Here is a 72,089-nt window from a genome sequence, read left to right on the forward strand (position 1 = left end):
ATTTCGAAGAAATCAGTCCCCACTTTACTCGGCTATAGATGGGTTCGGTTAAGCTTTTGTTTTGTTTAAGTAATATTCCGGTTCTTTCGTCAGGGTTTTGTTTACGTCCCTAATTCCCTAATCGCTTAATTATTTAATTACTTCTTAATTAAGTAGAAATAAGTCGAAACCTGTTACTTTGTACTCGAATATTTGTAGTCGCGGGAAAAAAGTAGAAAGACAAATTTTTATGACAAACGGATACATAAATCGTAAATGTAAGGAAAATCAATTCTAGAGCTTTTTCTGTACCTGGCGCATTCACTAAATTTAGTTGTAAATGAGGCTGCCGAAGTTACGGTTAATTTTTTAGCATTATACAAAAATTGTACACGTGTTTTTTCTACATCCCCTTAAAGATGGGACGTACGAAATCGTAATATCACTGGTTTAACATCGAAATCCGTGAGTAATATAAAATCGGAGAGCGGAATAAATATATCAAATATTTTAATGGATTTTTTTTTAACTCCCGTCAACTATACAGAACTATCGTAAAAACATACCAGTAAATTATTATCGGTTGGGTTAAGTTATAAATCTACTCGTTATTCACGCAATCGGCCAAATATCTAGCGGGCAACGGCTAATGGCCCAGAACCGTTCCCGGATAGAATTGGAAGTTAAGACTGCTATACACGATGGGATAATCCTCAAAGGAGTAACCATGCATGCCTGATTTTGAGTCATTCCTGGAAGTGTATGGGGGAAAATTTAATAATTTCGGCGAACTGTACCGACCACTTGAGTAGAATCGGCCATATTCTTTAGGTTAATTCTCAAAGGAGTAATCATGCATGCCTGACCTTTATAATTCTTGGTAGTTTATGGGGTACAATTTAACAGCTTCGGCGACCTGTACCGACCACCTNCAATCTAAGAAAAATATTTCGGATAAGGCTGTACTAGCAACATTTGTATCTTCGCAGTGGCGTACCGTAGTAGGGGCGGCAGGGGCGGCCCGCCCCGGGCGGCACTTTTTAGGGGCCGGCAAAATTTCACAATAAATAATTATAATATCTTGTAAAAATTTGAAACATCCTAATCTATACTTGCATCGCGCCTACGATAGTGCAGTGGCGACAAATCACGGACTGGTGAGATGACGCCACTCCTCTAGGAGTTTCCCGTGAATCCCGGATTGAAAAACGGGGACAAGGGATTTTCCCGGATGTGATTCTGGGTATTGTTGCCTTTTTATTGTCGGGTGATCGCTGCCATGAGCACGTGTAGCTCTTTCTCAAGTGTACTCGTAAGATTGTTGTAAATAAATGTTGTTTTAGTTTAAAACGTGGTCGTGGACTTAACTAATTCAAGTTTACCGCCTTCTGATAAACACAGTCTTTGTGAAGATGAAAATGGATGGAGAAAGACGGCCAGGTTTCGACTAACCGACGGCAGCCATCCATTACCTATAGTGCTATAGTCCGGACAGTCAGGGAATCGGCTCGCCGGGTGAACTAGTAACTTTTTCATCCGAGGAGTCCCTGCAGAACCTGTTGACTTTTTTTTCCTGCTTGTACGATTCATTTGCGTTCATATACACCATTAATATCTAATAGAACTATTAATAACACCTAAATAAGTGGGGGCTGAAATTTTCCTATGCCCCGGGCGGCTGACACCCACGGTACGCCACTGTATCTTCGATTTTAGAAACAGCCATTTAGTTCTAAACGAATCGTTCTAAACGAATCGTTCGAAAAGTCTAACGAAATAAGAATAACGATGACGTCATTCTCGTTTAACTCGTTCGACTTTACGAACGTGTCCATTCTTTCGTACATGATTCGTTATCCGAAAAATAAGTTATCCGAACCACCCCAGTCCCCAATTGATTCGGATAAACGACGCTCTACTGTAATTCAATTTTTCCCTTGACACTTGGGGGACCAGGGCTTAAGCCCTATTAGTCCTGTGCAGATCCGCCCCTGTACACAATACATGTATGCTGACTGGGTACCGCATGCTTTTGATACAATCTGGCCGTGTTAAATACCAGGGGCGTGCCGTGACATTTAATGATAGGGAAGCTGTGTTTCTGTAAGAAGCCGACATCCAGGGGCAATCGGTCAATCGCGCGTCAGTGATGGTCTAGGGTCCATTCGTATCGTTTATTCGATAAGCCAGTAAAAACCATGGACTTCTCTAAATGCAATTTTAATATCACGATTACATTCCGAATCGCTAGCCACGATATAAGGGCTACAATTAAAAATAAAATTATAAAAACTTACTTGGTGAAATAAAATATGTGGTGGATGTTCCGGTACATACAAAATATTCTTCAATTATACGAATATACTTTTAAAGAAAATTATAATTAAATATAGCTTTGTAATGAAACGTACTGTACATAAAAATAATATAAAATATTCTTTACTCTTTAAATCTTAACCACTTAGTCAAATAGCTCCCTACGAGTGGAATCAGAGACGGTCCTGCTAGGTGTGCAGTGTGTATATGCACGCGGGCTGCCAAATCCCGAGGGTTCCGATACCGGTCAATTTCAAATGCCTCTTTTGTCGCATCACTAATATACCTCAAAAGATGCGACAGGGTTCTTTTAAATTTTAAACATTTCTCACCATAGCTGTAAAAGTCTAAATATGTTAAACTTAATAGATTGTCCGTCGTTTGTTTTCTAACTAATTCGTTTTAGGACCAGGTGTTGTCCACAGAAATTTCCAAAATTTACAACTTTTCGGTCACTCTCGTTGAACTGGAAAAATGTCTGTCTTTATTACATCTAATATTTCGAAGAAATCAGTCCACTGTACTCGGCTAGAGATTGGTTCGATTAGGCTTTTAAGTAAAATTTCGGCTCTTTCCTCAGGGTTTTGTTTATGTCCCCAATTCCCTAATCGCTTAATTATTTAACTACTTCTTAAGTAGAAATAAGTCGAAACCGGTTACTACGTACTCGAATATTTGTAGTCTCGGGAAAAAGTGGAAAGACAAATTTTTATGACAAACGGATACATCAATCGTAAATGTAAAGAAAATAAATTCTAGAGCCTTTTCTGTGCCTCTTGCATCTCTCTCATTCATTAAATTTAGTTGTAAATGAGGCTGCCGAAGTAACGGTTAATTTTTTAACATTATACAAGAATTGTACACGTTTTTTTCTACATCCCCTTAAAGACGGGATGTACGAAATTGTAATATCACTGGTTTAACATCGAAATCCGTGAGTAATATAAAATCGGAGAGGGAATAAATATATCAAATATTTTAACGGATTTTTTTAACTCCCGTCAACTATACAGAACTATCGTAAAAACATATCAGTAAATTATTATCGGTTGGGTTAAGTTATAAATCTACTCGTTATTCACGCAATCGGCCAAATATCTAGCGGGCGGGCGGCTAACGGCCCAGAACCGTTCCCGGATAGAATTGGAAGCGTTATATGTGTAGCATCAACCCGAGGTTGTAGGCTTTAGGCTTCCACCGGCTAAACCGGGTGAGGTTGGTGCTCTGTAAAGCGCTTGCGCGAATTTGGATGCTGACAATACGGTGGTTCCACTCCGCCACTAATATTCGAATATACAATTGCAATCTTTTTTTTCGTATAGAAATTTGTAATAAGATACGTAATGCGGTTATAATAAAATATTGTGCGATTATTTTCATATAATTAAAATCAATATGTATTTATTATTTATAAAATACAAGGGAAGCGGCGCTTCCACCGCTTCTAATGACGGCACGCCACTGTTAAATACTTTGAATGCGCGCGCACTTATTTGCCGCGGAAAACCTCCACACGAGCAAGCGATTGAGTTCCCGCAAGCATGGCACTGACTTAAAACGGCTAGCCGCTAGCTGCCAATGTAAAAGGAAACACAAATGATAAAAGAGTTTACACGCTAGAATAAATTATTATTGGCATATTTGTTCTCACATAAAAAATATATTGGCAGTCAAAACTTTCCCTTAAGCATGCTGCGCATGCTAAGCAAGCCCAGAGAATTTGCCCCTGATATTATGTTACATAGCTCATTTATAAATTGTTATTATTATATACAAGGAATAAAGACTAATTAAGTTATTTCATGAATACACTTAATACTGTACATATCTTAAAATTTTAAGAATATTAGAAAAACCCTAAAATTCTGATAACTCAAACTATACCCCACTGAGAAAATTTAAATTAAACATACAGAGTTTGTGCAATAAGTATCGGGAATGAAGTCATAAAAAGAAATTTATTGAAGATATGTGTAGAGTGAGCCAATAATTTTCAAAATGTGACCCTCCTGCATCAATACACCGCTGCCAATGCTTTTTCCAGTCTTCATACGCTTCCTGGAAAGAGGCAATCGCAAGGATGCTTAGGAACCCCGTCGAAAACGCTTGTACCACCTAAATTGTCTCGAAACGATGTCCTCTCAGGCTCCTTTGATACGAGGGAACAAAAGGAAGTCGGGGGAGTCACATCTGGACTATACGTTAAAGTAGTTGGGTCAGCATTGACATGTTGTATTTGGCCAGTGCCTCCCTCACAATTAACGATATGTGACTGGGCGCATTGTCGTGATGGAGCAGGTATCGGCGATCTCCTTTAGGACGCGACAAACCCTAATCCTCAAAAGTTCTTGCACTTTGGCCACATTTCCATCGGTTCGGGTCGCTGTCGGATATCTGCCCGGCCATCTTTATATTTTTTATGCCACTCAAAAATACTCGTTCTGGACATGGTTTCGTCCTTGTAAGTCTCGTGGATCATATCCAAAGTCTCAGTAGCGGATTTGTTCAATTTAATGCAAAATCTGGTGGCAAAACGGTGTCGATGGTTCGCTGCATCTTGACTCTCCACGCGAGCACTAAACGCACTTTCACTTCGGGCGCGATTTACACACTCCAAAGGCTAGGAGACAACTGAGCTGGGTCGCGTAGCTTACGAGACATCCCCACCACCGATCCCACCCATAGAAATCGTCCTCTACCCCTTTCCACTGGCAGGAAAAAATCAGTCCCGATACTTATTGGACAAACCCTTAGACTAAAAATTAGCTCAGAAATTGCAGCATATAACAATGAAATAACGTATAGGATGCACAAATGACGTTGTAATATTTAATAAATTTTTAAAACATCACGCGCTGGTAGTTTAAATCGTGTTAAAGTTAAAATTTCCATAAAAAAATACAATAAATATCATTTAAATGAAAAAATGCAATAAACTTTACATGCAATTAAAATTTACAAATTGAAAAGAAATCGCCACTATATTTCGTGACGTTGCAGCATTAACACTTTTCAAATATTTGAGCGTTTAAAAAATTATTTTATATGTAAAGGTCAGAATTAAATTTGCAATAAACAAAAAAATTGATTCTGCTAATTTAAATTGGCTTTTAATTAAGGAATTTAATTTAAATATGTTGTTATCTAGAAAATATCTTTTTATATCTATCCAGAAATTTTTCTCAATTCAACACTTGTATATTTGGAGAAATGATCACACATCATTGCAGCTCTGGAAAGTAATCCAGATGCGATTCCAGGAAATAAACTTCAGAAGACAAGTTGCACCCTAAATATTTCATACATACATGTATTCACGCCCTTTCCCATTAGGATTGACAGTGAATGAGCTTCCTCCACACTGTTCGATCCAAACCTACTTCTCTCGCTTCTTCCACACTCATTGAGGCCTTTCGTACACATTTACGCTGACTTCGTCCATGCATACTCATAATATTCTTTGCAATCAAAGCATTTCGCACACCATCTGTCCCAGGGCCTGCCTTGCTATGATGCAGAGAGCCGCTGCATCAGGCGGCACCGTAAGGGGGCAGCATAAAAAACATTTAAGGGCGGCATTTCGAAGACTTGCGTTATACTGAAAAAATCTACCGCACGGCCCTGATCTGTCCATCTCTTTGGCGGGTGGCGCTAGGTCGCTTGCCACACACCTCACCAACATAGACTCGCTTCAACAGTCGTTCATAGTTCATGCGCTCAACGTGTCCAAACTACCTTAGCAACCTTCTTGTGCCCGTCCTTTCGCTTGGTTTTGCATTCCACACAACTCATAAATCCTTTCATTTCTTATCCTAGCCATTCGCGTTTTGCCACAAACTGCACGCAGCATTCTCAGTTCTACAGCATTCATTCCACTAACAATTTTCTTCTGCCGCGTTCGCGTTTCACACCCATACAAGGATGGTAATAGTACTTGCTTGTACACAGGTAATCCTACTTTCTTAGGCGTACTGTACACTCATTCCGAAACAGGCAGTTAAACGCACCAACGACTTTCCTAAATCTTGATGTTCAATCTGGGTCACCAATTCTTTGTAGTTTTGAGCTCTTCTTCCCAGGAAGTTTTCAGTTACATTCTCGAAATATAGCCATGCTCTTGTTTTTTTAATCTGCCAGACATTTTTCAAAATCTGGATCTGGTTGAAGTTCTTTAATTCGAGAGCAAAGTAAAACACCTTTCTTTATTTTTGCTGGTGAAAGATGAGGAAATTTGATTAAAATATACGTATCTACCAGTACATGCCCTTTACATATTGTGTAATAAAGCGGAACTTGATGTGAAGTAGTGGAAGCATATTTTCACCATCTGTTAGACTCATGCTATACATTTTTTCTCCCATTTACCAATTTTGTTGAATCCAATTATTTTTGGTATAGTGATTCTTTCTGTCATGACTATTTTAAATTCAGTAACGTTTTTATATACATAGAGAATATTGTATCCCTCTAATTTGGAACCTAACAGTTTAGCTTTTTGCTCACTTAACTCCAAGTCACGGACTAAATCAATTATATCCATTTGAGTTAAAAAGTGTCTGACTGGATCACTTGTGTCCTGATATACAGGATCATTTTTTCAGGAGACGATAGAACTTCCTTATTATTACTTCCTTCATTCTCACTCTCAGTCATTTATAGCTCTCGAACGAACTGAAATTGCAAATTAACATTGTGCAGCCTAGTAACTCAACATCTGAAACAGAGTCTGGGAAGTTGTTATTGTCAACTGCTCTACCAAAAATTTTGTAAATTTGAGTAAAATGAGACTTTAATATACTTATAACTGAAAGATTGTGCCTGATAGAAAAATTCTGATTTAATATTTTTATTTCTCATAACAAATTGCTTCAGAAACACTTATTTTCATTTAAGAATTATTTCCCCTGTAGAACCAGTTTTTTTAATTAGCGAAATGTGACTTCACGTATATAATTTTTTAAAGAAAAAATATGGCATTATTTTTAAAATGTGAAAAATTCTCTATTTTGTAGACATTTAACGCCAAAATATACTATAAATCTGTTTATTGTTGCTTTTTAAGATTAAGTCATATCTCATTTTTGAAAAAGTAAAAATTTATAATTTAAAATGATAAAGTACTAAATTTGGATTAACATTTTTGCATTGTCATAACAATTAATCAATAATTAATAAGAGAAACAATTAATTAATTGTTTAATAATTTAATAATTTTCCATTGTTTTAACACCTATTCGGTTGGATCGCAAGAAACAAGAATTACAAAATGTCGAGTGCAGTAGCTCTGAAACGAATTAAAAGGGAATTGATCAGTTTCACCAGAGATCCACCAGATCATTGCTTGGCTGGACCTATCAACGACATGTTTAACTGGAAAGCTACCATAATGGGTCTACCCGATAGTCCTTACGATGGAGGCGTCTTCTATCTCATCATTCCCTTCTCCAACCATTATCCGTTTCGACCTCCACGAGTTAAATTCGAAACCAAAATTTATCACCCAAACATCAATAGAGATGGTTAGATTTGTTTGGACATCCTAGGAAGCAAATGGTCTCGGCACTGGCCATTTCCAAACTGCTACTTTCTATATCTTCGCTTCTGTGCGATCCGAACACCGAAGAGCCTTTTAAATGTTTACGTAGTTGAATTATACGAGACCGACAGAGAAAGATATAACGAAGCGCGTGAATACACTATGAGATACGCAATGGAATAATGAAAATTATTTTCCGAAAGTTTTGATTCGTCGTTTGCGGTTTATTTATTTTTTCTTCTTGTTACCAGAAGATTCGTCATAAATCTGGCTAATCTCTAATAAAACACGTTTATTTTTGCAATATTATAATAATTATCTGAAGGAATGAGTTAAAATTTGTTGCATAAACAAATAAATAACATGTTGAATTTTCGAAATGCATATGTAAAAATATAATAAAAGAATTCATTAACTTGATGCTGTAAGATAGTCTACCGAAAGAATTTGTCGGATTAAAGAGACAACCATTCACAAACGAATATACAGCTGTAACCAGTAAATTCAAAATAAATAACAATTATGCATTATTCTTGTGGATACTTTTTTTTTATTAAAAACTAAAACAACATATATTTGGATTTTTCGTATATGACAACGCGACACGTGGGCGATTTGACAAGTGGGATGCTTCCAGGTAAGTCTATGGGAAAGCCCCCTATTTAGGTGTTAACTACATAATATGTTTTAATTATCCTATGTATGTTCCCGAATCTTCACTTCAAAATATAATTTTAAGAAAATTTGAAAATGCGATATGGCTCGCTTGAATCTTATCAGTAGCATTAAATGGCCCATGATGTTAAATGCATTTGACACACTCAGTTTAATGAATATTCAATTTTTATATAATTTAATTTATCAAGTTTTTATATTATGAAATGTTTATTAAGTTACTTTATAATGCCTGTAATTAAATTAAACAGAATATTTTAAATAAACAGAACTTTATAAATATATACAGAATTTTCAATTTGAGATGCAGCTCCAAGTTCTTGGTATTATGTAATCTTTCCAGGAATTCTAAAATAAATTTTATATATAATTACATTTAATTCAAATTAAATGATTAAATCAGTAAGCATATAGTTTTTAATAAAAAATTACTCACTGAATGAGATGGGCAATTAATTCTAGAATACCACTCCAAACTGTAAAAAAATATCATAAGTCCCCATCCAAAAAATAATCCTGTCCAAAGAAAGATGTTCCATCCTGATGATTTTTTTTGTCGAGTTAAAAACATAACCCAAACTGTAAGAAAAAACAATTATAAAATGAAAATGTTATCTAAATACTTTTACAGAATATTTAAATATTACAGCAATAATATTTAGATACAAAATAGAAAACAAAAGGAAATTATGTTTCATACAGATTCATACAAAATTTTTTAAAAAGTTATAAGAACTTATAATCAACAATAAAATAACAAAAACAGTAATTTATAATTGTACATTAGTTTTCATTCTTTTATCTGATGCATTAATCATTCTGGGGAGTTCTGGAATTGTGCCACCACCTTGTATGCAGGTATTGTATACCCTGTATTCTGTATATTTTGTATTTTGTTTCTCTCTTATTCTCATCAATAAATGTGTTGTAGGCACTCATGATCCTACCCCTTCACCACCTATCCTACCTCTCTCTCCATTTCACCTTCACCCCTCTCCTAAACCTCTCTTTCCTTCCCATTTCATCCTCGAGTGATACCACTGAGTAGTCTCGAGCTTTCACCCCCTTTCCAGTTACGATGTAACGATGAGGAGTTCTGGTGTGTGTATAATGTAGGCATCATTCCATAAGACAGTTTTAATATCTTAAATGGATACAAATATTACTAGCCTGGTGAAAAATTTTCTATGTTTTGTGTATGGTGTTTGATGTGATAACTGGTCAAGATTACTGTCATTATGTATCAAGGAGCAATATTCAACATGAAACAAGAAAATTTTTCATTACAATGGCAGCATATTTGCATCTATCATCATCATATATCATCATCTTACATAACAATGTCCACATTATTAGATATGCTATATAATTCATTTTAGCCAAGAATAGCAAAACCATCAAAATCCATAAATATGCAGAAACAAATGCATTAATCACCATAATGCCTACATTCTATCTCAGGGGTGGCCAACAGTTTTTGCCCTCGGGCCTAATTGAAAAGAAAACTTTTTCCATGGACCAAACCAGAGGTTGCCCTAGGAAGATTTTGAGGTGGTGCGAGATCTCATTGTGATGTCACCCCATAGAGACTAAACTGTACACAGAGATTGCAGATACATTTTTCACATTATCATGCTTTTTCAACACTGTACACTGTACTTACGAGATTTGTAATGGAGAGTTAACTCTAAACACACAGTGACTTGTTGACCCTTTTTTTTTAGGCGTCAGAATTTTTCATTGAGCTATTCGGACTTCAATAGCGAATATTGAAAGATTGATCGCAGGCCACATAAATTCATTAAACGGGCCAGATCAGGCCCGCGGGCCGTATGTTGGCCATGCCTGTTCTATCTAATGCCTGGAGATCTGCTATTTCATCACTTAGGCTGTTAATTTTTGTACTTTCAAAACTTCTTAAATTTTCTGATTTATCCCTTCCTTTTCCTATCCTTGAATTTTTATTACAGATATTTCTGCTGTCAGAATTTTATTATTGGTCTTATTTACATTATATCTGGCTGCTAATTTTTACTCTCATTCTAAATTATTCCCCATATGCAGTCTTGAATCTGATAACAACTATTTAAAATGATTTGAAATATTGTTCTCCAAAAACTCAACAGTTGCCTAACCTAAACAAAACCTTACAATCTAACAGGGACATTCCTTTTGAATTCAAGAACTCTGACTTCTCTGACAGGATGTCAAAATGATAACTCCTAAATGAAAATCTCAAATGAAAACATTTATTAGGAAATCTGATACTTTTTAGAAACAAATGTTTTTCAATAAAATAACTAAATCTAAGTTGTATACATGTATAAATATCTCAAAGCTCAATAGTTATATTAAAGCCAACAATTACTAAATTGAATCAGACTACATTACTAATAATTATTAAATACTGAGTAATTTGGCACTAGAGATAAGCATTAGGTGCCACCTCTTATTAAATTTAATAATTATAATTAAATTATTATTTATTAAATAATTTAGAAAATTCTGGAAGAAAAGAATCAGCCTGGTGTAGGACTCAAACCTGCAACTGCCACTTACCATGCAAATACCAGTTACGTTACCTGGACCTCCATCGGATCCTTTACTTCCAGAATTTTCTAAATTATTTAATAAATATTACTTATAATTATTAAATTTAATAAGAGATGATGGCTAATGCCTACCTCTAGTGCTAAGTTACTTCATATTTAATAATTATTAGTAGCAGTAATGTAGCTCAATTTAATCTGGTAACTAAAATGTACAATACATTATTACTCTATTTACAATAAAGAAACTGCAAAACACAAAAAACATTGCTCTGGCTAAAGTTAAGAGGGTGTGAACTTTAGGGATGGTTGGGAGTGGAATCCAAACATTATTTTTCTAGGGTGTTAGAGAATATTCTTTCTGGCAAGCCCCTAGAGCAATAGACTAATGCCTTCTCAGCCATACAGCTGTCTTGCATTTCTCAACTATTTAAAGAAAATATATGCTTGCCTGCAGTGGTTTTAATGGAAACATAGACAAAACATTCCCTAATAGTTTTAACATACATCTAAATTCCAATAAGTTAATTATCATAACTGAACTACAGTTTACCCCTAGCAATGCAGTCTGTAGACCTTTACATAACTTGAATTTGTAAATTGCTTAAGTGTAATTACATAATTAATTAATAATTCAATACTGTATTTATTATTATATGTATGCTGTACATATATTATTTATTATTGTTTTGTATAAAAGAATTGTTTATAAGAAAGAGTGCCTGGTAGGCTTGCATACATGTTTACAATTAGACCGAAAAGTAAAGGATTTGCAGAGCAGTAAGTACAGTAATAAATCAGTACAGTGCAAAATATAGAAAGGAAAAGAGAGAGAGAATGAATAAATGTTTGAAATAGAATAATTGTTTGTAAAATTACATGTTACTCTACTTGGATTTTTTTCCAATTTTTGAGATTTACATTTTATGTAACTGCAAATTTACGTAAGCTGCATGTTACATAACTCAGGGTATTACTGTATATATATTTATATGCAGTTTTCTATTAGAAAATCTTTCATAAAATTTTAAAAAAATATCACTTTTGGATAGCTGTTTTTATGTTCAATGTATGTCTTGTCTCTTTAATCCGACATTAAGTTCGGTAGACTATCATTACAGCCTTTAGGTTAGACACTTCTTTTATTGTTTCCACATATGCATTTCGGACTTATATAAATGTTAAGTCCCTCTTCAGTGCAATACTATGGTTCTGTCTTTTAAAACCACGGTGTACAACGGGTAACATTGGAAAGATTTTAAAATACAGCTCTTAAAGACACAACTTTAAAAGCTGTATTTTAAAATCTTTCCAATATTACCCGTTACAATTACGTAAATTACAAATTATAATACGTAAATTAAAAAAATTTTTTTTTTGTAATTTACATAATGTGAAAATGTGTTTTTTATGATTTGATTTGTTTCTATGATATAACATGATTGTTTTAATATTTCTTGTTTATTTGAACTAGCACTAAGGAGGGGTTGGAGTACATTATACCAACCCGAAATATATTTGTAGTTCGATGGAAAATAAATAATTTGCTAACTAGAAATTGCTGTGTGATACGTCTACCAAAGTGTGTTTTTTTGGATTACAGAGACGGATTTACATTTGTAATATACCATACAGCAAGCCGTTTATATATTATATATTAAAGAAAAACATAAAGAATATGATTATAACTTTTCTAACGGATTTGCTTCCTTGTTTAAGGTGACACATGGAATGTGTCACCGGGAACTAAAGGAAAAATCGTCATTGGACCGTAGAACGATTTTACCATGAAAAGGACAAGAGTTGAGAGGGGCAGGACCGCCGAAATAAAAGAACGGGTCCGATGACGCGACAGAGAGTTTTGAAGGTTGGTGGTGTGTGTGCACTCGGATACAGTTTGCTGCCGATACTCCGCCAATAGCCAGCGATCAGGAGCTTAACCGATGACCCCAAGTACCCAACAAAGAGTATAGTGTATCCTCCTCCGAAAAAACAGCCCAAATCAAGAGAGGGATCTTTAGGTAAATGCCCGGTGCGAACGTTTGTAAACTCTCTCTCGCTTAAAGCTCATATGTGTAAATAGTTTATATAATCAATAAACGGGTATTATTTTTCGTAATCGAGTCTTAAAGTGCACTTCTTTCGCCCAATCTGTCTCCATTCCAAATCCGAACGCCTCTCGCGAAAAACAAAAAAAAAAAAAAAAAAAAAAAATTTCTGTGTCTGTCCGTTAGACACAGTAATGTCAGTCCTGACGAACTAGTCATCCCCAATGTGTTGGTCACGTGGTGCCGAAGCAATAGGGTGCGCTTCAGCATTGTCACATTTTCCTTAATGTATATACTGAAGTTGTTATTCACTTTATTTTACTAGACACGATAATTCAGAAAGTGTCCGTAAAACTTAAAATTTTCTGATAAAACGATGTTTCATAAATTATGTAAGTGAATGCACATATTTATAATTAGGTGTCGTTTTTATATAACGGGTGTTCTCTTGTGTATCCTTCGACAAATTGTCTATTGTGNCTGGTTTACCATTTATTTTGAATGGGTGAGAGGACACAATACTTATGTTCTCCAAGACATTTCATACAATTTTGTCATATTTATTTAATCTATTTTTAGAACATAACATAAAACAACTTTAATTATTATTGCCTTACTGTCCTTTAGTTTCTTAATATATATTTTTTGTCAACTTGGACATTAAGTAGCTCAATAAAGAAAGTCTGTTTTCTTTAAGAACTTTTTCCTCAATTCTTGCATAAAAACTTAAAAACCAGTATAATTGTCCTATTAATAATTAATGTCCAAGTTGACAAAAAAATATATATTAATAAAACAGCTTTAATTATTAACATTCAGGATATTAAAAAAGGAATTGGCTCATCACTTATTGTGTCAGAAACAAATTCCAAATATTGAATAGTATATTAAATAAACAAATAATAATAATAGTGAAAATTAATTCTAAAAATCAAAAATGACATTTTTCTTTTGCCCAAATTTTTATTTAAATAAATGCTAGATTATTTACATCACCAAACGATCGCCTAAATATCGGGCTATAATATGGCTACTTTAAATAATTGGAATAAAGTAATTTGACATTAGAGGTAGGCGTTAGGCACCATCTCTTAATTAAATTAATAATTAAAATTAAATAAATAAATTATTAAATAAATTTAGAACATTCTGGAATAAAATTTGGCCAGTTCTTTTATTCCAGAATGTTCTAAATTTATTTAATAATTTATTTATTTAATTTTAATTATTAATTTAATTAAGAGATGGTGCCTAACGCCTACCTCTAATGTCAAATTACTTTATTCCAATTATTTAAAGTAGCCATATTATAGCCCGATATTTAGGCGATTGTTTGGTGATGTTAATAATCTAGCATTTATTTAAATAAAAATTTGGGCAAAAGAAAAATGTCATTTTTGATTTTTAGAATTAATTTTCACTATTATTATTATTTGTTTATTTAATATACTATTCAATATTTGGAATTTGTTTCTGACACAATAAGTGATGAGCCAATTCCTTTTTTAATATCCTGAATGTTAATAATTAAAGCTGTTTTATTAATATATATTTTTTTGTCAACTTGGACATTAATTATTAATAGGACAATTATACTGGTTTTTAAGTTTTTATGCAAGAATTGAGGAAAAAGTTCTTAAAGAAAACAGACTTTCTTTATTGAGCTACTTAATGTCCAAGTTGACAAAAAATATATATTAAGAAACTAAAGGACAGTAAGGCAATAATAATTAAAGTTGTTTTATGTTATGTTCTAAAAATAGATTAAATAAATATGACAAAATTGTATGAAATGTCTTGGAGAACATAAGTATTGTGTCCTCTCACCCATTCAAAATAAATGGTAAACCAGATAAACTAATGCCATTTATTTTTAAAATTATAAAAATTATAGTTTTCATTTAATTCAGTACTGTTTATATAATTTTTATTTGTTTGAAAATATAAATAATAAAGATTTCAACAAATATAAAAATTTGATTTTATTTTGTAGGCTTCAAAAATGCATAAAATATAGTTCACCACAAAAATAAATATTTTTAAAAAGATGCAACTGGATTAGCAATAAACTCAATGGTTTCTTCTGAACAATAAGGGTGTGGGATATAATATATACATTTACTAAATTTTCCACTAACAATGCCAAAGGCTTTCCATATTGCCTGATTTATAGATCCATATCAGATGTTATAGTATTGACAATTAATCCCACATCTTCACTATATTTAATCATATCAAGAATTATATTTTTTAAAACAGAATCATCTGTTAAGTTGCTATTATAAAAGTATGCTACAGTCTGTTTCTACCTTGTAAATATACACTTAACATAAAGACTAGTGAAAAAGTAGCCAAGCCTGTATTATTGATAATGTTACCTCAGCATAATATGTATTAGTACTTGTTTCATAATCAATGCTTGGAGTTAGTGATGTTTCATCCAAAAGTAAAACACATTGCTTTTCTTTATCTGTTTCCATATCATCAACATTTATTGTAAAAAAAAAAACTTGAACACTGTACAATATTCCACTTTCAAGTTTTAAGTTTTCCAGTCATCTACATAAAGTTCTTAAAAATAGATAAGGCAAATTGCATTTGAGTAAGCTGTCATAACCTTTTGAACCACAGCTAAATCTCAATCCTAAATGCTGTACATAATGTTTCATTGAACCATTTTTTAAAACACAGTGATCTTCAAGAAATGCAAGCTAGTTGATCCTTTTTAATGTGTTTTGTAGAGCTGTCTTAACTTTCTTATCATTTTGGCAATCTCTGAATTTTTGTATTCTATTCCTAACAAATCATTTATCAAGACTGATTAATTTAATGTGTAATTCAGAAATTATTTGATCCTTTTTAGCACGTTCCACTATAGTGGTGAAGTGCTTATGTTAAGGCTTTTGTGTGTCTGTCAGATGTGCACACACATGCACATACCAATCCATTTATTGTGCATGTCCATGCACATACACAAAAGGAAACTGAACATTTTCATTTACGGTCACTATAAGCTGTAGTAAAAACTATGCAGTTCTTCTGGAATCTATAAACATATCCCTTATTGTATATTCAGTGAAAAATTCTTCTGAACAACTATTTGCTTCCAAGAATTTATAAAATTTATTTTAAACAAAATTAATACTTGATTTGTTTTCCTGGAGCATGCTATCTGATTGGCTGACCAAGCTTGTTCAATATTATGCTTTTAACTTATCAATTATTTTGTCTTTACATTTTTCAAAACTGAAATCTTCATTGAATATTGTAGAATTAATATTGAAAATTATCTGTTGAGGGTTAATAACTTGATGCTTGTTCAACAGAACTTGCATCATCTTTTGAAATTTTACAGGCTTTTGAAGGAAGTGGGTTTCTTACTGTGTGAAGTGGTGGAACCTTTCTAGATATTTTAGGTGTTGCATAAAAAAATATGGAAGTGACAGCATTATGCTTCAATTTTCTAGTTCCATCAACTCTAGTTTTTTCCCATTCATCAACATGAAAATGTACCTGAAAATCAGATTAAGTATATCATTTCAGATATTAAGACAGCACATTTTAATTTAAATAGTTTATGCTACTACTTATTTAACTGCATGGAACTTATTAAATAATTATGCAATTACAAACCATAACATAAGTAACATATGTAAGTAAAAATTATCTTGTAATTAAAGACACTCATATTTATAGTAATATATATAAGTCATTACTAAGAAATTAAGAAATAGATTGATATGATATCATCTATATTATATAAAAATGAATATATGTCTGTATGTCTGTCTGTCATTCCTTCAAGCATTACTACACCATTTATCCGATAATTCTGGCATAGTACAATTGCCATGAAACTTTGGGAAGTTTTTTAATACACTCCTGTGAAGGTTTCTGGCATAGTACATTTATCCTACAATAGATGGTGCGTGTGTATACGAGCATTTCATTGTGAGCATTTCAGCACGGTTAGGAGTTGAAACTTGAAATTTGGTGCACAGTTAAGCCGAATGCTCACATGCAGCGCGGCAAGGAAAAGCGGTGTCACAAATGCAACTTCGTTGCGCAGTGGCAATCTGCTTACATTTTGGCGCATGTGTTCAGTATTCAAGATGGCGAATGATACCAATATTGTTGCTATCCATGTGTTTACAAATTTTGTTTTGTACGACTTGCTTTATTTAGTTAGAAGATTTTGTCAAAAATTCGAATGAAGATTTTGGATTAGAGATATTTTCTTGGATTGATAAAGAACTGGTGTACAAAATATGCTTATTCCTCGATAGAGAATACTAATTCAAGTAAGATTCGGTTGTTTTGTTCTTTGAAATAAATTATATATGATTATTTGTGTAGAATTTGTGTTAAATTTATTATCCTTTCCTCTTTATTCTGATGTTAGTTATCTCGGTTAACTGTGTCAAACTTTCCACCATTAAAACACCACGTGATTGTATTTTCTCACATGACTACCAGACAAACTGTTATTGGCTGATAGAAATGAGTCTTGGCTGTGGTTGTCACAAAAGATAAAATTCAACCAACTTTTGTAGCACGAGAAAAGCGGCACAAAATCAACTTCTGCGGTGAGATAAGTGACGTCATCCTGCCACTTTTCCTTGCCGCGCCGCATGTGTGCATCCAGCTTTAGGGTACGTCATGAGAATGCACACTAACAAGGAATTTTTTGAAATTCACCCCCCCCGCGGGGAAAGTAACAGGATTAAGGCTTCAACAATGGAAGTGTTAAGGGAAAGCAACGTGCAAGATTTACAGGCGCAGATGCGGTTTTTTGCGTTAAATCAAACATAATATTAGACCCATCTAAAAATTTTCTAATTAGTCTGGAAACAGGGGAACCTAATTCTTGCATTCTGTGAAAACAGGTAAGATTGGCTGTAATGTAATAATCTTAATCTTCGCTATCATTACTTTTTGCCCAAGCAATGCCGAGCTTATCTGCTAGTATAATATAAACTATACACACACATACACATATATATATATATATATAATGTATAAAATATATAATTTATACAGGTTTATATTACAGTAGAGCGTCATTTATCTGAATCAATTGGGGACTGGGGTTATTCGGATAACTTATTTTATGGATAACCGATTATGTATGAAAATATATTAACCTATTCCATGTTGAAATTTTTCTCCGTTGTGTGTCACTTTGTGTTGAATTTTCGTTGATGTTAAGCCTAGTGTAAACTTTTTACAATAATAATCATAGTATTGTATCATTAAAAATTATTTCTTTATTTTGTACAAACAAAACAAATACATTTAAAAATATAAAAACAAAAAAAATTATATTTTGGAAGTTAATCTAGTATCAAAAACATTTGATTCAGCACAACACAGTCCAACTGGAACGCATTCAGTTAACCAACATTTCGGTTGATTGGCTTTCGAATAAACGATGCTCTACTGTATACAATATCCTTTCAACAGTGGGATAGTCAGGTATGGTGCTATCCCAAAGTAGTGGAGAATAAACATGGGAAATTTTTTAAAGTATTTTTTCACGTGTTTTTTCTCATTACCATTTTGGAAAAAGATTTTGTAAACAGTTATGTCTAGTAAAGAAAAGTCTTTTTTTATTGTTACATAATTCATTTTTTATGTGAATTTTTTTTGTGGTAGTTTTTGGTGATACCCCAAAAGAATTTAACGGATGTATCCGTTCCTCACCACTGCCACACAATGGCCCTGGACGGATATATCTGTCCCTCAGTGTCGAGTGAATATCATATCGATCTATTTCTTAGTAATGACATATATATATTACTATAAATATGAGACTCTACTTATGTTATAAGATAATTTTTACTTATGATTTGCTATTGCATAAGTTCCATGCAATTGGAACTTATGCAATAGCATAAGTTCCAATTGCATGGAAGTAAAATATATTATATATATGTTTATAGAAGGTAAATGTATTCTACTGTGAGATGTATTTATAAAACAACTTAATTCCTGCACAATACACATCATACTTATATATTATTATTATTATTGTTATTTATTAAACTAAAATAATAATTTATTATAAGTGGCTTATGATAAATACTGTATAATTAAAATATATTTATTTTTCATCAATCATTTCAATATCAAATTCTATTTTATATATTTTATGTTCTAAATTACAAATATACTGTAATTTACAATGCTTTTTATTAAAATAAGGTAGATTTGTATAATTAAGGACTATCATATCAGATATTATATATCACATATTATAAATATTAAACTATATCAATATTCATAGTTAATTTATGTATACTGAATTTTTTTAATTTAAATTTTAAGCAATTTGGACTGTTTTATGAATGACTATATCGTCTGAGTATAAAATAAAAATTTTACATACATAGATGATTGTTAATACTTTACTTACCTCAAATAAATAGCTGCAGTTGGTTGCTTTGCAGTTTTCACTTTTGTTTCCCAAAGTTTGACATGCAGGAGCTTTCAGAAAACTTTCATCAAAAATCCATTCTCACTGTGATTTGTGCAGCCAAAAGCAGCACATCCAGTCATACTCTCAGAATTATCAGTGTGAAATAAATTAAACTAAACAATAACTTCTTACTTAACTAACAAATATCAGTAATATTTACAATAGAGAGGTTGCGGCCGACGTTTTCATCACGAAAACGTGTACGTTGGATGTTCAGCGTTGCTTTCCTATAAGCCTAAAAGTTTGACAACGGTGCTTGGATAGTCAGTGGAATCATGCTCAACATCCCAAACACCATTGCCAAACTTCTAGGCCTTTAGGAAAGTGGCGCTGAACATCCGTACACGTTTTTGCGTTGAAAACGTCGGCCGCAACCTCTCTAATAACAAATTGAATAAAACTCAAAAACTAAAGATCAATACAAATAAACAGTATACCATCATTCAAAATATTGTCTATATATTCTTAATATCACTAACCTTTGATTAATTTTAATTTGTTTGCAGACAATGAATGTAGAGACGATAAAATTTATCCATATTTTCGTTCTGATCTTGCTAACATGCTGTTCAGAAGAATAATGGTAGCTTAAAGTCATGTGATCACAAATTGCTAATAGAAAAGCATTCCTTTTATATAGCCACTCTCTCATTATAGGTTCTCTACATACTATGAGCCTCTAGTGATATCTAGTGATAAGACATATATAATGGCACCCTCCCAGAGGGATGAGTGTTTCACAATGTCTCTTCATAAAATGTAATTCAAGCACAAAACATTGTATCACAAGACAGTGTGGAACTTGTATTATATATGTACTGTACAGTACATATACTATATGAGTAAATAATAATTGAACTAACTTGTAAAATGTCTGTATGCATTATATTGTCAACATGCTGATAGAGGTATAACAAAAGTATTACCACAACATTGGTGATATATAATTGTCCAAGACATCCAATAGTCCAAGCATTCATGGTTTTGTCCAAAATAATTAGTGATCCAAGCCAAAGCACAAAATTAACCTAAAACTATTATGCTACCTCTAGTAAACTCCATTGTTGGAAAAATATAGTCCACAAGATACTCATCACATCTAGGAACAATCATCAGACTAGCAGAATGGGTACTGTGATTCATCTGTGCAAAGCATGTTTTCATTGATCTGTAGTCCAAGATCAATGCTTCTCACATGATGTTAATTAGCATGTAGCATTAGTTGACATGCCTAGCAGCTTGTAAGCATATGCACAACCATGGTAATTCATATCTTTATGGTGCAGTAAAAGTTTGTCTCTAACAATTTTGGTCTTCTTAATTGGCCTTCCTTGGAAAATTTAAAATTCAGAAACTAACAAAAGCCTCAATATATTCAAATTAAGTGATCTAGAATAAATTAAGGCTTTTGTTTAATTTTGATTTTTCAATTTCTTGAAAAAGGTCGATTAAGAAGACTGAAAGTGTTAGAGAAATAAACTTTTATTGCATTGTAAAGGTAGTCATACCGTGGCAATGGTAATCCATACCAATTGATATAGTGTTTTGTACATATTATTGCAAATGATTTGAACACCAGTAGTCTCACAATATTTAAGTGACTTCACACAATGTTAAGTGCACAGTAATATGACAGCTGGAAAAATGTACAGAAGACTATGCACACAGCTGTCATACTATATTATTTTCAAAGTTTATTGAGCCAGTTTTTGGCAAGATCAAGCCGTTTTTACTTCAATTTACATATATCAGAAATCATCAACTAAGGAATCTTTAATACTGCTAACATGTCACATGGGGCAACTGCTTATGTAGCACTAGAATTCTGCTTTGAAACTCTATTAACTCTCTTGACCAAGACTTGAACACCTCCTTCTAGTGACAAATTATTTAGTAATTAATTTAAATTAATTGCAAGACAATAGTCTCCTATAATAGTCTCCTATAATGTAGTCTCCTATAATGTAGCTGGGTGGATGTCACATTAGCTAATGCTCACATGGTTCCCATGATTAATTACTGCTCAACTATGGAAGAACCGAGTTCCAGTAATCATCATTATGTTAAAATTGAACTAAACATTGAAATCAATAGGATCAAAGATATTACCACCTACAGCTGTACCCACTGGAACCACTTACATCTGCTACAGAACAACTGGGTCATGGATTCTCCTATTACTGGTATGACAGAATATGGAATTGACCAGTGTGTTTCTGACCTGACTAAGACCATACTCCTAATAGTCTCCTATAATGTAGTGGTTGTTGGCATTTTAGTATCTGAATACTAATGATAAAACAAATACATTTTATTAAAAAAATGTACTATGATTATTTTCGATTTATTTAACTTGGTAATTAAGAATTATCACTATTTATGTTTTTATTTTTAATAAAACATTTTAAAAGTGACAAATATTTTAGTAAAATATCATAAAATAATATCATATTCATTTCATCTAAATAGTTTCACTTGTTCAGGAAGCTTCTCAAACACAAAGTCCAACCAAATTGCTCTTTCTGGAGTTAACTTTTCAAAAATTCAAAAGCTTTAGTGTTGTGTACTCAATCAAAAATTTGAATGTCATCATCTTATGAGGCCATTATTCAAAATCTATTACTAACTACTGAGTATGGTTATGTAACCAAAAGAACTGTCTTGGATACATTGAGTCACACCCACAAGGCAGAAAAATAGAAAACAAAGAATTTTGTTTTTGAAGACTTTTTGACAAGTTTTTCACTCAACAGAAAAAAACAATTTGAGTTAGATTTTACAAACTTTCTTCTTTAGTAATTAATTTTAATTCATTTAGATATCATCTTAGTTTTTAGATATCTTATTTAACCATGTTATTACTTTCAATTCTTTTAAAACTTGTTTGTAGCACCACCATTTTTTAATAACTATATTAATAAAACAAATCTCTAATATCTTTTCATTGCAATCTATTCATAAATAAAGAGAAATTTTGCTTAATTTAATCTCTTTTGACTTTGAAGAATCTAATACAGAAATTTATAGCAATTATTTGATAAAAATGGAGCAGTTTTTCAGTTTAAATTTTAGTATTTTCAATTTGTTATTTATAAATATAATATTTCTTCAATCTTTAATATCATAGAATTTCAATTTAAATTTTCTTATAATGTTAATAAGTTGTAATTTATAACTGTTTTCAATTATTTTAAAATAATGTTTAAATCTTAAATAAATTAATTAATAATAATTGATTAAGAATGAGTGAATTATTATTGTATGATTTTCTTAAAAGTATTAAGTATATTGGTGTCATCCCAGCAAATGAGGCCCCAATGTAATTCTCTGTCAGAGTTAAATGTTAATGGCCAAAAAGAACAGAAACTTGATAGTTCAAATATGTTACATGTCTGAAAAATTAGTCTTTATCCTACAATCCCATAAGAAGGGCCTCTTTCTAAACTCTATATTTAATTTCCCTTTCTGTTTGATTGCATTATCTTACTTTCTTACAAAAAGCTATTCATTTTAGTAGAAGAAGATTCATCCTAATAAACAAACTCATACATTTTGGGAATGATTTCTACAACTATAGTCTAGCCCTACTAGTGAACATCAATAAAAGAGTGGTCAATCTTTTAGAATCAATCTCATTCAGATTAAGAAGAAACATCAGAGAAAGATCAAATTGCTTGCCAAACATCAAAGACTTAATTCCAACAGAGAATTACATAGGGGTTTCATTTGCTGGGATGACATCAACCCTCCTGAACATCTATCCACTATATTATATAAAGATTAAATAACGATAATACCATTTTCTCCAATACTAATTTCTCAACTAATGTAACTGTCTATATATATATATACACTAAGGTATTATTTAGTACAGCTTTAGTTAACACACAAATTAAAGAACTTGAGTTATCAAAAAAGTTGTCTAAGAAAAGCAGTTTGAATTGGATATAATTTGAGGAGCTTTCTTAACAAGTATAATATTCATTAATGTATATTACAATCTATAATAAGAAAAATTAACCAAAGCAAAAATACACTAACCGAGTAAAATTGGCGATCTGCAAAACGTAAAATTTCAGCAAACATATTTAACCAGCAATGCAGCATTCCATAAAATAACAAAAACATGCAAAGACTACCAACAAGTACTGCTTTTGTTTGAATTAAAATAATATCTGCTTTTGTGAATTGAATAAATCCAACTTGACTAAATGTTGTCACTAGAAATCGGCAGAAAGGTACAAATGTAGTGAAAATACATGCAACAAATTGAACAAAATATATTGCTACTTTCTTCCAAGATGTTCTTGGCAACCTATAAAATTAAAAAGTATATGTATCAAATAAAAATGTAATAAATCTAAAAAATAAGAGAAAATTTTGAATAGTATTTATATTGATATTAAAAATTAAACTGCCATATTTATGAGTTTGTGAGGTTATTTTTAACAAATTTCACATTATTTAAATAAAATTTTACATACCAGTATTATGTTATAAAATTTCATGTAAATTACACTTTTATAATATATAATATCTAAATGCAATTATATCTAATAAAAATAATTACAATAGTAATGGAACAAATTTTTTAATTTCATATGTGAGTAATTTTATGTTATATACAAAATAAAAAATTAGGAAATAAGTATATAAAGTTAAAATCTTGTATTTTAATTTAAAATTATCATAATATTAATTTAACTTCAAGAAAACAAATATAGTCAAATAAATAATGATTTTTCAAAAAATTTTTATGGAAATTGCTGCCCATGTTAATACTTTTACAAAAATATTAATAATTAATTGATGCAGTAAGTGTGCAGAGTTTCATTCATATGCAATGGGCATTTTCCAAGTTATCTAACTTCAAGATACCAAAGGAGCAGTTGGAAACAAGTTTTATTGAAAGATGAGTATTCACTTTCCAAACAGATTAGTTTGCTCAGAGTCCAAAACTTATTGTGTGCTCAGTGAACATCTGTATATCACTGAGCGCACAATAAGTTTTACAAGTTACAGGAATATTTCTGGTTTACAGGGTTTACATCTCATATACTTTGGCTGTTGTAAATAAGCACAAGCAGACTAATGTGTAAATCTAATTGAGATTAAATAGAAATTAATGTTACAGACTTCTGTCAGTTTGCACATTTCTACTTAGAATTGAATAGGTGTAATTTCTGTTGATTGTTCAAGAGATGGTATTTTGTTATTTTTATCTCACAGATGGTTGACTTTCTTGCTAATGACTCTTGCCATTAAGGCTGTACCAAGTCACTTAGTCTTGACAAATATTTATCAATTGTGTCCAATGTACAGTAGAGAGTCGATTATCCGAATCAATTGGGGACTGGAGTTGTTCGGAAAATTGATATTTCGAATAACTGATTATGTACGGAAAAATATATTAACCTATCCCATTTTGAAATTTTTCTCCATTGCGTGTCGCTTTGCATTGAATTTTCGTCGATGTTAAGCCTAACAAAGACTATTGTATCGTTAAAAATTATTTTTTTATTTTGTACGAACAAAATAAATATATTGAAAAATATAAAAACAATTAAAAAATTATACTTCAGAAGTTAATTTAGTATCAAAAAAGTAAAATATTCAAATAGTCCAAGACATAGCCAAAAATTGCAGTGCCACAGCACTGGCGAAAATTTAAATTTGCCGACTGGAATTCTTTCGGATAATTGACATTTCAGATAATTGACGCTCTACTGTACTAGACCAGGGGTGGCAAACAGTTTTTGCCCCTGGGCCGAATTGGAACGAAAACTTTTTTCAAAGGCCGAACCAGAGGCTGCCCTAGGAAGATTTTGAGGTGGTGCAAGATCTCATTGTGGTGTCACCCTGTAGAGACTAAATTGTACATAGAGATTACAGATACATTTTTCACATTATCATGCACTATCAACATTATAGGCTGTACTTAAGAGATTTGTAATGGAGAGTTGATTCTAAATGCACAGTGAGTTGTTGACTTTTTTTTTTAGGCATCAAAAGTAGCTATTAGATTTCAGTAGCTAATATTAAAAGATTAATTGTGAATTCATCTTTATCATAAATTCATTAGACGGGCCATATGTTGGCCATGCCTGTACTAGACTAAGATGATGACATTTTAGGATATATGGAGGACATTTCTTTTTAAAAAAATTAGCATTAAATCTTGTCACTAAAACACTTTTGGTATTGCAAACAAACTGGTTTACCTAAAAATACCAATTTGATATTCTCAAGATAAACCAGAACACAAAATGATTATATAATGAAACACACCTTTTGATTTCCAGCAGTATTAATTTTAGAGATGCAGAAAGTGTATCCCCAGCATGGAAATATATTTTTGAAACGTGAACTTTGACACTTACAGCCTATTGATTATTTTTAGTTATATACTTATTTATTTATGTTTCATTTACTTTAAAAGTTAAATTTTAATTATTGATTTTTACTTTCTTTTTAAATTTTGTATTATATACAGTTAAATTTTAGAATGTCCGAGTTTGTAATTTTGTATTTGATTTTATTTTTAAAATGCTATTTTATGTATTTTATTCCTTAGTCCTAACAGAGGAAGACATGAATAGGATGAAAACATTTTTTTTTATTATATTAAAATACTGCTGGAAATCAAAAGACTTGTTTCATTATATAAAATTACATTTATACAGTGGAACCTCGCTTAACAAGCATAATTCATTCCAGAACCTTACTCATAATGCGAAACAATTTTCCCCATAGGAAATACTCAAATACCGATTTACTTGCGTATAAGATGAGGTTTTTTATTCATTTTTCACTGCTTCAAAAACTAGTTCATTCTATATGCACGAGTGAAGGATCCTTTGTGTTTTTGCAATAATTTTTGTGAACTGTGTATAGTTCATGCTGCCATTATAGCAGAGTGCTAGCAAGGTCAAGGTGAATGTTGCTTTTAAAGAGAGGATCCGAAAATACTGGTCACTTAGCAATGATTATAAAATAACCAAACACCTTAGTATTTCCAGCAACAAAGTATTTAATAAATACTAAGGTGTTTGGTTATATTAAGTATTTATATTCCAATAGGTTATTTTGTTTTAATGATTATAAATGTAGTTATTTGATATTTGTTAAATTGGTAATTTTAATATTTGTGAATTCTAAATCATTAAAAATAAACTTTTTCCTGTCATGTGCATTAGAATCTTTTAGTTTTGCTACATGGGTATCAGGTGTGTGAAAAAGCAATCTTCAAAAGCTGATAGCAGTCATTCAGGAAATACTGCATTTTAAATTCACTCGATGGATCAGAGGACTATGCTTTGTGGAGTAAGAGTGAAAAAGAGAAGAATTTTAATGAAGCTTTGGAGGGTGAGTCCGAGTAGACAAAAGGTGATAGCATCAAGAAAACATGGTTGTTTGTCTTAATACATGCATTTGTTGATAATTTATTTGTGTTTAAACAAAATAAAATTAGAATTGTATTAATAAATATAATTTTCTTTATTTTGATCTTTAAAGTCACACCTCGTCCTATATGCAAGATCGTCTTATATGCGAGTAAATACGTCTTTTACATATAATTTTAAGTTTATTCAAAGAAAATTTATACAATATATATTGTTAAGGAGCATGAATCATCATCATCATCTTTTCTTTTAGCATGGAATGAACCAACCAGGAATATGAATTTGATTTGCAGAAAACAAAAAAAATCACAGATAATAGCATGATGGAGTATGCGCACAGTCTGGGACTTCCCTCTCCTCGTCACTCATTATGCGAAACTTTGCTCGTTAACCTTTCAACAGTGGGATAGTCAGATATGGTGCTATCCCAAAGTAGTGGAGAATAAATGTGGGAAATTTTTAAAGTAATTTTTCATGCATTTTTTCTCATTACCGTTACGGAAAAAGATTTTGTAAACACTTATGTCTAGTAAAGAGAAGTCTTTTTTTATTGTTACATAATTCATTTTTTATGTGGATTTTTTTTGGATAGTTTTTGGCAATACCCCCAAAAGAATTTAATGAATATATCCATCCTTCAGCACTGCCACACGATTGCCCTGGATGGATATGTCCGCCCCTCACTGTTGAGTGGTTAAGTGAATCATTTTTAAAAAATTTGATTTTATCGTTATGCGAGGTGCTCATTAAGCAAGGGTCCACTGTATATCTAAAAAAATTTTTATGAAAAACATAATTTAGTAATTTAAAAATATTGCTATTCTAGTCTTTAGCATACTTAGTTGTTTGGGAATTCTGGTCCTGTATATGGATATAAATTTGTTTCATTTCTCTTTAAAATCTTTTGCTTAAAAAAATGCTCACATTGAAATTTAGTAATCACAATGTTTGAAAATATCATTTTGTATTTTGTACATAAATGTTGAAGCTTTTGTTGCCAATCTGATGATTAGATAAACCTAGTCTCGAAATACCTATTTTATTAAATTTCCAGATCCTTGAACTTTTAACTTATCATTTCTTCTTGCTTGAATAATACAGAATTGAATGCGACAAAAGAGTTAATTATATATAATATAATTAGCTAATTTTCTAATCCAAGGATAATATTAGATAAATTATCATAAATATAAAATTAAAATAATATGTATCTTCAAAGAAAAATGTAGCATTTTCAAATTAATATTACCTAGGATAATTATCTCTGTAAACAAGAGTGGGAACAAATAAAAAGTAAATGAGATTCCTTATTTCTGGGTATGGTTTCTGTATATCATCTAAATGAAAATGTAGAAAAAGAAATGTTAAAATTTGTATAATAATCAGTTAAAGCACTATTTTTCTTTCTTACCTTCATGTGGTTTAAAATTGATACCACGTGGAACATTCTCTCTCACAAATGCATGAACTTTCAGCATTAATCGTACCTAAGAATAATAATATACAAATTATTTACATCATAATCAAATATAGTTTAAATATCCATTTTTATTTTTTGTTCATTTTCATGATGTAACTTATATTTTGTAAATTTGCATCAGCATCATAAAATCTAGTTAAACTAATTAAAAATAAAATTATGCTCAAATAATACTTTCAAATTTAAGTACTTTTATTTTTCATTCAACTGTCATTTGGAATCAGTCTCAGAAGTTTTTGAAATACATTGCTGAATATGATGTTTTTCGTAAAGTGTGTGATGCAGATTTTCATATTTCGTGAAGTACCTTATATGTTATCCATTGTGTATTCCAAAGAAAGAAATTCATTGGCTTTACATCCAAAAATATTGGAGAAAATACAATTAGTCCATCTCTCTTGATCAATTTCCCAGAATAGTTCTTTTCAAAAATTGACAAACACATACGGTAAATCTCAATATGTAAATGCTCAGAGCATATCTTACTGAAATATGGCCTACAAATTCTGTTCTAAAATTTTCAGAATTGTATTAAATACCTATATATCATGGTAAGTAGCATTCATGAAATTAATACTGTGATGATGTCTTCCACAAGAAAAAAGAACTAATAACTCCACAATGTGTTATGGCATACCACATTTCCGTAGACATTTGTTCTTTCATATTTCATGACAATAAGGTAACTTTTTGAACTCCAAATATAACAGCTACTCTTGTTCAAAAACAAATAATATATTGTTGAAAAATATGCTGTGTTGTATAATTGTTGCCTTCATCTATTTCCTAAGCAATATAAGAGGCAAGAACAGGCTTGGTAATCTTCTGGTAGATGTTTTAATAATGGTTGTTAACTTTAGATTTTTTACAAAGAATTTTATACATTTGTACAAATTTTTCATGAAAGTTCTTCATGAAAAGTTAGAAATAAATATTTTGTTAAATGAATGCATACACATTCTTAACCTCATTCTTTCAAAAGTGTTGTATCCAGTGGCGTGCCATCATTGGAAGCGGTGGATGCGCCGCATCCCTTGTATTTTCTAAAAAATAAATACATATTCATTTTAATTATATGAAAATAATTGCACAATATTTTACTATAACTGCATTATGTATCTTATTACAAATTTCTATACTACACGTGAAAAAAAAAATAAGATTGCTATTGTATATTAGTGGTGGAGTGGATGTGCTGTATTGTCAGCATCCAAAAAGCCAGATTCTCGCATGCGCTTTACAGAGCACAAACCTCACCTGATTTAGCTGGTGAAGGCCTAGGACCTTGGGTGAATGCTACACATATACTGTATCCAATTCTATCCAAGACCGGTTCTGGGCTGTTAGCCGCCTGCCCTCTAGATATTTGGCAGCCCTCACCCAATTACGTGAATCACGAGTAGATTTATAACTTAACCCAACCGATAAGAATTTACTGGTACGTTTTTACGATAGTTCTGTATAGTTGACAGGAGTTTTAAAAAAATCCATTAAAATATTTGATATTTTTATTCCGCTCTCCGATTTTATATTACTCACGGAATTTCAATGTTAAACCAGTGATATTACGATTTTGTATATCCCATCTTTAAGGGGATGTAAAAAAAATGTGTAAAATTCTTGTACAATGTTAAAAAATTAACTGTTACTTTGGTAGCATCATTTACAACTAAATTTAATGAATGAGAGAGATGCACGAGGAGCAGAAAAAGCTCTAGAATTTATTTTCCTTAAATTTACGATTTACCATAAGTATCTGTTGTCATAAAAATTTGTCTTTCCACTTATTTCTACTTAAGTAGTAGTTAAATAATTAAGCGATTAGGGAATTGGGGACATAAACAAAACCCTGACGAAAGAGCCAAAATTTTACTTAAACAAAAGCTTAACCAAACCATCTCTAGCCGAGTACAGTAGAGACTGATTTCTTCGTATTATCAATGTAATAAAGACAGAAATTTTTCCAGTTCAATGAGAGTGACCAAAAAGTTGTAATTTTGGAAATTTCTGAGGACACTTAATCCTAAAGCGAATTAGTTAGAAAACAAAGGACTATTAAGTTTAACATATTTAGATTTTTACAGCTATGATGAGAAACATTTAAAAACTACAACAGCCCTTTGAGATATACTAGTGATGCGACAAAAGAGGTATTTGACATTGACCGGCACCGGCACCCTGGGGATTTGGCAGTCCGTGTGTATGCATGCTCTGCAACCGTCTTTGATTTCATCCATTAGCCACTTGTAGGGAGCTATTTGACTAAGTGCATTGTTTTAAGATTTAAAAAGTAAAGAATATTTTGTTATTTTTATGTACGTTTCTTTACAAAGCTATATTTAATTATAATTATCTTTAAAAGAATATTCATACAATTCAAGAATATTTTGTACCAGGTATGCACCGGTACATCCACCACACATTTTATTTCACTGAGTAAGTTTTTATTATTTTATTTTTAATTGTAGCCCTTATATTGTGGTTAGCGATTCGGAATGTAATTGTGATATTAAAAATGCATTTAGAGAAGTCTACGGTTTTTACTGGCTTATTGAATAAATGATATGAATAAACCCTAGACCATCACTGATGCGCAGTTGACTGATTGCCCCTGGATGTTGGCTTCTTACAGGCCAACATCCAGGTGCAATGACCACTGCTTCCCTATCATCAAATGTCACGGCACGCCACTGGTTGTATCTAATACTGCCCTGTGAGATTTGTCCAAGCATATTACCTTCTGGGGTGGTTATATAAAGATTTTATTTCTGTTCTAGAAATATTTTGTGAGATATAAATTATTCCTGATTATATTCAGGAAATTATGATACATTATTTCCTTTTTTAAGTAGTATATAAATTATTTTTCCTTGATTAAATATCATATAAATTTAAAAAACTACACCTACCTGTTCAAATATGATGATAGATGAGGATATTTGAGGAATATTATATAATGTAACCACTAATGCAGGTATAAAAAGTAGCATCATTTGGTAAAGAATATAAAAAGCTCCAAACAGTAAGTCAAAGCATCCTGAAACATGTAATAAACATTTTATTATAATAGTACAACAGTAATTACAAATTTGCACATTAGTTTAGATACACAGAAATTACTTTCATAGAAGTTTCAGCACAGAAATTACTTTATCTTCTGTATACATTGCTGTACAGCTCTCAGAGCAGCAATGTATTTAGAAAATGCAAATGTTTTAGATATATTTCTATGCATATAAAAGGGTGCTCTTATATCTGAGTGTAAGAGCATATTTTTATAGATAAGGAAAATTGGCACTATATTTCACAAAGTATCAATACTTAGAAAACCTCACAACTTAAAAAACTTTAATATTGATTGTATCAGAAGCATGTTTTGTTTTGGCTTTTTATTTTTAATAGTGATGACCACAAAGATGCTCTAAATATAGTAGTTGCTGTAGCAGCATATTTACATTTAATTTGCACTGACACAACAGAGCAATGCTCTTATAAGACAAAACAATCTGGCACACATAAGAGCATGCTCTCACATGCGAAGCATAATACATGTTTCAAAAACATGAAAACAAATGATTTTCACATATAACAGCATGCACTTACATATATCCTATGGGTATAAATTAAACTGATATAATGGTACACCATTGAAGATTGCCACCAAATCTGATATACACACTGAATAATCACTGGATTAGGAACACAATCCAATGCTATCTTGGAAGTGGTAAGGCTGCATTTCTTTACGCAGCGAGAGTAAAAATGACGTCACGAGCAGCTATCGCTACACGTTGCTGCATCATAGTTTAGAAACACTTTCCACTCGAGTGAAACATGGACACCATAATCTATCCTTTAATTCCAGTTACAGCCGAAAGTAGTTCTTTAGTTAAAAAACTACAATATTTAAATAAAGAGATATAAAGAATTGAGCATTTATCTTTCCATAAATGTGAACAAAGTAAAGAGATAGAAGATATATAATTATATTTAAAATATAGTATTTTCTTATTCTTTAGATAACTTTCAGAGTATAAAATTTAATCCTTCTTAATCTTTCCATAATATTTTTATCAACATTCACTTTGACTTTTTTATTTTTACAGCATAATATCATATTATACACACAAGCATCCATTTTGCTTTACACATGTAGCAGACATAAAAACTGCTTTATCTTCACTGCAGTGACCTCTTGCAGCAAATGTTTAGAAACGGTTTGCTACATTGCAGCATTGCATTTAGAAATGGGTTTCAGAGTGTTTGCTGTAAAGCGCTTCTTGAGCACTGCATAAAGAAACATGGCCTAAAGAGATGGTCTATAATTGTTATTCACAATTTGCTATTGTCATGACATATTGACTTGTCATTTGCATAGTAAAAGGCAATACTTGTCAGTCATGGGCAAATGGGGTGATTTGAATGACTTGAGCATAGACAGCATTGAGATTCAGAGGGTGGGTGCTAGTATTTCCAAAACAGCTGCACTTGTTAGTTTTCTTGTATCATAGTGTTCAGGGTGTATCATGGGTGGAAGGACCATGAATTTTACAAACATCCACCAGAAGTTGATACAAATGAGTGATCCCAGAGGTGAGTGTCATGTGTGAAGACTGGTATTTACATCCGAACAAACACTTCATAGTGGAACAGCTTACTTGCCAATACAACAGTGGACAAGGCAAACCTATTTCAACAAAAATTACCAAGTGATGTACTGTGTGTCAACTGGGGTTTAATAGCAATCAACCTACAAGGGGTGCCTATATTAATTGCCCATATGTCATTGCAAACAATGCCTTGCATGGGTGAAGAAAAGACTTCATTGGACCTTGGAGTGTGAAAGAAAGCCATCTGGACTGACAAGTCCCATTTCCTGCTGAATTACACTGATGGCTGGTTCTGAATCTGTGTAAACATGATAAAGCCTCATGTCCTGGTTGCACAGTTGAGGTTCCAAAAGCTGGTGGTAGCAGTATCACAATCTGGAAAGTGTTCTCTTGGCAAGGCCTGGGCTATCGATCACACAGGTCTGCAAGTAAAAAACTGCATAGGATTTTTATACATTTTCTTATAGATTTCAACTTGGTAAAAACGAAAAAAAATACTAAAAAAATTCCATCTCATCAATTTTTTTTTGTTACACTCAATTTTTTGTTTCTATTTAGCGTAAAATTCCTAGTTAACTTAAAATTTAGTATTCTTTTTTTTTATTTAAAAAAATGGCCTTAAAACGAAGAGTTCTCATGTTAATTCTATCAATTATAGCTGAACTTGACAATAAATAAATAAAAAATGTTAATGGTTGAAGAGAGTAGTGATAGGGGGAGATGGGTTAAGTAGTTTTAGCATTAGGAGGAAAGTCGCACGATCATGTAGAAACAGGTTAAAAGTTGACAGTGGTAATATTACTGGTGAGGTTGAGCATGTTTCGATATGTTATCTGGGATACTAGGAATAAATATAAACAACCTGCTGTTGGATTAAATCATGTTTCAACAAGCTAAATAAGTTCAGTATCTCGCTGGCTATCTAATGCTACACTCAGTTTATATCCAGCATTCGAATGCTACTGTGCTTGTAATTTTATTTCTGGAATATGGCTCACAGAGGTTGTGTAATTTCTCCTGACAGCTTCTGTTATGTTTGTGGTGAATATACAGTACAGAACATCCCCTTTATCTGATCCCCTCTTTTTGGAAACAATGGGAGGAAAGGAAAAATAAGCATGGGACTCTTTCAAGAATGTAGTGCATAAGTTTTTTAGGAATACTAAGGACCCTGACTACAAAACCATTGTATAACACATGCTGGCAGCGTATGAAACTCAAGGATGCAAGATGAGCTTAAAAGTTCATTTCTTACACTCCCATATTGACTATTTTCCTGAAAACTTGGGAGCTTACAGTGAAGAACAGGGTGAAAGAGTTCACCAGGATGTCCATGATATAGAGAGATGTTACTAAGGAAAATGGGATGTCAATATGTTAGTTGACTACTATTGGATGCTCAATCGAGAAACCAGAGAAGGAAATCGGAAATGAGTTCGGAGAAGCATCAAAGAGAAGAAGAAAAGGTGTCATAAGAAAAAAGAGTAGACCTAAAATTGTGTATAAATATCAGAAACAATTTTTTGATTAGTTGTAAGAAAATATAATATATTTAGTTCATTATAATAAATAAGAGTTTTTATCAAATATTTGTTTTATTTTGCAAAAAACCTTTATGTTATGGGATGTTACAGAAGTCATTTTTAGAATCTCTGTGATCTTTAAAATATATAATTCAGCAAAAATATCCCATGCAGCTGGAAAAAAATTTTTTTGCAGACCTGTGTCATCATTCTACAATCCTTGAATGGTAAAAAATGTAGGAATTTGCACCCATATCTCTAGGCTATGTTTCCTAACAATGATGCCACGTTTCAACACGATGATGCACTATGTCAACATGCGAGGCTAAGTTGGGAATGGTTGGAGGAACATGACAATGAATTCCTCACACTGTCTTGGCCCCTGAACTCACCAGACCACAATTCTATTGAATGTTATTTACAGATTTTTTAAAAATTGAAAAATATAACTTTTTCACATTTTAATTTCTTAAAAAATTTCAACAAACAAAAAATGTTTATGTTGAATGTTCATGATGAATAGTTCCACAACTGATGAAATCACTTCTCACAACAGACCCTTTTCTGCAGGCTTTTGTTGGAGCCAGAGCTTTATCTTCTCTCTGTAGTCAATCTCTGTCAGAATTTTTACAATTTTTAAGAAATTTATAAATAATTATAATGTAAATTGATTGGGACACTTCCAACAAAGATAGACTACAGGGAGAAGATAAAGTTCTGGCTCCAACAGTAGCCTACAGAGAAGGGTCTTTTGTGAGAAGTGACTCTGTCAATTGTGGAACTTTTCATCATTGAGTGATCATTTTTTATTGTTTCTTGAAATTTTTAAAGAAATTCTGTTGATCATGTTTGGGATATGCTAAAATGTGTCATGGGTTGTCATCCACTCCTATTCTGCAAATATAAAAAATAATGAATAATATCTTTACATTGTCCCATGCAACATCTTCATATGTTGACCAAAACTACACTCCTTGTTTTCAAGACCAAGTTAGCCCTGAGAGCAACCAGCATCACTTGTGACAGTGCTGACCCGACATTGAATCACAGAGTTTGAACACAGGAACTTTAAAGAAATAGAGAACTTGATTCTAGATGTCCAAGAACATGCCATATTAAAAAATGCAATCAAACCAAAAATTGAAAAATCAACAACAGATTCAAAATGAGTTAAACAAAGAACCAGAAAAACTGTGAACCATATTCTTAGCTCTTATGCAATGATTGCACAAACTGACAATATATCATAATACAGTTGCTAAAATGATCCCCTGGAACATCTGCCAAAACTATCTTGTGCTGATTACAAAAACTGGTGGGATCATGACAATGAAAAAGTCTTTACAATCTCTGAAGTTAATATCCTGTGAGATTTCAGAATACAAACAGATAAAACCCTACACAGATTTAACTGTGGTAGAGAAAAAGAAAATGTGGATCATAGACATTGTCATACCAGACTCTCAAGTTGAAGAAAAAAAAATGAGTAAAGATAACAAAATATTAAGATCTAAAGATTGAAATTGGAAGGTTATGACACAATCTAGCAGTTGTAGTACCTATGGTCATAGGCACACTGGGTGCTGTTCTAAAACATCTATGCAGGCACTCAGGTCTGAAAACTGGAAAAAATCACCATTAGCCAACTATAATAAACTGTGCTACTTGGGTCTGCATATATTCTATGCCATACATTACTACACATCATGCTAGTATTGTAACATATACAGCATGATGCTGGATGACTATTAGCATCCAGCATCATGCATTCAGCATTATTAGCCTAAATAAAATACTTTCCTTACTGGAACCACACAATAAATAAAAATCAACACCTTTAAACATCCAGCAAATCGTTTTTTAATATTTTAAAAACGCTTTCGAACGCTTTAAGCGATCATCATCAGTTAACATTTGTGAATCGAACGAAGAATTTCTTCGTTCGATTCACAAATGTTAACTGATGGTGATCGCTTAAAGCGTTCGAAAGCGTTTTTAAAATATTAAAAAACGATTTGCTGGATGTTTAAAGGTGTTGATTTTTATTTATTAGCCTAATATAACTAGCATTAGTATTTGACTACACAAATATAGTCAGATGTTACATCCTGTAAAATAGTTTCCAAATAAAATCATAATTGCTGCTGAATGTTCTTTGATAAATAAAATACAAGCATGTCTGGAAAATTTTGAATTATAAGAAACTTTAATTAAATGTTAAAACTAAATGAAAGTAATCATTGTACAGTTCAATTTACATAAAATAACATACATCACAGATTATCTATTAATTGATAATCATAAAATATAACATTGTAATAAATAAAATGTTATTTTATGTGATAAAAAATATTTATTATATTATTATAAATATATGATATATTTAATGAAATAAAATTTGTAAATTGATTTTATTATTACAAAAATCATTACTTAATAAAACATATTCATACCTATATGTTTGCTTGGATATCGAGTAGAAGACCAGACTCTTAAACAAGGATAAATAATTCCAATGATACTTAAATTCATACTTAGCCATACTATCACAACAATAGAAAAGTAACCAAGACCCCAGGATAATATTTCTAAATCTTCAATTAACCTTAAAAGAATTATTAAAATTTCGTATGTAATTTATTGTAAATTAAATTCAAAAGTAATTCTAAAAATTCTAAATATTTAGATTTTAGAAACTACTTAATTAACTTGAATATTTATACTGTGAATTATTTAAAACTTAAATAATAAAGTTAGTATAATTTCATGTTAACTTACTTCTCTGGATCACATGCATAAAGTAATGCAGTTTTGAAAATAAGTAAAAATAATGATGCTGCACATATGTTATAGATAGACTGAAGATGAGTTACTTTAAATAAGTCTCTGAAAAAATAATAAAAAATATTCCACTAAAATGTAATTAATAAAAAATTTATACAAAATTATAAAGATGTATTTATTATTGTAAATTGTATTAAAATTATTATACAGTAGAGTCCCGAAAACTTGGCACTCGATAATCCGGCAGTCCGGATAACTCGGCCACACCCTGGCAGGACAAAAAATCCCCTAGTTAATTTTCATTATAGACAGCTTTATGCCTCAAAGTATTTTTCTGAGGTCTGTCTTATCAGGTAAATTACTGTACACTGTGTGTTCATTAATTTTCATTTTCATGTAGTAAAGGCTCTATGCCTTCATAAAGGANTGTATACAGCATTGTATTATATACAATGCTGTATACACATTACATATGCATTGTATGGTGAAAATTGCTTGTTTAGATGTTTTCTAGCACCCCTTAAATTTTTGCCCATGAGTTTCGAAACACTCTGTATATTAAGTTCTAGATGGGAAGATATTACTGCCTTAACTTCTGCCTATGAGGATTTATCTCAAAAAATTGTATTGTTTCTTTTTTCATGTTTTAAGTCATAATTATATTTCTGTATATTGTAAAATTTGTTATATTATAATTTGTATACTAATAATAATGTTCATACTAACATATTTCCCTCTTGTAATGGATGATAATGTTTAATACAATACATAAATAAAATAAAAAATAATATGGAATGAATAAAATGATTCATTATAATCAGTTATTGACCAAAGCTGGATTCATACACACAAAGAAAATTATATTATATACTTAATATTAAACCAAACAATTCATGGATTAAAATGATTCCACAAAGTCCATTTTCGGATTACCTCTTTAACAGTGTCAATTAATTAGCTGCATCAGGATAAACCTGACGAATAATTATAAATTTAACACAATAATATACAGTAAAACTTATCTAACTCAAAGCTCCAAAAAACTTTAGGAAAAACTTCAAGTTACAGACGATTTGAGTTAGAGAATAGATTAAAAAATGCTGATTCTGAATAATTTGTATTTTTACCACTCTTGCATTATATAAAGAATCTTTGATAGTTTTTTGTTTTAAATATCCCATGTAATGCTTTTCAGCAAAATGTTCAATGTAACTAATAAAATTGAACAGTTTTGGAAGTACATCTTATTGAGATAAAACAAGATGTCTACTTGTTTTGGATTGGAATGTTGCAAACAGGTTTCGAACAGTAGATACAACTAACTGTCTGAAAATTTCAAGAAAATCTAATAATTAGCATAACTTTGGATAGAATAAATATTAAGATTCATGTCAGGAAACCATAAAATCTTTGACTTGGAGAAAATTAAAATCTAATAATTATAATATCAAGTATAATTGGACACTCTCATTAAAAAAACATAGTGGATAATTCTGGTCTTAGTTTTCTCTGGACATTACAGGAACCAAATATGATAAAAAGATAATTATAAAATCTCATTGTGAACAAAGTATAGAGGGTATACATCAACCAAAGCCAAATATGATCAGGATAGAAACAGCTACAATACTAATAATTTAATATACAATTTGGCATTAGAGTTAGGTGCCATCTCTTGATAAATTTAATAATTATAAATTAAATAATTTAAATAATAATTTTAGAATTACTGGAAGAAAAGAATTGGCCTGAAGCAGGACTCAGTAATTGCCTATTAAATTATTAGTATTATTAGCTCTTTCTAGCCTGATAATATTTGGCTTTGGTTGGTATATAGCATTAAACATATCGGGTGTAGTAAGAATGTTTATTTGTATACAGAGGGATTGGGCTGAGGCACAACAGAATGTTCATTGTAAATTATATTGTTCTTTTAAGTCTCATTTTTACACAGAATGATATCTTAACACAAATAGTAATTATTTTGTCAAATGTACTGTACTTTAATACAATTACGATTTAATCATAGTTCTATAGTATTATTTAATACGAAAATCAGTATTAATCCTAACGAAAAATTTCCATATTGTACAGTACTTCAGATCAAAATGAGACTTGGAAACATCTTTTTGTTTTGTAACAGATATAATGATTGTAGAGAAAAACATTATATACAGCATTGTATATAATACAATATATGTTATATTGTATATAATACAATATAAACGTTATATACAGCATTGTATATAATACAATGCTGTATATAACGTTTTTCTCTACAATCATATATCTGTTACAATCATATACAGTAGAGCCTCGAAAACTCGGCCTAATGTGGACTGAAGGGTGGCGAGTTTGTGAAAATGCCGGGTTATCGGGAATGGGGTTAAAAAAATAAGTATGAGCGAAACGCTCATACTTATTTTTTTGCTCATACTGTTTCCTCAGAAAATACTGTATTGTACTTGTATGTATTGTTTGCTTGAAAATACAACAGAGAATAAACTGTTCAAATACCCTTAAACAAAGGAAAAGTACATACTTTATGAAGGCATAGAGCCTTTACTAATGAATACATAGTGTACAGTAATTTACCTGATAAGACAGACCTCAGAAAAATACTTTATGAGGCATAAAGCTGTCTATGATGAAAATTAATTACCTAAGGTTATTTTTGCCCTGCCAGCATGTGGCCGAGTTATCCGGAGTGCCGAGTTTTCAAGGCTCTACTGTATCTGTAATATAATGTATATATACTCTCTACAATCATGTAATATAATGCATATATAATGTGTATACAGCATTGTATTATATACAATGCTGTATACACATTACATATGCATTGTATGGTGAAAATTGCTTGTTTAGATGTTTTCTAGCACCCCTTAAATTTTTGCCCATGAGTTTCGAAACACTCTGTATATTAAGTTCTAGATGGGAAGATATTACTGCCTTAACTTCTGCCTATGAGGATTTATCTCAAAAAATTGTATTGTTTCTTTTTTCATGTTTTAAGTCATAATTATATTTCTGTATATTGTAAAATTTGTTATATTATAATTTGTATACTAATAATAATGTTCATACTAACATATTTCCCTCTTGTAATGGATGATAATGTTTAATACAATACATAAATAAAATAAAAAATAATATGGAATGAATAAAATGATTCATTATAATCAGTTATTGACCAAAGCTGGATTCATACACACAAAGAAAATTATATTATATACTTAATATTAAACCAAACAATTCATGGATTAAAATGATTCCACAAAGTCCATTTTCGGATTACCTCTTTAACAGTGTCAATTAATTAGCCGCATCAGGATAAACCTGACGCACTTGAGAAATAAAATTTTTAAACGCATCTCTTTGAAATTGTTGACGCCATAAAAATTCTGCTAGAGAATTATTTAGCATGGCACGACGATTACCAAAGCAACGTTTATTCTTTTCCTTGGCCTTCTGCCAAATACATTTCTCACGATTTGTGGTGGCATGAGTGACAGGGTCGACAAAGTTCACCGAATGATTTACAGTAAGATGTTGGTACTCTTTGTTTCCAGAGATATTATATTTGGCCCACAAATCAGAAACTGCAGTTGTTCCAGGTAGAACAAACTTCTGTAGGATGGGCAGCAACGTGGAGGCATTTCGGTGATCTACTGCGACCATGAAACTTTCCTTGGTACGCACATCATATCCTCCAAAAACCCACTGTTCTCTGACGAGACGACTCCGACGAACAAAACAACTTTCTTCAATCTCAACAGTGTGGCCGGACCCTCCAATGACAATTGGATTTAGAAGAAACCATTCGTGGCATATATCACGACAGAACTGTTTCCAATCCAGAATTGTGTGGGCAGAAGCAATCTGAAGTTCTCTCATGAGAAAGTCCTGTTTGTCGAGCTGAAAGGCCCACAGATATGCTAATTGAAGAATTTTTGATACTGGCAAATGGCTGTTTTCGAAAAATGAATCCTTGCGAATAGAAATCTTTTTTCGACAAGCCCTACCTGCTGAACATCGCCAAACTAAGCCGTCTGTTCTGTCCGTCTCTTCTAATCTCATTGCATTTACTCCCACACAACGTCCGTTTTCGCAAATGCGTTGTTTTTTTAGCAGACCATTGTCCATCGCCCACCGAATGCTTTCTTGTTTATTCTGTGTCACTAGAAATAGATCTTGCAGACGAAATTCACTCAGATCCGGGAACACTCGATCAGGAACAGCCATGCTTTCACAGACACACAAGTAGTGTTGCCAGATGTTTTTAGCTTTTGTAACCAAAAATTTTCTAAAAAATAGCTGGAAAATAGCCGACTCAAAAAATTCGTTTTTTTTTTCAAATTTAAAATTTGATAATAAAATTAAAAAAAAACAACACAATTCGTACATTCCCAGCAATAACATTAATCACAGAACAAACATTTTCGGCCAATTTACAGGCCCGAAGCAGGTCTGTAAACTGATCCGAAAATAAGGATGGGAAGACTCAAACCTTTCAAACAGCCGTAACCACTCAAACTACAAAGACGGCCGGACGTGGCAGTGTACCACTGTGTGGACACGGGATCGAGTCCGGACGGGTCGAGAAATCCCCCGGAATTTTTCGGGGGGTGGCCCGTTCAGATATGTACGGCCCCCGCCCCCACCACCCGGCCGCCCCGCTGTGGGCCTGGCCGAACCCATAATGGGTCTGCTAAAAGAGGCCCTCCTAGCGCCCATAGGGCGAAAAGAGTTTTAAAAACAACCCAAACTGCATAAGCGCCCACCTTTCATTGTTTCTAATGAGGAAAACTGATTTGGGCTTCGAACAATTCTGGATACCTTTTCTGGCTACGAACTATCCCAAACTGTCGAATAAAGACTGGCTTAAAACAGAAATGTGGAGGAGGACGGGTTTTAAAAAGCCGAATCTCTTTCTTTTTTTTTTTTTTTTTTTTTTTGTCTGTTAGAAACACTAATCTGCTTAAGTTGTCAACCATTACTTATCGTCCTACATATTAATATAATTAAATTTCTGTCATATTGTTGGAATTAAGCTTAAGTTACCAAGAAATCATAAACTTTATTCATTCATTCAAAAGAACCGTAGTACAACAGTAACGAAAAGGAAACTTAAAATAATTGCCACAACAGCTTTTTATTGTGATAAAAGTTCAAAGATCGTGTTACGAAGATTTGCCGGCACTTTAAAGTGTGAGAAAATATTCGGTATTCTGGCATTTATGACGTAATTTATGATCTTAACAGTGTCATGGTGGCTTAGGTGTAACTTTTTATAAATCATTTATTGAAAAAATGCAAACATGTTCGAAAAGTAACTACTCGATAACTCGTTACACCTACTCGATAACTAACTCGATAAAGCAAATAAATCCCTATATCGAGTTTTGTTAATCGCTTAGATCATAAATGATATTGTACATGCAAGAATATCGAAGTGGGTAGCAAATCGCCTTCGTAACTGGACATTCGAACTCTGCCTAAACCTAAGGTTCACCCTTCCGTTCATGACAAGTTTTATTTTTCTTTGTCATTCTTCTGCCCACGTCGTTTTTTGATGAATTAATAATTAATCAATGTCCGAGTATTTACGTTTCGTCGTAATTTTTGTGTGTCATTTAGAGTGACTTGTCCAATCCGTTTGCTATTTAGAATTCAATTAAAATTATATTTTTACAGCTGAAAAGATAAAAAATATACTGTATATTTACCTGATATTTTAATTATACTGTATATGCTACGTATACTGTTTGTGATAGAACAATAAATATTTTAATATTTTTGTCACTACTGTCGTCGTCCTTTGTGTGTTTGCTTGCCCTAATACGCCCGTTTAAACTTTGTCTATGAATATATTTTAAACCACACTCGCTGCGTCCCATTTTATTTAACGTTTAACGAGTTCCTCAACGTTTACAGTATCATAAACAATGATAAAACCGATAGGTTTACTTTTAGGATCGGGCGAAAAAGCTGACGTGGAATTTGTTCTACAGGGCGGAAAAATTGACATTAATGTCACTGATGATTCAAATCACTGGGGAGGGAGAAGATTAAATGAAGGCCAGGATTATATTTTAAGCAGGAAAAAGAAACAGGATTTTTCAATCTAGTTTCTTTTTACTACGAACAATTGTCAAGCTTATGTAGTGTTATCTACAGGAAGTACAGTAAGACCCCGTTTAACGCTGCTTTGATTAACGCTGATTCGATATAACGCGGTCTACTCGAAGCCTTAAAAAAGCTCAAAATTTACACTGATTCAAATTATCGCGGCATTTCATTGATTCATATACAGTATAATACAATTATTCCCGAACAAGAACCAATCAGCAAAAGATGGCAATTCGTCGTAGCGCTGGACTTTCTTTGCATTATGTTTGTTTGGTGCAATTTTGGAAAAAATATAACATCTTGGATGCCATAGGCTATATTGACTTCGTTTGGCAAGAATTAACTGATAAATGGATGAACGAAGTGTGGAAGAAGTTATGGCTAAAGGTATCCAAGAATTCTCAACGAGAAGAGTCTATCGCTGTATCGTTAAGTTGACCAAATTGTCAACCTAATCGATACAGCAGGACTAGAAGATGTAGACGCGTAGGATATTGAAAAGTTATTGCAGATTTCTGGTGAGAGCCTTATCAACGACGACCTTCAAGAACTGGCAGAACAAGGAATTTTTGTAGAACTGGAAAATAGTGATTCGAAAAACAAAAAACCAAAAAAATTCCGGAAAAAATTCCCTAAGAAAAAGTTGGGAAAAAAAAACAAAAACAATGAACAAAATGGAACCAAAGAACCAAGGTTTGAAAAGAAGGCAAAAACAAAAACAAGCCGTTTGAAAGCCAAAGCCCTAACCAAAATTGCCTGACCAAAAAAAAAAAAAGTAACAAATGACACTACACGACTTCATCGCAAAAAAAAAATCAAGAATTTCAGAAGAGCCAGGACCTTCATCGCAAAAAATGAACTTGACATTTCTGTGTGCATATGTTTATGTGTTATTTAACTTATTTTTATATTAATTTGCATAATAATAGAACAAAATTAAAGTAAAATCTATTTATTTTTGGTCGCGTGTTCCCCTTTCCCAATTTACTCTGCGTTAAAATGACCTCGTTTAACGCTGTTTCATTTAGCGCTTTGTCGTCTTGGAAAGTATCTCCGGCGTTAAGCGGTGCCTTATGAACAACCACAGCTAATTATGAAATGATGACATATAAGATATAACATTAAAGGTATAAGAGAACATTTAAGATAAATGTTCCATGAGCACTATTAATAAAAATTTCAGTAACGCTATCAGCAAATGCTGGAAACCATAACATCTGATAAATAAGTAAACCATGGGAATTTGTAGTGTTACGGTCATCCACAACCAGATAAAAAAGTTGAAAATATGAAAGCTTTTGTATATATCCTTCAGCTGATTTTTAAGGTGACATAAAGAAGGCACTCATAACGTAAGTATTGTCAATTACTTTTTATTCCTTTCTTAAATCACAAGTTAATATTTATCCTTAAAAGTAGCAAATTAAATAATTTTTTTTATAACACTGATGGTAATTTTAATAATAATATAAGATAAATTAAGTTAAAATAGATTAATTAATTTACAATAAACTAATTGTACTAAATTAAAATGTTTAAACAATTTCTACACACTTTTTCAAATTATTCTCTTGATTTTCATTCTCCGATATAATTGATTTATGCGAATCCAAGACATCGTATAGTTGATCCATTGCTTGATCGATTTTATCTTCTACATCTCTCAAAATATCCACCTTCATTTTCTAAAATTGAATCCATATTTAATATTTCAACAAAGTTGAGTTATTTTTATTATATTTTTGTTAAAAATTAATAAGAAATTAACGATCAATCTGGCGGATTATAAAAAAATTAAATATAAGTTATCGTATAACAAAAGATATATTTTATAATTCTTAGTTTTATTGAGAGAAATAGAAGAATATCCGTGCATATCTTCTAAAATAGAGGTGACAGGAATGATATGTGTCAACACCTGAAACGATTACAAAGTCAAATCAAAGTTGTTCTTGAGCTAATCCAACCTATTCAGTAATCTAATAGAGTAAAACCTGTCTGAAATGAAATACGATAAACATGATACCGACTAGAATTTTCTAGTCGGTATCATGTTTATATTAATATTAATACAGAAAAAGCAAAAAGTAAAAAAAAAAAAAGTGTTACTAATGTTTAGAGTTCTCTTTCAACGTAAGTGTTCTCCACTTTCTCTTCTCCCATGTGTTGTATGCTTCATAAATATATTGAAGATATCAAAATGTGAATGTGGTGCATAGAAAAAAGTGTTAAAATGCAATTCACACGGAATATATTATATTTTGGAAAACCTTCTAGAACTTAATTTATTAACTATCGTCAAGTTACATTAATTAAGTTAGTTAATTTATATTATTAAATAAAAACTGGAAAATGTTTTTTAAATTAATTATTGTTATTACTCATTTTTCCTAGTTTTAAAGAATTTTGTGTTATGTGTATGGCGCAGAACAGGGTTAGACAACTATTAGCCCGTACGCCAAACGACTTTTTTCGGCTGTAAATAGCTATTGATTTGTATATTTTTCGTGTCTCGCAAAGAATTTAATCAGGTTTCTAAAGTGTGTATATTTGTGGATCTTGATTTTTCGAAAAGAGTCTCAATACTTAAAAGACGTGAGGCGCGAACTTCTCACTTATTATTTTATTCCCTTTCTCGCATAAAATATCTGTCAAATATTCTCTTTGTTTTAAAAAGTGCAAAAATGGAAAGAAAATATGTTGTTTAGGAATATATAATTCGAGTGAATCAAATGATAGAAAGAGACAAATAGTAAATAAGAAATCTCTACCTTCCATCTTGACACGTAAGAACAAAGATGAAAACTCTTTATTGCTTCAAATTGCGGAGTGAAACCTTTTAGGCCGAGACTCCACTACCGTAAAAACGGCGTAAAAACCCCTCGCCGTAAAAACTGTTAATCACGTGACCTATTTGCGTTTGTGTCTGGATTGCGATGGAGGTCCGGCTAGAAAACTTTTTACAGCGACGGTACTATCGAAGTTATAAAGACAATGATTATATTCTACAAGTTTTTTTTCTGTACTATAATTACAAATATAGTAAAAATAATATCTTTACTTTCATATATTAACTTTTATTATCGTATTATTAAGATAATATACAGCATTTATAAGCTTAGCTTTTTTATTATATACTCCTCTAAATTGAAGGATTTTCCTTTGACATCCATTATTATAATCGGGTTACCTCTTGTCGTAGATACACGAATACTTTCGGATGTTTTCGATAAATCTTACCAGATCTATTCTAGAGTAGCCACGAGGGAACGTACACAAAAGCTCGTTTTCCTCCATTTTAGCACTGTGTCGCAATGACCTAGATTTCACTGACTTCTGATTGGTGGAAGGTACTGCTTTACGGCCGTATTCGCGTCGAAAGCTGCTCAACTCGCTTTTACGCTGGTTTTACGACCTGCTCAGGCGTAAAATATCAGGGTCACGTGATTAAAAGCTTTTACGGCGAGGGGTTTTACGCCGTTTTTACGGTAGTGGAGTCTAGGCCTTAGTCACAGCTTAATTCTTCCAGAACGGAAAGCGAAAATACATCTTTCTGCTAATTACGGGCTATATCCCTGGGGAAATCGTAATTAAACACTTCAGGAAGTTATGGGCCGGAATCGGAGTGAACGATGTTCACCTCCTCCGACCCGAATTCGGACCCTAGCTACAAAATAGGGACCAATAGAAAGACCTTAGCCAATCAAATATCCGTTTCGGATCAGAAATTGTATAAAATGACGCCTCCCCAAGGACACATTGACTTTCTCATGGGTATGAAGTTATTTCCCATCAAAGAAATGGACTGTCTTTTTCCTCGGTGAATATCAACGGTCTTTCCAAAAGATTAAGGACTTTTTTCTCTTCTGTTAAAAGACTGCTTTCCACTCCCGAACGATTAGGTTAACCATCGAATCTCAGCGTCTTCTTCCTTCGTGAGAAGATCGTCTTTTTGTTCAGGATCGTCTGTCTTTTCTTCGAGAGATCAACGATTACGTCGGACCTACGTCTTGAGGTAGCCCAATAACTTCAAGATCGTCTCCACCTGCCCCAAGAATCACCTGATGCCCTCAAAGAAGGATCCCCGGTAACGTCCAGGTCGCCAGAGTAGGATAAAAAAATATTAGTCCCTGGATGAAAGCGCCCAGAGAAAGCGCTCTTACACACATTTCTCTCCGAGGGTGACATCGTCGTCATCGTTTAGACCAGTATTTTTCAACCTTTATCTCATTGCCGACCAGTAAAATCATGGATAATTTTATGTGGACCAAATAATTATGCCACTATGAATTACGCTTATTTATTAAGCTTATCTAGAGTTACTGTACGTAACAAGGTACTGTACGTACAGTAATTCTAGATTATTATTTAAATGACTACCGTAATCAAGTGTTCCAGCTTCAGTACGGTCAAATATTTTTGTGAGGATCGCGACATTTCGCGGAGATTGAACACCTCCGTTCTACACCATTCTCCGGAATTGTAAGCGATTCTGTTCTAAAAATAAACGCGATTATCGTTCTACAACGATGTAAGCCTTTGTGAATGTCACTCACCACCTCATAAGGCTCATCCTCTCGTGTCATCTTGATAAAACTCGCGAGAACGGGAGAATCCTAACCTTCGATCGGAAGTTAAGAGGACTTTACGGCAAAGCGTTGGGAAGTCTCACGAAGACACGAAATAATAAATACTCCAAAAATTCCAGTTGACACGTGAGAAAATTTTGCATTATAGATTCGGCGATTTGCACACGTAGTTAAAAAGCTTGTTCATCCGTAGCATAATACATAAAATATGTATTCTAATATTTATGTTACTGTAACTTATTCTGCAATTGTATGTAAGTTTTACTGTTAGTTATTATTGTTATTAAGAATATTTTTGTCGTCTAAATTAGTGTTCTGCAAGCTTTTTCTATTCGCGGCACACCCATGACTCGACATGTCTCAACACGGCACACCAAAATGTTATTCCCCTCAAAAGCGTATGATATGATACTATTAATAGAATTACGTAATGCCACTAACCTATTATTATTATTATTATACAGACATCAACACCCGTGAGCAAATTTATTTTACATTTAATTTCTTAAAATACATAAAAATGCGTGGCTTGTAATAAAGAATAAACGAACATCATCTTATTTCATAAGTGCTGCGGCACTTATGAGATAACACTTGAAATACAAGCATAAGAAGCACAGCAAATGTGATAAAAATATATAAATAAAGCTTGAAATTAATAAAATATGTAAAAGTTCACGTTACACCTTACACTCTGTGACGGCACACTGGTTGCGGAACACTGGTCTAAATAATTCGCGTTTTTCACCGGATGCTCGCCCTCTGGTGTTTAAAAACAGAAATACTCTATCTGGGTCATTCGAATGTTCTTCGTATATTGTCAACAGTAAAGATGAATAGTAAAAATAAAAGTAAAGCTTTCTGTTGTGTTCCAACTTCTAATTACAAAGCCATACGCGATCCCGATATAAGTTTTCATGTATTCCCATATGAAAAACAGATGATTTTTCGTAAATCAGAATTCGGAGAATCTCAGAAATGTAACCGACGGAAAGAGTGGATTCGACTGCTAAGAATTGGCAAAAAAGTTACGAAATATATGGTAGTACTGTATGTTCGAAATATTTTACTCCTGAAGATTATATTTTGTCATATATACTATCATGTTTTTATAAATATGTTCAGATTATTGTAATTCGATAGTATTAAAAAGTCAAACTGAAAAAGTTTGCATAGAGTCTAAGTATAAAGTAATTTAGTATTTGTATTCGTTTTTAATCTATACTTTAGGATTATTTTCAATAAAATGTAATTCTATTCAATTTTATATGATATGTCGATAAACTTTAAAATTCCAGTAATTTTGTGTGGGATAGAAGTCAATGCTGATGTTTGCAGACAAAGAGCACAAAAATGTACAGAACGATCTTGCTCGTTTTTCTCGATAATACCACATAAAATGACGTGTCCTGCTAGTAATACTTGTTCTCCTTCTATAAAATTTCTCGGTGAACTGCTACAAGTAGCATATTTCATTATATCAGATAGTAATATATAATTCATTTTACATTGACGACTAACAAACGACCCAGATAGAGTAGCCATTTTGTAAAAATACAGCGCCCTCTATAGTTCATGAAAAACGCGAATAGCATGTAAGCCAATTGAGCTTCCACCTGAAAATCTAGAAGAGAAACATTTCTAGAGCTCATCTTTCTGTCGGAGAGTAGGTTTAATATTTGATGAATAGAAAACGAGTTAAAATAAAGATTTTAGTTTCTGTTTGCTCTTGATTTTTAAGAACAATTCTATAAATAAGTAACTCTGCAGATAAAATTTTTGTAATCAAATTAGCCTAAATGCTGTACGTTCGATACAGATGAACAATCCACCAAGCGTCTCAGAATTTTGAGCCAAAACGTAAAAGATTACTTAATGATAGACAAAATATGAAAAAAAAATTTGATGTAGTAAATCAAAACAAAAGTCATTTGAAGACTAAGATCATTCACTTGATAAAAGATACTTCAACAAAAATAAAAAGATTTAGTGAAAACAGTAATAGGCCTAATATTACTGTCAACATAGATATAGTAAAATTAAAATTTCTGGAAACAGTAAAATTTACTCTCCAAAAATTTTTCTAATGTTAATATTTTGATTGGGAAGCGGAGAAAAAAAGCAAAATAAATTTTAAATGTTTTAGTTAATTACTCAAAAACTTTCTTTTGAAGACAGCTGTAATTTATTAGCATAATGTAGAATCTTTGGATGCATTACTATAACTTGTAAAACTGCGTTTCAATAAGAATAACTCGTTCACAGAAACAATCAATGCACCAGAGAATGGCAAATTTAAATAGAATTAAATTTGCCATCCACATTTAAAAAATACACCAATAATATTGGCATAATTGACATATTGGCATAATGCTAAGAAAATGTAATAATAAAAACAGCAGACAACAAACTATTTTGAAATTATTCTTGTTTCTTATTTTACACGAGTATTTTGTTTTTAAATGATTTTTATTGTGTTTATCAAATGTTTTTTTTATTAGTTTATAAGTTCGGCTAATTTTTTTTTCGTGTTTTTAGAATGATTTTGTGTTTATATTGTAATAAATTAATATATTTGTTTTTCATGAAATAAAAGTGTTTTAAAATATTTTACTGTAATAATTTTTAAAAATTTTGTAGACAAATAATATCGCTGTAGATATACAAAAGTTCTCCATCTGTTAGAGTCAAAAATACTCCAGAAAGTGCGTTAAAACATTAAAATTCACTTACAATTTTTCATAGTGTTTCCGGATCCCTAAACCAATCAGTGAGATCGCCCACAAATTTGCTAGAGCCGCCCTACTATATTGATCTGGCTACGCCCTCAGTCTTATGTAAAAACACTGTGCTTTATTGTTTTTAATCTGTGACCTATAGAATATAGATATCTAAATCATAGTAAGCATTTTGTGCTAGAATTCAGTATTTAGCCACCTGCTATCTTATCAAACGAGTCTTTCTAAAGTAAGATTGTGGGCATCGGAAGCAGCAGGTTATCGACCTCTCGTTTTGCTACAGAAATATTAACCCTCAGGGTTGGCACGCCTGGTTTCTTGACAAGGAGGAACCAGGAACATCTGTTGTCACTTTCCACGTGGCTAATTTTCTAACAGGAAAACTATTTTCACTTACTCCAAGTTTCACAAATTCCTATCTCTATTGAGCTCGACACTCTCTTACAAAGATGTGTTTAGAACTTCCGCATCAGTTCCAAAATCATTTCTTCCTGGACCGGTATGTCTTGGTCCTCTCCTTTTTTCATCTCTCTCTCTCTCAGCTCGAAACCCTGTATTTAAATTGAACAGCCTACCTATCAAATGTTAGGAAGTCTACCAAGATGAAGAGCTTTAGTTTTCTTTTGAATGTCAATTTTTTAAAAAAATTGACATTCAATATAAAAATACATAAGAATAGATAAGAATATATAAAAATATATAAAAAACCACACCATTGATATAATACATATCTATTACTTATATTAGCTTTAGTTTTGTTTACATTTCAGGAGGATTGAAAAAGACGAAACTGTCTGCTGACTAATTCACTTCTATATGCAATATATATGCAGAATATATTGTTTACACGTCCATCAGTCTTCTAGTGAAGATTTCCAAATCGTTCTTTGTTTTAAAAATATTTTAAGTTTAGCTTATGATGATTATCAAGTATCAATGGCCATTAACAGCATCCGATCTAAATATTCGAACAAATTTAAGTTAGTTTATGATAATACAGTAGTTGACAATTATACCTATGTACAGTACAGTATATCATATATCTACTATCAACTATAATTAATTGATATAATAGTCAATAGTATATATATAACTGTATTCTTAAATTATATATTTATGAATACAATTTAATGTAAACGCTAATTCAAACGAAAAAAAAAGGCAATTTGGTTTAATGGTATAAGGCAGTGTTTCTCAACGGGGGGCCCCATGTGGGCGTTTTTCCATGTTGAGGGGGCGATTAGTAACAATTTAATTTTGGGGGGGCGAAAAACAATTTTCTGGGCGATATAGTAAAACATTAAGAAATAATTAGATATTTTATTTGTTATATCGTGCAATAATTAAACAAATAACATTATACTAATCACTAGTCTATTCAATGCAGTACGCATTTGGCGTTAGCCTTGTCCCTCGGCATCGGAATTTTGTAGTGAAGGAGGCGATACTACGTAACGGTTTATTGAAGGGGTCGATACTACGTTGAAGGAGGCGACGATTCGTTAGAGGTTGAGAAACACTGGTATAAGGCAAGGCAACGCACGGATGACCTGTCAAGGGAGAGTCTCCCGGGATTTTCTATAGGGACCTGGCCACTACTTAGATCAGTGTTTCTCAACGGGGGCGATATCGCCCCCATGTGGGCGTTTTTCCATGTTCGGGGGCGATTAGCAACAATTTATATTTTGGGGGCGAAAAACAATTTTCTTGGCGATGTAGTAAAACATTATATTAAGAATAATTAGATATTTTATTCGTTATATCGTACAATAATTAAATAAATAATTATAGTCACTAGTCTATTCAATGCAGTACGAATTTGGCGTTAGCCTTGTTTTTCGGCATCGGAATTTTGTAGTGAAGGGGCGATACTATGTAACAGTTTTATTGAAGGGGGCGACGATTTGTTAGAGGTTGAGAAACACTGACTTAGATAATTAGACACGCAAATAATACCCCAGAAAATTTCATGTGGTCAGTTGTTGGTGAGAGCGAATTACAGTGTTCAGTGGTTTTATCCATTGGACCACTAGTGTGAAAGGTTACTTAGAAAACTAAACAAACGATTTTTTCGAAATTAAAATCATAACTGATGTAAGGATCAGAATTCTGTTATTTAAAGATCAGAAATTTTATAATCTGCTATAATTATATAGGTATCTACTTTTAATAATATTTAATTATTAAATTCAAAATTTTTCTAATTTAATTTAGGTTTATTGATTTGATTCTACATAGAAGTTTCTATTAGAAATCGTTAAAAATGAAACAGGAAGTCAAAATCAACGTTAAAGTTTTTAGCAGCTACGATACTAAAATAGAATAAAGGATAAATATAGTATTATTATTTTTTAATGATATAAATAAGTTAGATGCATTCAATTTCAAAAAGCGCAAAATTCAAAGTTTATTTTTTTTATTGTTTATCTCAATGATTCATTTTTCTCTTTTATTTCTTTTCTTTTCCGATTTTATACACGCTTGCAACATGCATACGGTAACGTGCATAAAATTGTTATCTTTTGTAAGTAGCCGAATTTTAAGGAAGTATTCATACATATAAATGAAAAAAATCAATATCAAAACAAATCCTGAAAACATTTTAAATTCTCCTTTATTTATTTTTGTCTCTGAAATTTAAATCTAAATAAGAAACACTTAAGAATATAATTGCATAGAGGATCTCATTAAGGTACAGTACATAACTTTCAAATTAAGCAAGAACAGAGATTCAAGGAAATATTATTTGCGATATACATTTCATTTTATTTCAAAAAGTATAACAAATAATGACATTAATATTACTGACTTATCATTTTTATAAATTGATTTGGAATTAATGTATGTAGGCCTATTTATGTATTTACTCATAGTTCTTAAACCTAGTATATAACTATTATAATATAGACTATATATATAAAACATAATATATATTTATACATATATAATATTATACATTTTATATATATTATTTAAGTTACTAATAAATATTTGTCTTCAATTTAAGGCATTAAATATTTATTTTATTCTGTAATTTTAATAAAAAAAAAAAAAAGTGTAAATCTGTTATTAAAATGGAGAAAAAGCTGAAAACAAAACTCATAATTTTAGGAGGATAATTTGATAAACTGTCGGAGAATGTGGATCATACATTTTATTCTTTTATACCACGCGTTATTTTTTCGATTAATTATATTTTGAACAATTTCAAGAGAAAAATAATAACGACCCGAATTTATTTCATGCATAATTAATTGTTAAAACTTGCCTGTAAATGGTGTTGCAATTCCTGCCCTGGCACATTGAGGTCTGTTGAACTCATGGCAAAAATATTCTAGAATCTATTTTAAAAACAATACAAAACTTTTTGTAAATAAGAAATGCGAATTTTCATATTCATATATTATTCAGAAAATGTTTCAGAACATTATATAAGTTTAAATGCTTTATTTTAATCATTTTCTTATATATTATAATATGTAAAGCATTTCTCGATTAATCGAGTTTTATAAAAGAAAAAGCAAACTTCATCAAAAACATTATAATAAAGTAAAATTTAAAAATGTTTACAGTCATTGAAAATCATCGAATGGAAACATTATATAACGTTTAATTATGTATAAAAACTTATAATAAAATCAGCGATGTAGAGAGAATAACAATCTTTTTTCTTAAAAAAAAATAAATTATAAAATAATTGTTATATATAGGTCAATAACAAGCATTAGAAAATGAAATAAATATTTTTGGAAAATAACTTACGTGAAATTATCCTTGAACTCAACCTCACCCGAGGTCTATCGCTCGTAACTGAGACAACGAAGAAACTTCTACAAATGTGATCCGGATATACTTTCCTCATTTCCCATGTCGAGGTGACGAAGATAAGCAGCACATTCAGGTTCTTTTGTACCGAGGTTATCCGGTGCACGTGTACTCGTCCTCATATTGAGAAAGCGATACAAAGTGCATTTTTACTCATTTCAAATTTTTAACATATCTTATGACGTGTTCGTAATGGACACTATGAAGTGTCCATTACGAACAGATACTGACAAATAGAGTTCAACAAATATTTGTATATTTTCTTCATTTGTATTATATTAAGTACAGTATTAGAAATATATTATTTAAAATTATTTTCTACTACGTTGAAGGAGGCGACGATTCGTTAGAGGTTGAGAAACANAAAACAGATTTAATTTTGATAAATAAAAATAGTCGGAAAATTATGTAGTGTTAATAAATAACACGTTTAAAATACTCTACGATGTATATATTTATAAATAAATTGAGTCCGACAGTATTTGCTTACATTATAATCTAAAGAAATAAGGTGAGAATATACTTATATAAATTTTATTATTATTATTAGGTTCAGTTATTGGCTTATCGTGAAGTGATAAATAGACTTTTGGTTTAATGAAGTGATTAAAAAAATAATTGCTAATTTATTCGCTGTAAATATATTAGTCATTATTTGCTTAAAAAGTAAAATAAATTTTTTAAAACAAATATCTCTCTTACAAACTTTTCTTAATTTATTTAATTTTTTTTCCTACCGAAAGTTATTTTTAAAGTAGCGTTACCTACGAACTGTATCCAGAACTGTATATTTATATTTAAAATTTGTTAATAATACTTTGAATATTTTTATAATCTAATATTTATAAATTAATCATTAAAAGTTATCAAATAGCCCGATAAAATATAATTTACTAAACTAAATGTATACAGTAGATATTTGCCTTTACAATCGAATAGACCTTTGAAAACTGTCGTAAAGCGAGACATCCCGTTTCCCATAAACTTACATCATAAATCGAGATTATTTTTACATAAATAACAATTTTAATTATATGTTAATGTGGGAGATGGATAATAAAAATACAGAGCTTAAATAGGACATTTCGCACTTACAGAAAATGTAGTCAGTCGTAAAGGAGAGGGTGGTAAAATTTGACGTCGTAAAACGGACATTTACTATAATATTAATTACTTTAACTCTCCCTAGAAATACTATAATTAAAACAATTCTGTTTACATAAATAATGTAAAAATGATTAGATTAATAAGAATAATATTGAGTTTTAAATTATTACTGATTTGCAACTGGTTATAATGCATATAGGCTGCATGAGCACTTTGTATTATCATACGTTATTTATAAATAGATTCAATTGCTTAATAAACTTATCTGATTGTTCTCGTTGCAGACCTTAAGTTTATCTGACATTATCATTTAAGCAATGTTCAAAGAACCTGTTTTCGAGATAATTGTCATATGTATATTGAAAGAAAAATAAAAATTTACATTGTTTTCATTTAACACATTTGTTTCTTGTTTCAACACGATAAAGTAAGATTATATAGAATTTGACATCTCTAATGATTCCTTACGTGAAATTATATATAGCACTTTGATAATAAAACTTCCTGCTTAAAGAAATAACTGCAATTGGAGCAAAGATTGTACGATTTCACAACTTAATATTAAAAATATATTTCTGTATAGATTTATTTAGCAATATTTGTTAAATTTTTATAACTTTTAAATAAAAGTTTACATTGCAAGGACACTTGTTCATATGAAAATTTTTGTGTTTTAAAGAAGCATTTGAAGAAAGTTTTTGCGTAAATAAAAATAAGACGTTTGTAAAAGTATTTACTAAGTATTTAAAACTTTCTTAAATTAATTCGTTTTATTATATATAACTTAATGGGAATTTCACAAACACATTAACGGCTAAAGTTTTAAGTAATGAACTTTTGCTACCCACTTCGAAAAACCTAGTTTAAAGTAAGTAAGTTTAGAAAATTATTTATTTGAGACAGAATGACTCAACCTAATTAATAATTATGAACTAGATAACTTTAGTGTAACAAGCGTGGGCATGTTTAAAAGTATACGTGTTACACTAAACAATCTACTTTTTATATTTAATTTCATATACATTTAATATTTCTCATAATTACAATAAGAAGTTCCAAAAAGAAAAACTTAAACGAATAATTTATATTAAATACTGTATTTGTTAGGGAGGATAATTCGATTTTGTTTTTAGCAAAAGTAATAAGAAACGTTATCCAGTTACAGAAAATCAGTATGTCAAAATTTATTTAAAATTATAACTTGTTGTAGTCGATTCCCGATTCCCGAAATTATAATTTGCTTCCGGAAAACCGTCGTTATTTGTCAACTGACAAATGTTGGTCTATAGACGTGAATTATTTGTTAAATTGTTTGTTAAATAATGAGCTCAGCTCACACGTTCCACATGCGAGGACGAATTTAGAGTATGATGATCAATGCATGATCGATGAGAAAATTATATAGCCTACATTTGTACAGCTCGTTTCACGCCCGGCTGTAAAAATAAACAGTAGCAGGGACCAGTATATTTGATTTGTGAAGGATGAATTATTGACGAATTTTGACAAGTTCATTGTGCATTACCAAATAGAAGTTCCTTATCTTTCAGTGGCGTGCCGTGACATTTGATGATAGGGAAGCTGTGTGATGATAAGAAGCCGACTTCCAGGGACAATCAGTTAATTCTTTCTTTAAATGTATTTTTAATAGATTATTTATCTGACGTACTTAATAAATAAACAAGTTCAATATAATTACCTCTGTTATTAGATCCAATATATTCCATATGCCCTCTAAATGCCAATTCTTGCTTTGATAAAAACATATAACATCTATTTATTTAGATATAATATATCTATTAGCCGTAACTATCTCGTTATAATTTTCAATATTTATTTTATATTATTTACTAATGTTAAATTCTATTCCGCTTTGATTTCCAAATTGCTTCAAATACGAAAGAATCGACGATTTTTCGTGTCTTTTGCCAGCTAAATTGTCAAAGCCATTCTTATTCCACACACTAATTTCATTTGAAAATAGTAGGCAAGCCAACAAAACAATTTTTGCATTTTTATGCATTTACAGAGCCATTTTATCGTGAAAATGTCGAACAAATTTTTTTATTGAAGCGTTTATATTTAACTTAGGCATTGGCCTTTCTCTTTTAATAATGTTTTCTTTTTCATTATATGATCTCGAGCCAAAACTTTTTTAAAATAAATTTTCAATATCGCAATTACATTCCGAATCGCTAGCCACGATATAAGGGCTAAAATTAAAAATAAAATTATAAAAACTTACTTGGTGAAATAAAATGTGTGGTGGATATACATACCTGGTACAAAATATTCTTCAATTGTATGAATATACTTTTAAAGAAAATTATAATTAAATATAACTTTGTAATGAAACGTACATGAAAATAACATAAAATATTCTTTACTCTTTAAATCTTAACCACTTAGTCAAATAGCTCCCTACGAGTGGAATCAGAGACGGTCCTGCTAGGTGTGCGGTGTGTACTGTACATGCACGCGGGCTGCCAAATCCCGAGGGTGCCGATACCCTCGGGATTTGGCAATGTCAAATGTTTCTTTTGTCGCATCACTAATATACCTCAAAAGACGCGACAGGGTTCTTGTAAATTTTAAACGTTTCTCACCATAGCTGTAAAAGTCTAAATGTTAAACTTAATAGATTGTCCGTCTTTTGTTTTCTAACTAATTCGTTTTAGGACCAGGTGTTGTCCACGGAAATTTCCAAAATTTACAACTTTTCGGTCACTCTCGTCGAACTGGAAAAATTTCTGTCTTTATTACATCTAATACAGTATTTCGAAGAAATCAGTCCCCACTGTACTCGGCTATAGATTGGTTCGGTTAAGCTTTTGTTTAAGTAATATTCCGGCTCTTTCATCAGGGTTTTGTTTATGTCCCCAATTCCCTAATCGCTTAATTATTTAACTACTTCTTAAGTAGAAATAAGTCGAAACCAGTTACTTTGTACTCGAATATTTGTAGTCTCGGGAAAAAGTGGAAAGACAAATTTTTATGACAAACGGATACATAAATCGTAAATTTAAGGAAAATAAATTCTAGAGCTTTTTCTGTACCTCGTGCATCTCTCGCATTCATTAAATTTAGTTGTAAATGATGCTACCAAAGTAACAGTTAATTTTTTAACATTATACATTAAGAATTGTACACGTTTTTTTCTACATCTCCTTAAAGATGGGATATACAAATTCGTAATATCACTGGTTTAACATTGAAATTCCGTGAGTAATATAAAATCGGAATAAATATATGAAATATTTTAACGGATTTTTTTAAACTCCCGTCAACTATACAGAAAACTATCATAAAAACATACAAGTAAATTCTTATCGGTTGGGTTAAGTTATAAATCTACTCGCGATTCACGTAATCGGGCGAGGGCGGCCAAATATCTAGCGGGCGGGCGGCTAACGGCCCAGAACCGGTCTTGGATAGAATTGGATACGGTATACGTGTAGCATCCATCCGAGGTCCTAGGCTTCCACCGGCTAAACCGGGTGAGGTTGGTGCTCTGTAAAGCGCGTGCGCGAATTTGGCTTTTTGGATGCTGACAATACAGCGTTTCCACTCTGCTACTCTGCCAATAATATTCGAATATACAATAGCGATCTTATCTTTTTTTCACGTGTAGTATAGAAATTTGTAATAAAATACATAATGCGATTATAATAAAATATTGTGCGATTATTTTCATATAATTAAAATGAATATGTATTTATTTTTTAGAAAATACAAGGGAAGCGGCGCATCCACCACTTCCAATGATGGCACGCCACTNATAGAAATTTGTAATAAAATACATAATGCGATTATAATAAAATATTGTGCGATTATTTTCATATAATTAAAATGAATATGTATTTATTTTTTAGAAAATACAAGGGAAGCGGCGCATCCACCACTTCCAATGATGGCACGCCACTGTTATCTTTTAACTTTTAGAACTCTAATCGAGTACTGCGCATTCCCCAGCCAAGATATAGTATGCCTATATAAAGGACTTGTACCTGTATATTATCGGCTTAATATTTTAATACTGTTTAATTATGTAATTAAATACAATTGTTTAAAAATTGAAAGCATTTTCACTATCATTAAAATTTCCAAATATCGATTAAAAAATGACCGCCCAAGATTTTAATTATTGGATTGGAATCTTGAAACGTCGAGAAATTCTAAAAAAAAGTCGAGGGTTTGTTTGTATGTATGGATGTTAGTGTGTGTATGTGTGAAGCGGAGACACTTGGAAGCTTTATAACTCCTACGCTTTTCGTTGAAAATTTTTGAAATTTTGGAGGGTGGTTTTTGTATTAGGGGAATTGATGCTATTAAATTTTGATCGTCGAGGGTAGGGAAATAGAGGGAAGTCAGATGTCACATTTCGATTGGGGTCGGATCAGTAGCGTAGCGTGTGTGTCAGCCGCCCGGGGCGGAGGAAAATTTCGCCCCCTTATTTTTTAGGTATATCAATTTAAAAGACTAAAATTCAGTTTCGTCACAGAATAAGTAATGAAAAATTCCGTGCTAGAATTGCCACCTTATTAAAATCGCCGACCCGGACGGCAGGTAAGGTTTGTTCGAATAGAAGTTCCTGACGCATGCGTATGTCATTTTGCAATGCGAAGAATAATGTGCAGTGCATGCTGGTTCTAAATCAGTTACAGTTAGCGACTAGGGAGACTTGGATAGGAGTAACGCAAGTTACCTAGCTGTATTGGATATTGGAGGTGTATATATATATATATATACGAATAAATCGTACAAGCAAAAAACAAAAAGGTCAACAGGTTGCGCACGATATCCCCGGAAGGCGAGTCGATTCCCGGACTATCCGGATGGATGGTAACACTATTCCGTGCTCATTTCAATCGGTCCGAGTCGTAGGTGGACGAACATATGAAATAAAATGGTTCAAATTCTTACGAGATATTATTATTATTATTATTTATTGTGAAATTTTGCCGCCCCCTAAAAAGTGCCGCCCGGGCGGGCCGCCCCTGCCGCCCCCACTACGCTACGCTACCGGGTCGGATTAATGAAGATTTTACTCATTATTTACAACTTTTTATAAGAAGTCATCTCTATCCTCAAAATTAATGTCTTTGCCATTTTATAATTAATACTGTAACATAAGAGGTTTTTAAAATAAAATCTCATAACAGATGAAGCAACACATAATTTTAAATTTTTTATTGGGAGAGTTACACATCTCGTTGTTGGATTTTATATGTAAGGGATCGATTGGAAAAAATTTCTTAAAAAATTGGTAAAATGTAGCGAAGGTAGTGAAGAGCGGTCAACCCAGGCGGCACTTTCGGTCTATTGCACGAAAAGAACATTTTTTTTTGTATAGAAATAGTATAAAAATACAAGACGGCATATAATTTTTTCCAAGGAAAACATCGTTTATTGTCGGAAATTTCAGCACTTAAGGCTATCTTCAAAAAAATATGGTCCTTAAAGACCATATTTTTTGAAGATGGCCTTATGTGCATAAACGCAACCTAAAGGTTGAGTTTGTGCAGAACTCAACCTTTGCATAAACTCAACCTATGCATAGTTTATGCATAAACTTTATTAGGTTGAGTTTATGCAGACGCGAGAAGAGGGAAAAACAGGCGAAATAAATATTTTGGAATCAGAATTCGCACTCGCAATGCAGTTTATTCAGGAGAAGGAAACGGAGTTCTTGCACTTAACGCACGAGAAATGCAACAGTTTTCTCTCGTCCTTGAAAGTTTAACTTTCCCTAGAATTTTTCTTTCTGCTCCTGAGTTGACACAGATAGTAGTTCGGCGTTCTCTTCCGCGCAGCGACAACAGTAAAATGGAGAGGATGAAGTTCGTCGGCAATTTATCGAACTTAAAGAAAATGGCCGAAAAGTTGCAAAAAACACAGAGAAACCGTAAATAAAAGGAAGGACATGTTAATAGAGTTGTTTCTTTATTTTTATTTGAATTTTCTTTAATTTTATTCGTTGTAAAATTCATCAGGCATTTCCTCCCCGTTATTATATAAACGTAAGAAGAGGGAAAACAAGGAGAGTATGCCTGAAGGCACGCGACCTTGGTTCTCTTGATTTTTCCTCCCCTCGCAATTCTGGCGTCTCCACAAACGCAGCTTTATTGACTATCATACCTATTTAAGCACTTAGTCGTGCTTAATCAATAATAACATTAATAATATTTTTTCACAAGGTTTCCTATGACTATATTTTCATTTTTTGTCAAAGTATGTTTCATGCGTATTACGTTGTGTTTTTGTAAGGTGGCAAACTGAAGATTTGCCCCGAAGGCACAAACACTATTTAAGCCACTGTAAATGGGAAACTCCTGATCTAGAAGAAAGATTCGAACAAATGAATGGCAATGGCATCCTGGATTTCTGTATGATTTCAATAGACTTCCGACAAAGGGGAAATCTGTCGAACCATTGTTCATATCTGAGAGATAGGCGGCTATTACTGTAGTTTCTTTACCATGGTGATTCCAACTGAGTGCTATCGATACATTTTCTCAAGTGCGTGGATATTACTGACTCTTCCAGTCTGCTGAGAACATAGCTTTTTGAAATTGAGCCTTATCGAAATCTACCAGTAGTCAACCGTGACTAACGATAGATTGTCGTCACTCGCTGTTCTTTCTATTGAAAATTGCCTAGTCCGCAAATATCTCCGGTTTTATACGAGATTTTGTAGAATCATAAGCGCAAAAAAGTAAGCTTTTTATGCTAAAACGCTCGAACGAACCACCAGCTGGATGGAATTGCCTAATTGCTTCAATAGTAATTAGTAATTTGGATTTAGTATGTTTACGTTACAAAACTAAATCGCATATATTGCATAAAATGATTTTTATATTTCGTTTTAATGATTCAATCTCGATTTCGTTGCTGTGTAATTCTGTTTCCAGATATAATAAAAATGTGAAAAAAATAAATGTTTAAAGTTTGTTTTGTGAATAATGAATGACAAGATGTGCGTGATCGTGAATGTCAGATTCCGTGAGGCTGGGGTGAGATCGGCGGCTCCAGAGGCACCGCCCTCCCGGCCCGCCACAGGTGCAAATATAGGCTATATCTATTTCCTGCATGTGGCCAAGATGAATGTTTGTCCTCTTTCAGGTGGATGAAAAGATCGATTTTGAGTGAATACGGCGAACATTCCACAAATCTGGAACATTTATTAATATCACTCCACACTACTCTGTATTCTCACAATACCAAACATCCTTTGGCTGTTATAAATTGAAAGTTCTAAGAAGTGTTTAAATTTTAAAATATACAGTATCAAACCGAGTTGACCAACAAAACATACAAAACTCAAATACGCTACGTATTTTAATTAATAAAAAAATTAAACCAATTGTAAAAGTTATTACTCTTTATAACCTCTATTAAAAATTTAAATCGGTTGTAAATTGATTAAAATTTCTAAAACAGGGTTATAAAGCAAGCGGTTGTAAAACAGTCTAATGTTATTAATTAATGTATTGCATTTTTATTAATAGATGGAGTATTTCACTTCATTTACTGTAATCACTTTGGGTCTCGCTTACACGGAGTGTTAAGAAATTAAAGCGACAAAATAAAATGAGTGGTATAGAGGGTCAATAAAAACAATTTTAGTCATATAAAATGGGGATCGTTGCAGCTTCCTTTACGAGATATGGGTTCCTAAAATTTCTTCGCTGCCTTGCATATCATTCCTGTAGTACGAGTATGTGAAAACCTACCGTCATTGTCAAACGCCTTGTTTCGCAGTGTAGCAGCTTTATAAACGTAGACAGGTGCATCTCAGAAAAGTGAAAACTGCAAATTACAACAGACCACGTTTGTTACTTGTCTTTTATTAATAATCCACTTTTAATTGCATGTCAAATTTTAAGTTCTGTTAATGTTAAAAAAAAAGTAGTAGTCAGGCATTAACGTCCGGACTGTACTACAAGAACAGTTGCTACATCCTTTTAACTTTCAAACTGCACAAGGCTTAAGACATGCAGGTTATCCAACTTTGAGAGAGTTTTCAAGATGGTATTTACAGAGCCGTAACTAGGCAGGTGCAACAGATGCATTCGCACAGGGCCCACTTAGAAGGAGGCCCAAACTGCTGTTCACAAGAAATTATAGTTTTAAATCTTAAATTTTTCCTCCTTTTTATTGGCGATTACATTTTGCCTTATTTAGACCCTAGATGTCTGTTCACCAGTGTTCCCAACCGTAGCGACTTTTACAGGGACGTAGTGAGATAGCGGAGACAGCAGACAAATCAGCCAAAAGTAGCGACTTTTGAAATTTTGTTTATTTATTTTTTGAGAAATTTAAATTTATGTTTATAGTTTTCAAATTTATAGATATTTCTCTACTTTATAGAGCTCTCTGGCGACGACTAATATTATTACGATATACAAAACTATATTTCTAGATTTTTCTACAGTGTGCAGAGCTAGAAATCTGTAAAGATAACATTTTGTAATAAAAATAAATCTGCCCGGGAATTTTTTTAATTGCTAAATAGATAACGTGGTAACTCTCGAATAAAATCTTAGTCTCGAGGTTGTAAAAGGCGTGCAGAAATTCTGACATAACTTTTTGCTTTATATTGGTACCCATATGTGTTGTATACCTCAACGGCGGTAAGCGAACCATGCGGCCAAGTAGGGGCCCCGGAGGTCTTTAAAATGATACTGGAGAAAGGCTAATTTTTGCTTTCTCTATGGCTCTTCTTTATAATACATGAGTGTTGCTGATTTTAAAAAAATCAGCTGCAGATCTCGCTGTTAAATATAGCAAAGATTTAAAAAAGTACGAATTCACAAGTGAAATTGAAAGTTTTAAGTTTGAAGTAACGACTCTTATACAAAATATAGAAACTGCGTTTTCGCTTAATATTCTACAGGCTCTTCGTGATTTTGGTTTAATTGAGTCTTACCCAAATATCAATGTCGCTCTTCGAATATTTCTAACTCTTCCCGTTTCTATTGCTTCGTGCGAGAGAAGTTTTAGCAAGTTAAAATTAATAAAAAATTTATTAAGATTAAATATCGGGCAAGAACGATTTTCCAATATTTCTATTATTTCAATAGAATACATTATCGTTAAAAATATTAATTATGATCATGTAATTAATGAATTTGCTGAAATAAACGCCAGAAAAGTTCAATTAAAATAAATCTGATTAAAAATCTATTGTAATATATTTGTTTTATTATTTTCCAAAACCAAATAAATTAAGGGGCCTAAATGCAAATTCTTGCACAGGACACAGGAATGGCTAGTTACGGCTCTGGGTATTTAGTACAGTTTGAATTAACAGTACTCTACTCATAGGTTTAACAAATGTTTAACAGTAATGTAAGGCTTTTCCATATCGCAGGTTCCTAAACTTTTGGTAGTGGTTCAGTAACCACTACAAAAAGTTTAGGAACCTGTATGTTGTAACGGGAGTTGCGGAAACTCCCAGTTCATATGACCAACTTGAATTAACGCTCTCTACCATCAAATTTCATTTTGTTGGTTAATTATAATTATCGTTAATTATAATTATCAATAATTTGCCATGCATCTAATTTGTTTACCTGCTGTTTTATAGTGTCGTCTTTAACAACAGCTATCGTATAATATGCCGGCAAATGTATAATTATTAAAAACAATAATTATAAAAAAAAGCTTGCATAAAATTACAANACAATACAAGAGTGTTGCTGATTTTAAAAAAATCGGCTGCAGATCTCGCTATTAAATATAGCAAAGATTTAGAAAACTACGAATTCACAAGTGAAATTGAAAGTTTTAATTTTGAAGTAACGACTCATACAAAATATGGAAACTGCATCTCCGCTTAATATTCTACAGGCTCTTCGTGATTTTGGTTTAATTGAGTCTTACCCAAATATCAATGTCGCTCTTCGAATATTTCTAACTCTTCCCGTTTCTATTGTTTCGTGCGAGAGAAGTTTCAGCAAGTTAAAATTAATAAAAAATTTATTAAGATTAAATATCGGGCAAGAACGATTTTCCAATATTTCTATTATTTCAATAGAATACATTATCGTTAAAAATATTAATTATGATCATGTAATTAATGAATTTGCTGAAATAAACGCCAGAAAAGTTCAATTAAAATAAATCTGATTAAAAATCTATTGTAATATATTTGTTTTATTATTTTCCAAAACCAAATAAATTAAGGGGCCTAAATGCAAATTCTTGCACAGGACACAGGAATGGCTAGTTACGGCTCTGGGTATTTAGTACAGTTTGAATTAACAGTACTCTACTCATAGGTTTAACAAATGTTTAACAGTAATGTAAGGCTTTTCCATATCGCAGGTTCCTAAACTTTTGGTAGTGGTTCAGTAACCACTACAAAAAGTTTAGGAACCTGTATGTTGTAACGGGAGTTGCGGAAACTCCCAGTTCATATGACCAACTTGAATTAACGCTCTCTACCATCAAATTTCATTTTGTTGGTTAATTATAATTATCGTTAATTATAATTATCATTAATTAGCCATGCATCTAATTTGTTTACCTGCTGTTTTATAGTGTCGTCTTTAACAACAGCTATCGTATAATATGCCGGCAAATGTATAATTATTAAAAACAATAATTATAAAAAAAAGCTAAAAATAAATGATCATTCTAAGTTTATTTCATATATATTTACTATTTACGATTGCGTGTTATTAGTCATATATTAAGACTGATAACATTTTAAAAAAAAGTTAAAAATGCCTAATATCTGAAGGAGTGTGATATCTATAACCGAAATTCTGATTATAATAAGCGAATTTTTATAAGCGCAATTTCAACTTTATGTATTTAGATCTGCTAATTCTGATAATATTTGTCGACTGATAAAAACATTACTGCGATAAGCAGATTCTATTATACAGTATATAAAACTTTAATATTATTAATCAAGCAGATATCTGTCCAAATATTCTACTTAAAATTCTACAGCTGTAGGTAAAAAGTTTTATGAATTAAGTTTTTTAACCAGTTAGCTAATTAATTTTACTCAATAAACATGCTTTAATGAATTAAAAAAGAATAATAAATGTGACAGTGAATTGAGATCAAGAAATTAGAATTTAAAAATATACTAAATCGTTACTAAATAATGTTATAACACTTAGAATCAAAACTAATCAAATATAATGATCTTCACATTATCAAAAACTCGAACAGTAATTTGTTTCTAATTTTATATTCATTTATTCTTGCTTTTACAGTATAATAATATATCATTTGAAAAATAATTTTTTTAAACTGAATTGTTTTGCAAATATTTATTCGTTTTGTTAACGAAAATAGATCTGTTTCTGGGAAAACAATTCTAAAGTCAAATGAAATATAAATTTCAAGGTTTAAAATAATTCTTTGAAATGTTCTTGTATGTTTTCTAAGTTTTACAATCATTAGAAAAACATTAATTCTATTCTAACCAAGGCTATCACCAGTAGAGCTTAACTGTTGCCAATAATTATTTTGAATTAATATATTTAAGTATAAACTTAAATCACTGACACGGATCGATGAAGGTCTTAGAATTAAAAACAAATGAAATCAGAGAACATTTTCAGTTAAATCAGTTGAAAACTACAGTTTGTATCGAAATCGTCTACTGAAGAGAAATATTTTGAGGTAAGACTTTTAAATATTTTACAGTTTTTTAGTATGTATAGGGCCTATATGAAATATATTTAATAAAAACTAATAAATTATTATTTTTTTAGTATTTAATTTTTCTTAATTTTATGTTTCAGAAAAATGATGAGAAGTACACTTTTATTTTTCACTCTATTAGGGGTGACATTATCAGCCCCTTCTCCAGCACAAGAGAACGAAAGTGTCGATCATCAATCAGAATTTACCATTATGTCACCAATAAATATTTTATCGGACGTGATGAAACAATTCGAAGGTAAATTCGTTACTTTTTAATTTTATTATCAACAAACTTATTTATATTTTAGACGAAAATATTTTTTATTTAAATTTTTCAGATATTTTTCGAATTATTTTTGATAAATTTGGTAATTATACTAATATGAATGTTACTACTTGGGAAGTATTGCAAGTGAATGGAACACCTTATTTTTTAAATACGACAATCACCGAAGGAAAGAAATCACCGCATGTGACTGTACACTTCAGTACATTAGCTTATTCAAAGAGTCATAAGGTATATTGTTTATATTAATACACATAATATTAATTTATCAGCCTGAAATAAATCATCAATTATAAATTTTAAGAAATATTTTTGTTAAATGTATTATTATTTGAATGCATCAGTTTAATAAAACCATTGAATTATTTAAAAATTTTATAAGAGTATTATTCTTTTCAATTATAGAAAATGGAATATTAATGTAGAGTTTAAGTAATAATTTGAAAGTTTTTATAATTTTAAGTAAAGAAAACGAAAATAAGATACACATTGGATAAGGAAATTATAACTTTAACTTGTGTTAAGAAATAGAGTGATAATATACGCTTTTTAATTGACAGAATGAAAGTAAAGATGAAATGGGAAAGGATAAAAAGAAGAAAGAGTAAGTGTTGTAGAATTTTGACTTCTATAAATTTTATAAAAATAACTGCAGTAAATGTTTTCTTTTTTTTAAATCTCAGTAAACTAAAATTATTAATAATTGTTAATAATAATTATCGATTATTATCATTCATATCAATTATCCGGCAATTAAGGAAATTTAAGTTAGGCCAAGACTCCACTAGCGTAAAAACTCTCGCAGTAATTATTTTTAATCACGTGACCATGATATGTTAAGTCGGAAAGGGCGTAGAACGAGTCGAACAGTGTTTCGACGCGAATACGTTCCTTGAAACGGTACCATCAACCAATCAGAAGTCAATGGACTTACTTCATCATGACATCATGAGATAAGTGCAGCAAACTAGTTTTTATGTATATGTTACCGGCAAAATATGAAAAGCCGGCATAAATAAATGATCATTCTAAGTTTATTTCATATATATTTACTATTTACGATTGCGTGTTATTAGTCATATATTAAGACTGATAACATTTTAAAAAAAGGTTAAAAATGCCTAATATCTGAAGGAGTTTGATATCTATAACCGAAATTCTGATTATAATAAGCGAATTTTTATAAGCGCAATTTCAACTTTATGTATTTAGATCTGCTAATTCTGATAATATTTGTCGACTGATAAAAACATTACTGCGATAAGCAGATTCTATTATACAGTATATAAAACTTTAATATTATTAATCAAGCAGATATCTGTCCAAATATTCTACTTAAAATTCTACAGCTGTAGGTAAAAAGTTTTATGAATTAAATTTTTTAACCAGTTAGCTAATTAATTTTACTCAATAAACATGCTTTAATGAATTAAAAAAGAATAATAAATGTGACAGTGAATTGAGATCAAGAAATTAGAATTTAAAAATATACTAAATCGTTACTAAATAATGTTATAACACTTAGAATCAAAACTAATCAAATATAATGATCTTCACATTATCAAAAACTCGAACAGTAATTTGTTTCTAATTTTATATTCATTTATTCTTGCTTTTACAGTATAATAATATATCATTTGAAAAATAATTTTTTTAAACTGAATTGTTTTGCAAATATTTATTCGTTTTGTTAACGAAAATAGATCTGTTTCTGGGAAAACAATTCTAAAGTCAAATGAAATATAAATTTCAAGGTTTAAAATAATTCTTTGAAATGTTCTTGTATGTTTTCTAAGTTTTACAATCATTAGAAAAACATTAATTCTATTCTAACCAAGGCTATCACCAGTAGAGCTTAACTGTTGCCAATAATTATTTTGAATTAATATATTTAAGTATAAACTTAAATCACTGACACGGATCGATGAAGGTCTTAGAATTAAAAACAAATGAAATCAGAGAACATTTTCAGTTAAATCAGTTGAAAACTACAGTTTGTATCGAAATCGTCTACTGAAGAGAAATATTTTGAGGTAAGACTTTTAAATATTTTACAGTTTTTTAGTATGTATAGGGCCTATATGAAATATATTTAATAAAAACTAATAAATTATTATTTTTTTAGTATTTAATTTTTCTTAATTTTATGTTTCAGAAAAATGATGAGAAGTACACTTTTATTTTTCACTCTATTAGGGGTGACATTATCAGCCCCTTCTCCAGCACAAGAGAACGAAAGTGTCGATCATCAATCAGAATTTACCATTATGTCACCAATAAATATTTTATCGGACGTGATGAAACAATTCGAAGGTAAATTCGTTACTTTTTAATTTTATTATCAACAAACTTATTTATATTTTAGACGAAAATATTTTTTATTTAAATTTTTCAGATATTTTTCGAATTATTTTTGATAAATTTGGTAATTATACTAATATGAATGTTACTACTTGGGAAGTATTGCAAGTGAATGGAACACCTTATTTTTTAAATACGACAATCACCGAAGGAAAGAAATCACCGCATGTGACTGTACACTTCAGTACATTAGCTTATTCAAAGAGTCATAAGGTATATTGTTTATATTAATACACATAATATTAATTTATCAGCCTGAAATAAATCATCAATTATAAATTTTAAGAAATATTTTTGTTAAATGTATTATTATTTGAATGCATCAGTTTAATAAAACCATTGAATTATTTAAAAATTTTATAAGAGTATTATTCTTTTCAATTATAGAAAATGGAATATTAATGTAGAGTTTAAGTAATAATTTGAAAGTTTTTATAATTTTAAGTAAAGAAAACGAAAATAAGATACACATTGGATAAGGAAATTATAACTTTAACTTGTGTTAAGAAATAGAGTGATAATATACGCTTTTTAATTGACAGAATGAAAGTAAAGATGAAATGGGAAAGGATAAAAAGAAGAAAGAGTAAGTGTTGTAGAATTTTGACTTCTATAAATTTTATAAAAATAACTGCAGTAAATGTTTTCTTTTTTTTAAATCTCAGTAAACTAAAATTATTAATAATTGTTAATAATAATTATCGATTATTATCATTCATATCAATTATCCGGCAATTAAGGAAATTTAAGTTAGGCCAAGACTCCACTAGCGTAAAAACTCTCGCAGTAATTATTTTTAATCACGTGACCATGATATGTTAAGTCGGAAAGGGCGTAGAACGAGTCGAACAGTGTTTCGACGCGAATACGTTCCTTGAAACGGTACCATCAACCAATCAGAAGTCAATGGACTTACTTCATCATGACATCATGAGATAAGTGCAGCAAACTAGTTTTTATGTATATGTTACCGGCAAAATATGAAAAGCCGGCATTCTATAGAATACCTAGGCATTGTATATAATGCCTGGCGTTTTTAGGCAATCTATGAAATATGAGAATTATTACATACTTTCCCTAGGCATTGTATATAATACCTAGGCATTCTATAGAATGACAAATGCTATTTAGGCAAAGTATGAAAAAAGGTTCTGATAAGGCTATTATATAAATGACGTGCATTCCTCAAAAATACAAATGTTATTCTGAAAAAATAATGAGAGTGCCATTAAAAAAATTTATTCAAAATACGTAAAGAAAAATGAAAGTTGTACAAAACAAAATTTATGCCTTTCTTATTAAGGGAAACAAAATTTTCATATAAAAAATTACAATTAACCTACTTGTTGCAACATGGTAGGCTTGAATGACATTTTGAATTACATTTCATTACATTTTTCACGCAAAGACATTTCATATTTTGGCACTTTGTTTTACACATACATTTGACGAATCCTTGGCCGCTTCCACTGGACTGAGCAATTGCAACTGACCGGAGAGGAATTTCATGGTCAGGAATATCTTCAATTCTAAGCAAGTTCTTGGGGCATGGAGTGAATTGTGATCTCGCATATACTTGTTTTAAAATTCCTTCAGAAGTTCCAAGTCGGTAGAAACCATCCTCTGTCACACTCATTACAATTGCCAATATATTGCGCGAATCACCTCGCCCCTTGTCGACGTCAGGAATAGGAACTCGCACAGTAGTTCCCAAAGAAGCAGTGGGAAATTTTTTTTCCGAATTTATTTTCATTTTTTGGCTTGTATTTCCAGATTGATTTTAGAATTTATTTTACCTTCAATAGCATTTTCAGTTTTGAAACAAAGGGTGCACAAAATATCCATTTCATCATCTTTACTAGCATGGCCACAGAAGGTATGAATTTTTTGACGACATTTTTTGCATGCAAGTGCATCACTTGTTTCCTTTAAACACACACAACAGGTATCAGAAACGGAAATCTCTTCAGTAAGCATGTCTTCATCGTGTTGGTTTACTC

The 72,089-nt window shown here is 31.5% G+C and overlaps 4 protein-coding genes and 1 pseudogene across 4 annotated transcripts; 3 read left to right on the forward strand and 2 right to left on the reverse strand.

Annotated features, from left to right (window-relative positions):
• Nucleotides 1-7,542: 7,542 nt before the first annotated feature.
• LOC111641664 lies at nucleotides 7,543-8,149 on the forward strand (annotated as a pseudogene).
• Nucleotides 8,150-8,304: 155 nt separating this feature from the next.
• LOC111641665 lies at nucleotides 8,305-54,805 on the reverse strand. Its single transcript, XM_023387867.1, has 15 exons — nucleotides 54,603-54,805; nucleotides 54,109-54,181; nucleotides 45,068-45,198; nucleotides 40,721-41,687; nucleotides 37,376-37,488; nucleotides 37,051-37,202; nucleotides 31,374-31,501; nucleotides 28,396-28,471; nucleotides 28,234-28,321; nucleotides 23,623-23,896; nucleotides 21,376-21,456; nucleotides 16,412-16,616; nucleotides 11,066-11,124; nucleotides 8,943-9,098; nucleotides 8,305-8,854 (listed from the first exon to the last, which is right to left on the reverse strand). The coding sequence occupies exons 2-15, from the start codon at nucleotides 54,160-54,162 to the stop codon at nucleotides 8,801-8,803; spliced, it is 2,538 nt and encodes an 845-aa protein (XP_023243635.1). The 5' UTR covers nucleotides 54,163-54,181; nucleotides 54,603-54,805; the 3' UTR covers nucleotides 8,305-8,800.
• Nucleotides 40,680-41,691, reverse strand: LOC111641662. The gene has a single exon (XM_023387866.1). It carries the CDS (start codon nucleotides 41,624-41,626, stop codon nucleotides 40,697-40,699), a length of 930 nt encoding a protein of 309 aa, XP_023243634.1. The 5' UTR covers nucleotides 41,627-41,691; the 3' UTR covers nucleotides 40,680-40,696.
• Nucleotides 54,806-67,286: 12,481 nt separating the features above from the next.
• On the forward strand, nucleotides 67,287-68,382 carry LOC111641666. Its single transcript, XM_023387868.1, has 4 exons — nucleotides 67,287-67,418; nucleotides 67,541-67,698; nucleotides 67,781-67,959; nucleotides 68,289-68,382. The coding sequence occupies exons 2-4, from the start codon at nucleotides 67,545-67,547 to the stop codon at nucleotides 68,334-68,336; spliced, it is 381 nt and encodes a 126-aa protein (XP_023243636.1). The 5' UTR covers nucleotides 67,287-67,418; nucleotides 67,541-67,544; the 3' UTR covers nucleotides 68,337-68,382.
• A 1,247-nt stretch (nucleotides 68,383-69,629) lies between these two features.
• LOC111641667 lies at nucleotides 69,630-70,725 on the forward strand. Its single transcript, XM_023387870.1, has 4 exons — nucleotides 69,630-69,761; nucleotides 69,884-70,041; nucleotides 70,124-70,302; nucleotides 70,632-70,725. The coding sequence occupies exons 2-4, from the start codon at nucleotides 69,888-69,890 to the stop codon at nucleotides 70,677-70,679; spliced, it is 381 nt and encodes a 126-aa protein (XP_023243638.1). The 5' UTR covers nucleotides 69,630-69,761; nucleotides 69,884-69,887; the 3' UTR covers nucleotides 70,680-70,725.
• Nucleotides 70,726-72,089: the final 1,364 nt, after the last annotated feature.

The sequence above is a fragment of the Centruroides sculpturatus genome, unplaced genomic scaffold, assembly GCF_000671375.1.
Source record: "Centruroides sculpturatus isolate CEXI.00-Female unplaced genomic scaffold, Cexi_2.0 scaffold1512, whole genome shotgun sequence".
Lineage (NCBI taxonomy): Eukaryota > Metazoa > Arthropoda > Arachnida > Scorpiones > Buthidae > Centruroides > Centruroides sculpturatus.

Bases quoted from the DNA above. Each gene is read 5' to 3' on its own strand.
- LOC111641666 (XM_023387868.1), top strand. From the start codon at position 67,545: ATGATGAGAAGTACACTTTTATTTTTCACTCTATTAGGGGTGACATTA. The intron at 67,699-67,780 runs GTAAATTCGTTA...TAAATTTTTCAG, and splicing joins CGTGATGAAACAATTCGAAG to ATATTTTTCGAATTATTTTT. The intron at 67,960-68,288 runs GTATATTGTTTA...TTTAATTGACAG, and splicing joins CTTATTCAAAGAGTCATAAG to AATGAAAGTAAAGATGAAAT.
- LOC111641662 (XM_023387866.1), bottom strand. From the start codon at position 41,626: ATGGCTGTTCCTGATCGAGTGTTCCCGGATCTGAGTGAATTTCGTCTG.
- LOC111641665 (XM_023387867.1), bottom strand. From the start codon at position 54,162: ATGAGTTCAACAGACCTCAATGTGCCAGGGCAGGAATTGCAACACCAT. The intron at 37,489-40,720 runs GTTTATCCTGAT...TTTTATTATTTT, and splicing joins TTATTTCTCAAGTGCGTCAG to TTCAGAGACTTATTTAAAGT. The intron at 21,457-23,622 runs GTTAGTGTATTT...ATTTGTCACTAG, and splicing joins CAGATCGCCAATTTTACTCG to AAGGAGGTGTTCAAGTCTTG.
- LOC111641667 (XM_023387870.1), top strand. From the start codon at position 69,888: ATGATGAGAAGTACACTTTTATTTTTCACTCTATTAGGGGTGACATTA. The intron at 70,042-70,123 runs GTAAATTCGTTA...TAAATTTTTCAG, and splicing joins CGTGATGAAACAATTCGAAG to ATATTTTTCGAATTATTTTT. The intron at 70,303-70,631 runs GTATATTGTTTA...TTTAATTGACAG, and splicing joins CTTATTCAAAGAGTCATAAG to AATGAAAGTAAAGATGAAAT.